The sequence below is a fragment of the Girardinichthys multiradiatus genome, chromosome 10 (assembly GCF_021462225.1).
Source record: "Girardinichthys multiradiatus isolate DD_20200921_A chromosome 10, DD_fGirMul_XY1, whole genome shotgun sequence".
In the NCBI taxonomy this organism is placed as follows: Eukaryota; Metazoa; Chordata; class Actinopteri; order Cyprinodontiformes; family Goodeidae; genus Girardinichthys; species Girardinichthys multiradiatus.
In genome coordinates this window covers 24,039,552-24,111,640 of record NC_061803.1, presented here as the reverse complement: position 1 = coordinate 24,111,640, position 72,089 = coordinate 24,039,552, and the positions used below count along the sequence as shown (strand labels likewise).

At 40.0% G+C, this 72,089-nt stretch overlaps 2 protein-coding genes across 2 annotated transcripts; both read left to right on the top strand.

Annotated features, from left to right (window-relative positions):
* The first annotated feature begins 57,133 nt into the window (after window positions 1–57,133).
* Window positions 57,134–64,306, top strand: gdf10b (growth differentiation factor 10b). The gene is made up of 3 exons (XM_047376355.1): window positions 57,134–57,606; window positions 61,457–62,364; window positions 62,664–64,306. The coding sequence occupies exons 1-3, from the start codon at window positions 57,348–57,350 to the stop codon at window positions 62,853–62,855; spliced, it is 1,359 nt and encodes a 452-aa protein (XP_047232311.1). The 5' UTR covers window positions 57,134–57,347; the 3' UTR covers window positions 62,856–64,306.
* Window positions 64,307–67,521: 3,215 nt separating this feature from the next.
* gdf2 (growth differentiation factor 2) lies at window positions 67,522–71,261 on the top strand. The gene is made up of 2 exons (XM_047377785.1): window positions 67,522–68,001; window positions 69,024–71,261. Exons 1-2 carry the CDS (start codon window positions 67,653–67,655, stop codon window positions 69,938–69,940), a joined length of 1,266 nt encoding a protein of 421 aa, XP_047233741.1. The 5' UTR covers window positions 67,522–67,652; the 3' UTR covers window positions 69,941–71,261.
* Window positions 71,262–72,089: the final 828 nt, after the last annotated feature.

Below are 72,089 nucleotides of genomic sequence, written 5' to 3'. Positions count from 1 at the left end.
CTGATTAGAAATTTGCATTAACAAGCACTTCGACAGGTGTACCTAATAAAGTGGCCGTTGAGTGTATGGATAGATAGATAGATAGATAGATAGATAGATAGATAGATAGATAGATAGATAGATAGATAGATAGATAGATAGATAGATAGATAGATAGATAGATAGATAGATAGATAGATAGATAGATAGATAGATAGATAGATAGATAGATAGATAGATAGATAGATAGATAGATAGATAGATAGATAGATAGATAGATAGATAGATAGATAGATAGATAGATAGATAGATAGATAGATAGATAGATAGATAGATAGATAGATAGATAGATAGATAGATAGATAGATAGATAGATAGATAGATAGATAGAAAATTATTGTCATTACCTAAATCACCACACTTTTGACTGTAATATATTTTTCTACTACAGGTGAGGGAACTTTTACTGTTAAAAACTTAATAGGTTATAATACACAGCTGACTGACAGCATGCAGAAATGGGTGGGGAGGGCGGAGCTTTACTCTACACTAAATATCGCCAGGACAATCCCTGCAATTTTGTGGCCATACTTTCAGGACTAGAACAGGAAATTGGCCCTTGCCTATCTGTGACATGACATAAACTTTAAAGGATTTTTTTTTTTTTCTGTTTCGCTTTGAAGTTACTCATATACAGTAGGTATAACAGAGCTCACATGTAGCAAGAAAGTTAACCAAACAAAAATGTTTTAGTGCCTTTTTAGCTGGGTTAATGTCTTCTGAAAAATACAGTACAGCACAACAATTACAATACAGGGCAACATAAACATGTAGTGTCAGCTTTGGTTGTTGTAAAATTGAAGACCTCAAACAGTGTTCCTCCTCTCCACCAGAAACCCAGTAATGATGAGGGGAGTAAAGTCTTTAAAAAGTTACAAGTGGAATCGTGTGGGTGGTACACGCTGCTGTTCTGAGTCCAGTCAAACAATGCTTATTCAGATCACGGTAGGGTTTCTCACAGAGTGCCTCTCAAAGCTCCATGTTCATGTATGATCACTTTTTCTTACATTCTGCAGAACCTGAGGCAGACATGTCTAAACAGTGAAGATGCATGAAGGCAGAGTAGGACAATGGCTTCTACTGTGTGCGTGTGTGTTTGTGTTTTCAAGAAAGGACCATTAACTAGTTACGTACAGGGAAACTCAGCAGGGCTCAAATATGTTTTGTCTTGCTGCTGATTCAAGCTGAGTGACTGAGGCTCCACAGTCTTCATGGGTGGCCCTTGGCACTGCACTTACACACACACACACACATGCACACATGCACATGTAAAAAAACAACTATTGATATAAATGTACTTTTTAATCTCCCTCCTGAAAGCACATTCTGCATGTGAAAATAAATGAATTTGTTCATAAATTACTGTAAATATTTGCTTAAATAACCATTGCTCACTCCTCAAACACAAGCTTCATGTATTTCTCACACACCCCTCAACTTGTCTGATTGAACACAAAGGTGAGACCATACAAACTAAGGGCTCAAAATCATGAGAAAATGTGCCTTATGCCTGTTTATATAACTGCTACATAATTTTATTCAAAAAAGACACACACTGGCTTATTTTTTAAATGTGAGCGAACAAAATAAGCCAGGGTTATTTTTTTTGCTCACATTTAAATTCCCACCCCCTGCCGGGTCCTAAAAAAACAAACTGCACAAAATATGGTGTTTGTCCTCTGATTAAACACCCCACATTCCAACCAATGGTGCTTGGCCAGCCCGGCAACAGCCATCATATTGACAGTCGGACGTGTAGTTCGTCTGCATGATTGCTCATGAAGGGAGGCTTTATGGCTTAGCCAGCTTCCTATAATCAGCTTTAAAAGGACCCAATGCATAGAAGGACAGCAACCTCCTTTCTTCTATCGTAGCCAGCTGGCCTGCGGGGGTCAGGAAAGACAGTGACAACAACTACAGCGGCCATGAGGGAACAAGGGGTTCGAATCACCCCTATTAAGAATTATATTTATGACCACGTAGATACAGTGAAAACTTTGTTAAAGTTTCCCATGTGTCCCCAAATGGTTATGTTGGGAAGCTGATGTTTCTATTCATAATAAAGTGCAACAGTACAAGAACAAAATGTTTAAGATATTTCCCTTTTTTAGAGAATATGTCTGTAGAACAGTCAAAAACAAACAAACTGAGCATTTGAACAGCCGAGCGTGCTGCTGAAAGTTGACGAAGAGTGACAAATTCCAGACAAAAATCGAATTTCAGATTGCAATTTGTCCCATTTGCATTTAAACTTGGGGAATAACCTGTTAAAAAATACAAACTCTGGCAGCATTCAGCTAGACACAACGCCTGCTCCAATTCTGCAGTTGAATAAAATATAGTGGTAGTGAGTGGAAGCAGCTAAAAGTCCCACATTTCTGCATATGATCAGTCCTTATTACTCGTGAGGATTTAATGGCGTTGCTGTAATGTTGCTGTCAAAATATTATTCTGAAGACACAATCTACCATTCTATCTATCCAAACTCTATAAGTCTGTTTATAGTTACTATTGTCACGATAAAATGTCCTGTCACAATAAAACTACCTTATATACAATCAAATTTTAGCTATAGTTACAGCATTCTAATTTAGTTTGCTCAGGCACAGAAAAAAAATTTAACGTTTGGAGAGACATTGGATGAATTGCATTTACAATACTGGTAAGAAGTAAAAACCCACTACAGACAACAGTGGTTGTTTTTAATGGTCTGGCTGCTGACTGCTCCATCTTTCTTTCGCACTGGAATAAACAGTTTTCTGTTTGTGTCCCTCAGCCTTCTCTTATTCCTCTTTTTAAAGCCATTATTCAGAATAAAACATTGTTCATAATTCTGTTATAAATAAAAACCACGGATCTTTACAGGTGAGGAGAATTTTAAATAATGGATAAATTAATCAAATGTGAAAAATGCATGATTGTTGGACTGGTTCAAATGAAACCTCCTTTTAGGCCACATCCAGCCAAGAATCATTTTGACCATTGCTGAGAAAGTAACCCTCAAAATTTGTTTTGGGTATAGAGAATAAGGTAAGCATCACATTACTTTCTAGACAAACTCTTTAGCAAAATGAATTTGAGCACAGAGTTTTCCAGAGTGTAGAACTCACCAACATGGAGCTGTATTTCATGTCTTTAATTGTGGACACTTATTAAACATGCTAAGCCACAAAAGGACACACGGGCTAGAGATACCAAGGCAGAGAACATCTAGTTCAAGTAAATCTTTAAAAGGTAAATACACACAGACAGTGCAACACCATAATAGCACCTATAGCAACATGAAGAAGATAGCTTTACAGGACAGCTGTAGAACATAAGAAAGCAGAAGGAAATGTTAAAGGATAATACTGGGGCTTGCTGTTTCATTATTCTTACGTTGGACCTACATTAGTTTGATTACATCAATAAAGTAAAAGTCAGTGTCAGATGTCAATAAATCTATACAGATGATTATTTTGCATTAAGATTCTTTCATTATCTTTGTCATCACTGTGAAAGTATAAATACCACAAATCAACAGGATGCCTGTCTGAAATTCTCGTCATCCTCAATAAGGGAAATTCACTGATCTGATAGGCACTGTAATGTTAAAGTTTGTTTTTTTATGTATTTCTTTTTTGTCACAGTGAATCACAGCGAGAACTATTATCCACACATTGAGAAAACGTGGATGAGTGGTGAACCTTCCCAGACGCCTACTGACCAAAAGAATGCAAAGGCCTGTATTTCATTTGCCAAAAAACATCTTAATGAGACTTTTGGGAAAGTATGCTATAGACTGATGAGGCTGATGGAACTTTTTGGTTGCATCTTGCATACAACCAACCCAGCATTTCTAAAAAAAAAAAAAAAAACATCATACCCACTGTTAAACATGTTGGTGGTAGTGTGATGATCTGGGCCAGAACCATGAATTCTGCTCTCTAGCAGAAAATGCTGAAGAATGACCAGATATAAGGTTTGTCCAGATGCATAACCAAAGTGCCCTTGAGTTATACATCAGGACAATGATCCAGAGCACACCAGCAATATTTGATTGGCTAAGTTAAAACAAATTCTGCAAAGAAAGGTGCACCAGAATTCTTCCACAGCGATTTAAAAGTCAGTTATTGCAAATGCTTGGTGGTCATTGTTGCCACCATGGGTGGTACTATCAGTTATTAGGTTTAGGGGGCAATTTTCCACATACAGCCTCATACTTATAGTCATTACATGTTGGACTTGTTAAACCTTTACCCTGGTTATGAAAACAAAACAAAAAAATGCAATTCTAAGGTTTCGCCCAAAATACTGCCCCACAAAAATCTTGTCTCGTCTCATTCTGATGAATCCAATATTGTGTATCGTCTCGTAAGCCACATTCATTATTACTCCTACAGACACACAGCTGCGCTTTTATGTTCTCTGTTCATCAGATTGACTTGGAAAACTTAGGTTGGCTTGGCTATTGTGCCTAAAGCTACACAACATAATATGCGAAGGCTTTATGACTGTATCTGGTGACATTTAGAAGCAGCCAGTAGTGCAATAGTGAGATTCTGGGTTAAATTTCTTTGTGTTTTTATGTTCCCTTTTGGTTGGTATTCTTCTGGAAACGTTTTCAGGTTTCAGCAGTTTTAGCTGTTGGTTATATTGATCCTGTTCCATATAACCAACAGCTAAAACTGCTGAAACCTCACAGGGAACACTACATTTAACTCACCTTTGCAAGTGCTTCTCAAACACAGCCCAGTCTAAGAGACAGTGCTCAAGTATTATCCCAGATGTATACATCAAGAGTTTGATTGGTGTCCAGAGTAGACTGTCCTTAAACGGCCAAAGATCCAATGGCTTTGCAGTGGCTTTATGACTTGAACTCTTAATAAAGTGTTTGAATGACTTTCCAGTGTTTTCAGTTACCTAATTCCCTTTAGTGGAGGACAGCAAGCTGCCTTTGAGTGCTATGAGGATCTGCCCTGAAGAGCTTTACAGGTTTTAACCATTGAAGAATCCTTACAGAAGGGACTTTCCCAGTGAAATGTATCCCTGTCTTTACTGTGTGTGTGTGTGAGAGAGAAAGTGAGTGCGTGGGTCTGTGACAGGATTTACAGCTATTAGTGGGAATTTTGCCTCGCTTTAAGCTTGTGATATGTGCCGTTTTAATAGGTGAGGACTCAGATCAGTCCTGGATCTCCTCCACAAGCTCTGTACATACCCTGAGGGTGCTGCACCTCATCATGCAGAGGACCACCACCACCATTGATGTGTGGTTGGTCTGTCTGACATGACATCACAGTGGAAGCATGGAAGGCAGGGCAGAGTCCAAAAAGTAACGCAATCTGTTATATAGTCAGGAGTTTAGGAGTTTGATAACAGACAAACATGAAGGAGAAAAGGAACTAATTTTCTTTGACTGATGATTATTTCTACAATTTCTTTAGTACAATTTCTTTAGTACATAGCACATACATTTATCATCCTCATCAATATCAAAATAGTGCTGTGGGTACTTTATGTAGTCTCCTCCAAAAGACAAAACATACAGTCTTGCTAAAGCATTTATGGCCTGGGATGGTGAATGCCATCACCCCATGCATGGAGGCTAATGGCCCTTGACATAGCTGTCCTGGGTTTGAATTCCGACCTCGAAACCTTTGCTGCATGTTTTTCCTGCTTCTTTTTTTGTCTGTTTCCAGTCTAATTACTGACAATAAAGTCCACTAGGACCAAAGAGAGTATTCATATCCCTTGAACCTTTTCACATTGTCACATTACAACCACAAACCTGAATGTTCTTTATATGCAGAGTAGCATGCATTAGTATTCAGACCTCGTGAGTCAACACTCTGTAGAACCATCTTTTGTGGCAATTACAGCTGCAAGTCTTTTGGGTGTGTCTCTAACAGCTTTACTCTATTAAATACAGATATTACTGTCCATTGCTTCATAGCTCAGACTTTGTCAGATGTTGGAATTATGAATCTGAGAATATTATTTAATATTAATATTTTAATATTTTATCAAATAATATTTTGGTCTGTTAAGGGTTGTCCTGTGAATACCAGCCCAGTAAGGCGATGGTATTAGGACAAAATAGAAAGGTGTGAGACGAGCTCTGACATTATTGAACAGCAAAACTCTGCACACACATGGAATGAATTCACACAATTTCTTAAAATACAAGAATTCATTAACAAAAATAAGTCAACTCAAAGTCAAACATATTTCAATCAACAAACTCATCACCATGCTAAAACAATCCAACTAACTACCAAGCAGAATTAAAGAATAGGGAAGACTAATGGGCTATGTACAATATAAACAAGTTGATTAAAGATGATTGAAAACCATGACCGAAAGAGTGATGCAACATTACCATGCAATGTTATTTATGTTTGAGAACCAAGGATTATCTTGAAGAATCTGGAAATGAAGTTAAGTTAGTCTTGGAACCAACTTAGGCAATAATCAGCATACCTTTAGACAACCATTCACAATGCCAGATCAGATAAAATATTTTAATAAAATAATGTTTTAAGAATTATCTGCTGAATAAAACCAACCTTCTGGATGACTAATTCTCAACGGGGTCTCATTAGCTGCCTTTATTTATTAAAATAATATTTAAATAAATATTATTAAGGGAATATTTTGGAATAGAGCCAAATCTTTCTGGAGAAATTGGGCTTAATGTTGTTTGCTTAGATATCAAATTTAGTAAAATGATGTTAGGGACACATTACTGGATTGAAAACTAAATCTTTATGGGTAAATATTATTTTGCAGCAAGCACATGTCCTTAGCTGTTAGCAGTTAAGCTAACAAAGGAGGCTGATAGCTTAGCACCAGATTCAAACAATTCAATTCAATTCAATTCAGTTTTATTTATATAGCGCCAATTCACAACACATGTTGTCTCAAGGCACTTCACAACAGCCAGGTATATACATTCCAATTAATCCTAACAATTGAACAGTGCAGTCGGAGTTAGCTTTTTATTCAAATTGGATAAAACGTTTTTCTATCTAAGGAAACCCAGCAGATTGCATCCAGTCAGTGACTTGCAGCATTCCCTCCTCCCGGATGAGCATGTAGAGATAGTGGACAGTCACTGGCGTTGACTTTGCAGCAATCCCTCATACTGAGCATGCATGTAGTGACAGTGGAGAGGAAAAACTCCCTTTTAACAGGAAGAAACCTCCAGCAGAACCAGGCTCAGTGTGAGCGGCCATCTGCCATGACCGACTGGGGGTTTGAGAGAACAGAGCAGAGACACAAAAATAACACAGAAGCACTGATCCAGAAGTCCTTTCTATGGGAAGGAAAAGTAAATGTTAATGGATGTAGCTCCTTTAGTCATTTCACCTAGGAAGAAAGAACAGATAAACTCTGAGCCAGTTTTCAAGGTAAGAGTCTGAAAGAGAGCACATAGAGTTAGTTACAGTTAAGCTCAGTCAATCGCCATGTCTAGGAGAGAGAAAGGGTTAAACACTAAAAGACAGGGCTATGTGGATCATCGGTAGAGGGAGAGCATTAAGTTGTTGCCAGCAGAAGCTCGGACGATTCCCCTCTCCAGAAAGGTGTCACAGGCAGATACAGAGCCAGGCCAGGTGTAGCTTCTAGGAAGAGAAAAGAGAGAACAAGGTTAAAAGCTGAAATAACAGCAAACAATGCAAAATTGGAGAGTAGTGTGAGAATGTAGCGAAGAGGGTGAAAGTGGTCATTATGTCCTCCAGCAGCCTAAGCCTATAGCAGCATAACTACACAGATAGTTTCAGTTCAGATTATTTAGTTAAATGGCACTTATTTACAACAATGTCGTCTCAAGGCACCTCACAAAGGGTCCCACTGATGGTCATTGTTATACTAAACACCACAAGGATTGGGATTCCTCTCTCTGTCAGACTGATTATAACCATTGGAAAAGAGAAGGGGTCATACAGGTGGCAGAAATGGAGGGTGTGTTTGCACCTCAACCATAACTGAGCCGGTTAAGGCTAAACCTGACTCCCCCTTACTCCATCCAACAGGGAGGGAGGAAGGCTCCCTCCCTGATAAATTAAGCCACTCTAACTATAAGATTTAGCAAAAAGGAAAGTTTTAAGCCTAGCCTTAAAAGTAGACAGGGTGTCTGCCTCACGGACTAAAGCTGGGAGCTGGTCCCACAGGAGAGGAGCCTGATAACTAAAGGATCTGCCTCCCATTCTACTTCTAGAGACTCTAGGAACCACCAGTAAACCTTCAGTCTGAGAACGAAGTGCTCTGTTAGGAACATATGGAACAATCAGATCTCTGATGTATGATGGAGCTAGATCATTAAGGGCTTTATATGTGAGGAGGAGAATTTTAAATTCTATTCTGGACTTAACAGGGAGCCAATGAAGGGAAGATAAAATAGGAGAAATATGATCTATCTTTTTAATTTTCATCAGAACTCTTGCTGCAGCATTTTGAATCAGCTGAAGGCTTTTAACTGCATTTTGTGGACATCCTGATAGTAACGAATTACAATAGTCCAGCCTTGAAGTAACAAATGCATGGACTAGTTTTTCAGCTTCACTCCTGGATAGGATATTTCTAATTTCTGCAATGTTCCGGAGATGAAAAAAGGAAATCCTAGAAACCTGTTTAATATGGGATTTAAATGACATGTCCTGGTCAAAAATAACACCAAGGTTTTTTACTTTATTATCAGAGGTCAATTTAATGCCATCCAGGTTAAGTGATTGACTGAGCAGTTTCTTTTTTAAAGACTGACTCCGGTCCAAAGACGACAACTTCTGTCTTGTCTGAATTTAGAAGCAAAAAGTTTAACGTCATCCAAGTTTTTATATCTTCAAAACATGCCTGTAGTCTATCTAACTGGTTGGGCTCATCAGGATTTATGGATAAGTAAAGCTGAGTATCATCAGCGTAACAGTGAAAATTTATCCCATGCTGCCTAATAATTTGACCTATTGGAAGCATATATATAGTAAAGAGAATTGGCCCAAGTACTGAGCCCTGTGGTACTCCACAATTAACCCTGGAGTTTAAAGATGATTTATCATTTACATGAACAAACTGGAATCTGTCAGACAGATAAGATTTAAACCAGCCTAGCGCTGTTCCCCTGATCCCTACAGCATATTCCAGCCTTTCTAAGAGAATTTTGTGATCGACTGTATCAAATGCAGCACTGAGATCTAACAGAACCAGAACAGACACAAGTCCATTATCTGAGGCCATAAGAATATCATTAGTGACTTTCAGCAGAGCTGTTTCAGTGCTATGATGAGCTCTGAAACCTGACTGAAACTCTTCAAACAGGTCATTGCTGTATAAATGCTCACACATTTGATTAGCAACAATTTTCTCAAGAATTTTAGATAAGAATGGAAGATTGGATATAGGTCTGTAATTTTTCAAGTCATCTCGATCAAGCGAAGGTTTCTTAAGTAAAGGTTTAATTACAGCTAACTTAAAAGCCTGTGGTACATATCCATTTACTAAAGATAGATTAATCATATCTAAAATGGGGCTGGTAATCAGAGGGAACACTTTCTTAAATAATTTGGTTGGGATTGGGTCTAACATACAAGTTGAAGGGTTAGATGAAGCTAATATTTCTGATAACTCAGGAAGCTTCACAGGATCAAAACAGTCCAAACACAAATCAGGTTCTGCAATTATTTCCAATGTTGTCTCACTTTCTGAGGATGAAGTAATCATCTTCGGGAGTATGTCAAAGATTTTCTTTTTAATAGAATCAATTTTATTTAAGAAGAATCCCATAAAGTCATGACTGCTAAGAGCACACACCTTTAAAAATACCGTCAATAAAAGGGTTAAAATGCATAAGCGCGGAGGGCGCGTTATGATCAATCTTCTGTTTAAAATCACCCTTCAAGTAAAGTTTATCTTAACTTTAAAAACATACAAACAAAGAACACAAAACCAAACTTCATAAAATGGAAAACGTTTAGATCATTTCAATCTAAATCACTTCTATGTTATTCTGCCCAAACACTTAACCTCATGAACTGTGGTGAGGAACGTTGTCCAAGGCGGCGAAGTTTGAAGAAACGTCCGCAGTCTTTAAACGGTTTGCTACAGCTAACCTCCTTAGCTGTGGGGAGTGGCGGCTGTTCTGTCGACCGGCTAAACTGCACGTTACTGTAACCACGGTGATGCGGCTCCTGTTGTCCTTCTCTCAGGCAGGGAAAACCGCTTCACTCGGCTTGTAGAGACAGCGTCTCTCTGGGACAGTTTGCTTCTGCAGGCCTCAGAGAGAAAGTAAGCAATGCTTATACCTTAATTTACCCCTTTATGAATGAATACTGGATTCTTTCAACAGTCATTCATCAGTACTTTACTTAGCGCATATGATCGATGATTGTATGACACTCTTGGATTGAGTTTGAAGAGTTTATGTCTGTTTGCCAGCAAAGAGACATTAGCGTGCTTGCCTCCTCCTATCCCGATGATCACTGGCATGGAAGAGAAAGACTTGTGGGGGAAGTGGGGCTTTTATGTGGACAGTGGCATCATGGGAAGTTCGCTGTTACCCCCAATTCCTAAGTTGTGCCAGAAGTAAGTTGATGCAATTTATTTTGAAAGTTCCTGAAAAGTCCATACCGCATTTCCTGTTGTAACTCATGGCTGTGGGTCCCAACACAGAATAGGCAGATGTGCATGAATGTGCATCTGTGCACATACATTTTCAAGTATTGCCTAAATTCTCAATTGGATTTAAGTCTGGACTTTACCGTGGTCATTCTAACACATGAATATGCTTTGATCTAAACCATCCTGTTGTAACTCCAGCAGCCTCTAACAGGTTTTTTTCCAGGATTACCCAGCATTTAGCTCCATCCATTTGTTTATTAACCTTGACTGGCTTCCCCATCTCCGCAGAAGAAAAGTATCAACACAGCATAATGTTGCAACCACATTAATTCATAATAGTGAATTGGTGTGCAGTGTTTCCTGCGTTTGTGCATGTAGATTATGGCCTTACAGCACCTTTCTCCACATGTTTGCTGTGTCTCTCTCATGACTTCTGCTAAACTGCAAAAAGGACTTCAAATGGCTTTCTTTTTGATACTAGAATTTGTGGTGTGCACAACTAATAGCAGTCAACACACATGAGCTGTGGATTTCTGCAGCTCCTCCAGGGTTACTATGAGCCTCTTGGCTGGTTGTCTTACTAATACTCTCCTTGCCCAGTCTTTTAATCTAGGTGCATAATCTTTCCAACCAGATGATGACTAAATAGGTGCTCAGTGAGATGTTTAAAGAATGGGATATTGTTTCATAACCACACCCTGCTGTAACCCTTTCCACACAAGGGGAAAGGGAAAGAGATAAATGAACAAGCACATCAAGCTTTGTCAGAAAGTTTTAAATGTGTATATTAAAAAAACAAAAGAAAAACAATAGATGCACACTGTGTCAGCTGGATGGTTTTCTTAATACTTCATTGATAAGTCATAGCCTCAGGACTTGCTTCATTTTCCATATTTCCCATTATGCAGGTACACATACAACATATGTGTGGGATATCACTTAGCATTTTTCCAGGGAAAACTCAAATGCTTTTATGTCTTTAAATCCCGTCGATCAAATTATTCCCCTAACTGGCAGGGCAGGCTCAAGAAACAACAAACACATCTGAGTGCTACAGAGACAGCTGAGGCCCGAGGGGAAAGCAGATTTTCATCAAGACCTGGTCAGAAGATGAAGGGAATGATGCTTCACAACAGATGAAGCTGATCTCAAGTCTGATACTTCGCAGGATTTCTGTTATGCATGCAGTTACAATGAGATAGTCTTAAGGTAAAAGTACGTCACTTACCAGCTGATGTTTACACTAGCTGCGTTACGCATTAGTGCCCTGAGACATGACACAACTTTTGACTTCAGCCATGGATAATTTATTGAGAATTGTTGACACTTCTGTATAGAACAGGGTCAAAAAGTATCGCTGGTTGCCTTTCTGCTTTAGTTTTCCTAACTTCAATTTATTTATTTTTGATCACTTTGTAGTTTTTGCAAGCCAATTAAATTTTATATTTAATTTGCCCTTTCCAGGTCCCCAGAACACATGTGGACCAGTTGTGCAAACTCCCATGAATCCCTCAAGCACCCTGTAGAGAATGCATGTATAAGTGACCATAAAATACAGTGGATTATCTGAATACAAATGTATTACATTTAAACAGACAATTTGCATCTTCCAAATTTGCAAGTGGAAAAAGGAAATATTTTTAGCATAATAGTACCATTAAACCTAACTATTAAACTGAAGCAGTGCAAGTATTGCATTTGTAGCGTATTATTTGCATATTAAAACATGTATGTTGTTATGTTTTCGTTAGTTATCACTTCAGGGCAGACATCACTGTTGCTCTCTGTCTAAAAACATTTTGAGCTAAGTCCAACTCCCAACACTATGGCCACACATTTTATGGCAGCTCTGGCAACCATAATGTACATAATGTCAGTACAGCTGCTGGCAGCACGTGCATCACTGTCTCTAGGCTTACAATTAAGAATCGGTGTGGGACACTTGCTTGTGTCTGGATTTAAAATTGTGCCAGAACATTATGGTACTGAGGTGAGCTGCATAAGCCCCTTTTCCACTGGTACCTATTCAGCGCGGTTTCGAACAGCTCTAATAGCTTTTAAGGCTTTACATTAGTAATTGTTATGTGGAACCGCTACTATTTTTAGTACCTGGTTGGATTCCATTGAAACCATGCTGAGTCGTGCTGAAAACGCGATATCAGAATTCCGTCGGTCACTGATTGGATAGAGGGAGGCATTAATAGTCACAGTATAATTTAATAAACTAATATCCTCAACCCCACCTCCGGGAGAGCTTTGACCAGATTCCGGGGGATGTTGGAGACATAGAGTCCAAGTGGACCATGTTCTCTGCATCTATTGTCGATGCTGCTGCCCGTAGCTGCGGCCATAAGGTCTGCGGTGCCTGTCGCGGCGGCAATCCCCGAACCCGGTGGTGGACACCGGCAGTAAGGGACGCTGTCAAGCTGAAGTAGAGTCCTATCGGCTGTGGTTGGCTTGTTGGACTCCTGAGGCGGCTGACAGGTACCATGAGGCCAAGTGTGCCGCGACCCGGGCTGTGGCAGAGGCAAAAACCCGGACCAGAAGCGATTCTGGCAAACCGTCCGGCGCCTCAGGAGGGGGAAGCAGTGCTTCGCCAACACTGTTTACAGTGGGGTTGGGGGGCTTCTGACCTTGACTGGGGACGTTATTGGGACATTATCTCGGGGTCTTGTTCACGAGTGAGGGAAGAATGGAGCAGGAGATCGACAAACGGATCGGTGCGGCTGCCGCAGTAATGGGGGCATTGTGCCAGTCCATTGTGGTGAAGAGAGAGCTGAGCCAAAAAAGCGAAGCTCTCGATTTACCAGTCGGTCTACGTTCCTACCCTCAACTATGGCCATGAACTTTGGGTCATGACCACAAGAACAAGATCCCAGATACAAGCGGCTGAAATGAGCTTCCTCCGTAGGGTGGCCGGGCACTCCCTTAGAGATAGGGTGAGGAGCTCGGCCATCCGGGAGGGGCTCGGAGTAGAGCCGCTGCTCCTCCCCCCGGAGCCCAAGGCGTGATACTCCACTATCACAAGTGGAGTATCACGGCCAATGCTATAATGGTCCACTTGATATAGTATATAAATAAAACTTTAAACTGCTTTGGGATTATTTCAATTGCAGTGGACATGGAGATGGAAACAAAAAAGGAAAAATAAAGAAAGCAAGACAGAGAGAGGTGTGGCAAAATGAAAAAGCAAGAGGAGAAACGAATAAAGCAGAGAAAGAAGGATGAAGAGAATACACCCTAAAACACCCTAAAAGACTGCTTCTACACCTGCAGAAACACATAGATAGCAATATCAATGTTACCGAAAGGTGCACAGTACTAATGAATGCAAGCTGTATATTGTGGCAACTGCAGCTCAGTATAGAACATCTGTGTATCTGTTAACACCTTAATCCGAACACCTGTGGGTGTATGTGCGAGCACGCTTGTGTAAATAAGTTTTCTCCATAAAAACATGCAATAGCAGACGTGAGGAGCCACAGACCTGCCCCATAGGACTCATGACAGACACGGAGATCTGAGCCTAAGACATCCAAAGGCTCCCCAGAGGATGTTAACCCCAAGAGGACCACTGCCGGGACTACTACTGGGTATAGGGTTAACCATAACCTTTGCCATGAATCCCCTACCCACAGGGTCACACTTCCACAGGAGAGCTCCACCCCCGAAAAGCCGACGAGAACACAATATAGACACAGCACATGCTCCACACACAGCCATGCTCCAAGCACCCCCACCGCATCCCCCCCTCCAGAGGTGACGTTCATTAAAAAGACCCTCCTCTGGATGACATTGATCCTTCCCACCCAATAACTCACCCCCACCCCAAGGCCCTACATGAGTGGTAGTGTGATGGAGCAGGTGGAGGGAGGTATCCGGGGATGGGGAGGGAAGGACTGGGAGGCAAAATGCTCTCCTAGGGAGTCAGCTTCCCCTGCTTCAGGAGGACAATTTCAACCCTTTTCTTCACTCTGCTACTTCCTCCTACTACTCACCAGTTAATTATCATTGGCAGTTATCACTGCCATTAGCCTGTATTCTAAATGTGTTTCTGTGTATAGCTATGTCAGCTTCTTGGAGGGGGCAATCAGCTGAGCTAATGCTGCCAATACCTTCATGTTCTTGTCACCACAGATGATACACTTGACACTGACTTTCTTTGTTTAACCTTGTCTCTTCCCTGGACAAAGCCATTAAAGGAGCTACTTAGGGTACAAGACCCAACCGACTCAGCACTTGACTTTCATTTGCCTCTCAAACACTTAAGGGTTGAGCGAGAGAGTCTGGATCTTGCCCGACATGTAGGAGAGAGGGGAAAATATCTAGGAAGTTTTGTGTGTGCTCAATGCAAAATACATCACAATGCCCAAATGTGTAATGTAGAATGAAAAATCAGTGTTACTCAAAAATCTACAAGTACACATAGATTCACTCCAAAATTAGTTTTACTTTGGCACACAAAACAAAACATAGAAAAGTAAGTCAGTTATTATATTGTAAACATATTGAAGATATCTAAAAATGTATGTTGGATCTACTGTGTACAGAAATATGCCAGTATAAATCTTTGGAAAAGCATGAATGGAGGAGATTAAGTAAGAGTTTTGGTGCTTAGTTCACACCCTCCACTGCACTTACCACACAACGTTGACACATACACACACAAACAGTGCTTCTGGCATCAGACACAGCACTGCATGTAAGACACTGCTCATTAAGCTTGCATGTAAATTTTGACCGCCATCCCCCACCACCCCTTCTTCCCTATTAAACATACATAAGACGGTGTGTGTGTGCGTGCGTACGTGTGTGCGCGCGCGCGTGTGTGTGTGTGTGTGTGTGTGTGCTTGTGTTTTATATGTGCACATCCTTCTGTGAAACACAGGGAGCATGTCTCTGTCTGATCACAACGAACATCTGTTGGGACCCAAACAAAATATGTAGAAAAGCAGTTTTCTGTGTGTAGTGCTGCAAAACATGCATTTTATTGTTCATTTACACTCTAATTACTTGCACTGCATTCTTTCCAGGATGTTAAGTAAACTGGCATCTCTACTGTAAAAGTTACTGTGCAATAAGATACAATAGCAAAGCGCCAGAGGGATACTGAATGTGTCACTTCCTCATTGATTATTTCCATTGCTTTGTAGAAATTCAGTAGGTCAACCTTTGAGTCACCTTATAACAAAACATAACACTGACAATGATCTGGTGACATAAAGCTGTATTAACTTATACTGTGTTGTGCCCCCTTACAGATTTTTTCAGTTTTTTTTGTTGTCACAAATAAATGTTTTAGCTCATCATACAAATGTTAATATCTGACAAAGATAACCTGAGTAAATACAAGAAGCAGTTTCAGAATTATGATTTCTTGTTAAAAGGGAAAAATGTATTCAAATCAACCTGGCTCTATGTGAAAAATAAATTGCTCCCAAAAATAAATAACTGGTTCTTCTACCCTTGGCAGCAACAGGTTCTGAGTGATTGATCTTAATGAATGTACTTTTTCTGGTCCTGATTTCCTGCAGATTGAGGCATAATATGTTGCAATTTTAAATATTTTATCTTACTTCTTGCTGTCAGAAAGGTTCTATTTAAGGGAATTCCTGGATTCATCAGGTCAAGCAGTTATCATATTTTTGGTATTCAAATGAAACCAAAAATGTAGCTAATCACAGTTATTTCAAGGGGGGTAAATTTTTCCATTCGACCAGGTTGGTTTAGTTAGCTTTTTTCTGCAGCCGCACATTTGTTTCCTCTGCAGTGTACCTTAAATTGATATAGTAGGAGTCAAATTTACAGCCTATATCTGGTCTGTGGCTGAGGGATGAAGTTTATTGTCTGGGATATGACAGTAAATGCTTCCCCTTCCTTGCTTGGGGATTGCATTTTTCAGGTCATACTTGGCATTTGTCTTCCTCCCAACACACTGGATTGAACTAATGTGAAAGATTTTTGACTTTGGTCATGTCCAACCACAACCCTTTCTCCTCAGTCTTCTCTGAATCACTTCAATATTCACTGCCAAAGTCAAGATGGGTGAGTACGTATACTTTCCATATAAGACTGCAAGATTTCAATCTTCAGGGTGAGTACGGAGGTGAGGTGATAGCTTCAGGCGAACAGTGGAAGGACTGATGACAGATTTAATTGGGAATGGTCCAAGGTATCTGGGTTAAAGCTTTTTACAAGACTTCAGAGCAATGTCTTTAGATGAGAGCTATACCTTTTGTCCAGGTGAGTATACAGGAGCTGTACTAAAAACTGTGTTGTCCTTATTATTTAAGTTAAGTTAATCAGATGTTCAGCAGTGCTGTCACTAGATATTCCCTGCTTCTTTTGGACTATTTGCGTATTTTATCAGAGATTTCCCTGGGTTTCAAAGATATTAGCAGGTCATGTCAGTTTTAAGCAAAATTTGTCATAAAAAACTACTGTGTAAAATCAACTAAATCTGCAAAACATTATTGTATTGTCTTAGATAACTAAAATACAGCAGAAATCATGTGTCCATTATGATGCATTCAGTAATCAGATGCTTTAATCAAAGACTAAAAACTGAAGTAAAACAAAAACTCATCCACTGAGCGTAGGCACAGCAACATGTCGAGCAATGTGAATTTTGTAAATTTGGTGACCATTCATCACATACATAGACTGCGTTGAAAATAATTTGACCACTACAGGTCCTTCACAAAATATTAGCATATTGTGATAAAGTTCATTATTTGCCATAATGTCATGATGAAAATTTAACATTCATATATTTTAGATTCATTGCACACTAACTGAAATATTTCAGGTCTTTTATTGTCTTAATACAGATGATTTTGGCATACAGCTCATGAAAACCCAAAATTCCTATCTCACAAAATTAGCATATCATTAAAAGGGTCTCTAAACGAGCTATGAACCTAATCATCTGAATCAACGAGTTAACTCTAAACACCTGCAAAAGATTCATGAGGCCTTTAAAACTCCCAGCCTGGTTCATCACTCAAAACCCGAAACATGGGTAAGACTGCCGACCTGACTGCTGTCCAGAAGGCCACTATTGACACCCTCAAGCAAGAGGGTAAGACACAGAAAAAAATTTCTGAACGAACAGGCTGTTCCCAGAGTGCTGTATCAAGGCACCTCAGTGGGAAGTCTGTGGGAAGGAAAAAGTGTGGCAGAAAACGCTGCACAACGAGAAGAGGTGACCGGACCCTGAGGAAGATTGTGGAGAAGGGCCGATTCCAGACCTTGGGGGACCTGCGGAAGCAGTGGACTGAGTCTGGAGTAGAAACATCCAGAGCCACCGTGCACAGGCGTGTGCAGGAAATGGGCTACAGGTGCCGCATTCCCCAGGTCAAGCCACTTTTGAACCAGAAACAGCGGCAGAAGCGCCTGTCCTGGGCTACAGAGAAGCAGCACTGGACTGTTGCTCAGTGGTCCAAAGTATTGTTTTCGGATGAAAGCAAATTCTGCATGTCATTCGGAAATCAAGGTGCCAGAGTCTGGAGGAAGACTGGGGAGAAGGAAATGCCAAAATGCCAGAAGTCCAGTGTCAAGTACCCACAGTCAGTGATGGTCTGGGGTGCCGTGTCAGCTGCTGGTGTTGGTCCACTGTGTTTTATCAAGGGCAGGGTCAATGCAGCTAGCTATCAGGAGATTTTGGAGCACTTCATGCTTCCATCTGCTGAAAAGCTTTATGGAGATGAAGATTTCATTTTTCACCACGACCTGGCACCTGCTCACAGTGCCAAAACCACTGGTAAATGGTTTACTGACCATGGTATCACAGTGCTCAATTGGCCTGCACACTTTCCTGACCTGAACCCCATAGAGAATCTGTGGGATATTGTGAAGAGAACGTTGAGAGACTCAAGACCCAACACTCTGGATGAGCTAAAGGCCGCTATCGAAGCATCCTGGGCCTCCATAAGACCTCAGCAGTGCCACAGGCTGATTGCCTCCATGCCACGCCGCATTGAAGCAGTCATTTCTGCAAAAGGATTCCCGACCAAGTATTGAGTGCATAACTGTACATGATTATTTGAAGGTTGACGTTTTTTGTATTAAAAACATTTTTCTTTTATTGGTCGGATGAAATATGCTAATTTTGTGAGATAGGAATTTTGGGTTTTCATGAGCTGTATGCCAAAATCATCCGTATTAAGACAATAAAAGACCTGAAATATTTCAGTTAGTGTGCAATGAATCTAAAATATATGAATGTTAAATTTTCATCATGACATTATGGAAAATAATGAACTTTATCACAATATGCTAATATTTTGAGAAGGACCTGCATTTCACGTGTTCTCAAGTCACAACTAGAAACTTCAATTTATTTTTGCAGATGATGGAATGAACAGAGCTCTGTGAGATGTTTAGAGCTTGCAATATTGGTTGGAACACAGCCCTGCTTTAAACGTCTCTTGAGCTCCATAGTCCTGTTATTTTCTAATGTTCTCTAACAAACCTCTGAGGCCTTCACACCTGCTGTTTTACTGAGATAAAATAAGGCACAGGTGGGCTCCATGAAATTTAAATGAGGGTTTCAGAGTAAAGAGTGCTGAATACAATTGCACACCACACTTTAATTATTTATTTTTTTAATTTGTAAGATTTTGATAACCATGTATCAATTTCCCCCCACCTCTCAGTCATTATATGAATCCTATAGATCGAAAACATAAAATCCAATTATAAAGTTTGTAGCTGCAACTTGAAAAAAATTTGAATATGGTGTATGAATTTTACAAGGCACTGAATGACTGTTCTTGTATATATCTGCTAGAGTTCTGAAAAAGTCAGTCAGTCTGTCATTTTTTACCGCTTCTTTGATAGTGGGTCGCGGGGAAGCTGGTGCCTGTCTCCAGCAGTCGGAAGACAGGGTACACCCTGGACAGGTCGCCAATCCATCGCAGGGCAACACAGACACACAGGACAAACACACTCATTCATACCTGAGAGCAATTTAGTGAAACCAATTAACCTAACAGTCATGTTTTTTTGGGCTGTGGGAGGAAGCCGGAGTACCTGGAGAGAACCCATGCATGCACGGCAAGAACATGAAAACTCCAGAAAGCTGGGAGTCAAACCCAGGACCTTCTTGTTGCAAAGCAACAGTGCTACCAACTCTGCCATTGTGCAGCCCAGTACTTTGTTATGCAAAGCCTTATTAGCAATTATAAATGTATCTAATTCTGCTATCTATAGAAAAGGCTTCCAAAATTTAAACTTATAAATCCCGGACAGAAAAACTGTGATATAACGATGTCTCTTTGTAACAAACCTTTTCCCCAAAATAAAAATGGATACCCATTTTGAAAATGTGCATCTATATATCTTTTATTTCCTATAGTCACAACTATTCAAACCTGACCCTTTCCTCCTTTTTCTATTGCTTTTTCTTCCCGGTCTGCACCAACACCAAGACGTGAGAAGCGATGCCACTCTCTTGATGCTTGTTTACATTTTCTGTTTATTTCTCCATTTAAAGGGACTAAGGGTTTGAAATCCAAAGAAAGAATCTTTTCTTACATTGTGTTTGCCTCAGCAGTTGTTCTAAAGCCAGAACTGTAAGAGAGGCTGGATCTTGTAAGCCATCTCTCTGGAGGCTAATCTTCCATTCCGTGCTTTAAGCCAAAACCATTCCAGGACATGGAATTTTTCAGTGCTGACAATGCGTGCCTCCCAGCCAGCCTGTGTACCTGGCTGGCTCCCCAAACAGCTGCCAATGGCTTGTAAAATAAAAAAACAAAAACCTGAAGAGCTCGTTATGTCTCATAATCAAGTTCAGATTTGTTTTCTCCATCAGCTCAAGTTTTTCTCCACAATATGAGCAGCAGGGTTCAGTTTCTTCTGATTTGATGCTGATGGTGCAGAAATATTACAACGTGAGTAATAGTGTGAGGCCTCATTATGGTGTTTATTTAACCGCTGACAATAAAAAATAGCTGTAGACATTAATTCAAAAAAATAATAACACAATGTTACAAACTCATAGTAATTGGGCAAAAATTCCATAAACTAAATTATAAACTGCAACCGTCTTTATATATAAAGAATCATCAGTAGAGCAAGCACAGACCCAAAAGTCTTGTCCAGCAGGATCCCTGTGTTACATGTCATTTATGTCAGCTAATTGTCTCCTTACCATGTTCTAAATTTGTTGAAACTGAGTGTATATAAAAATATTAAACAGATCCAAGTGATTAACCACTTTGATAACATGCCATGACTGTACTTCTTTCTGTAATAAAGTTGGTAAAAAAAAAATAGTGAAGAAGGAAAGGATGAATGCCTACTTACTCATGGCCCCATAAGTCACCCATTGCCTCTCCAAACTTCTCCAGCGCCTGAGTTTGTGCTTCTGCCAACACACAAGCTGCTGTTTTTCTGACCACTTTGTTGCCTGTCAGGATCACTTTTGTCCAACATACCCTGTAGCACTGAGTTCCCAGACTTGCAAATTTCTGATGGAAGAAAAGGTACACCAGCCAGGCAAACATTTTACTTGGGGACATTAAATATCGTTACATCATCCATTTTTGATTCTGTAAAATTGGACTGCTATAAAATGAAATGTAATAGATGTATCTGTATATCAGATGTTCACAAGTAAATTTTACAAGTCCAAGATGTCCTGTGTTTGAATGGTAGTGTCATCGTTTTTGGGGCCGACTTGACCCACATGCAGAAAACACTCAGAGAACTGTGGACGGTTTAGGTTGTTTATTTAACTAGGCGAAACAACAACTGACAAGATGAACCCTCTGACGGGAACCGGAGGACTGCAGGGGAAGGAAACAGGTCAGGTAAGTTACCAGGCATTCGACAGCTAACAAAATCACTCTGCTGAACGCTTACTGTCTGCGGGGAAGCTAGGCCAGGGAGATGGCCGATGAGTCTGGAGACCATGGGAGGCTAGTCAGGGGACCGCCTGGAGCTTCCGTGGTATGGATGAAGAGGAACCGTTGGAGGGTGAACAGGATGCGCATAAGTGGCACAGGAGCACCGAGTGAGGCGGACCGCCAGCTGGGACTTGAATCGGAGTCTCTTAAGGTTCGAAAGTGATCTTTCACCAACCAGGACCGTGGCTTGGTCTGAGTCCTAGGAGGAGTGAGACAAGGAGGTAGGTCAGTTTCTTTCTTTCAAAAGTACCGCTGTAGGGCAAAACACTCAGGCAAAGAAGTGCTGGCGATCCGTCCTCTTATACTCCTCCAGATGATCACCAGAACAAGACACACCTGTCGCACCCTCGAGTCACAGACCCCGGCAGCACCTGGTGGTAGAAGACGTTTAGCAGTAGTCAGCCCACACTCCAGACTCTGACAGATACGTCCGAGTCAACTATCAAGTCTTTTGCCCCAATTCAGAGTCAATTCTCTAATTAAATCATGTGCCAGCCTGCTTCAAGTCCTCCACCATCATCCCTGTTCCCAAGAAGCCAAGGACCACAGGGCTTAATGACTTCAGACCCGTCTCCCTGACCTCTGTGGTGATGAAGTCCTTTGAGCGCCTTGTGCTCTCACACCTAAAAGACATCACCGACCCCCTCCTGGACCCCCTGCAGTTTGCCTACAGAGCCAACAGTCTGTAGATGATGCAGTCAACCTAGCCCTTCACTTCCTCCTCCGGCACCTGGACTCCACAGGAACCTATGCCAGGATCCTGTTTGTGGATTTCAGCTCTGCCTTCAACACCATCGTCCCAGTTCTGCTACAGGAGAAGATCTCCCAGCTGAGTGTGCCCGACTCCACCTGCAGGTGGATCACTGACTTCCTGTCTGACAGGAAGCAGCGTGTAAGGCTGGGGAAGCACGTCTCTGACTCCCTGACCATCAGCACCGGTTCCCCCCAAGGCTGTGTTCTCTCTCCTCTGCTCTTCTCCCTGTACACCAACAGCTGCACCTCCAGTCACCAGTCTGTCAAGCTTCTGAAGTTTGCGGACGACACCACCCTGATCGGACTCATCTCTGATGGTGACGAGTCTGCGTACAGATGGGAGGTGGACCATCTGTTGGACTGGTGCAGCCAGAACAACCTTGAGCTCAACGCTCTAAAGACAGTAGAAATGGTTGTGGACTTCAGGCAGAACCCAGCCCCACCTGCCCCCATCACCCTCTGTGACTCCACAATTGACACTGTGGAATCTTTCCGCTTCCTGGGAACCATCATCTCCCAGGATCTCAAGTGGGAGCCAAACATCAGCTCCCTCATCAAGAAAGCCCAGCAGAGGATGTTCTTCCTGCGGCAGCTGAAGAAATTCAACCTGCCAAAGACTATGATGGTGCACTTCTACACAGCCATCATTGACTCCATCCTCACCTCCTCCATCACCATCTGGTACGCCGCTGCTACAGCCAAGGATAAGGGCAGGCTGCAGCGTGTCATTCGGTCTGCTGAGAAGGTGATTGGCTGCAGTCTACTGTCGCTCCAGGAATTGTACACCTCCAGGACCCTGAAGCGGGCAGGGAAGATTCTGGCTGATCCCTCCCACCCCGGTCACAGACTCTTTGAGACTCTCCCCTCTGGCAGGAGGCTGCGGTCCATCCAGACCAAAACCTCACGCCACAAGAACAGTTTTTTCCCATCTGCCACCAGCCTGGTTAACAAAGCCCGGAAACCACCCTGACACTCTCCCTTTCCCCCACACCCCCCCTTTTTTGCTGACAGGACACCTGTAACCTGTAACTCTATGCATTACATTAACGCTCAGCATGGACTCCTGCTTTACTTGCACTGCCATACTTGCACAATGATCACCTGCACTGTTGTATTGCTCTTGCATCTTATACTGCTCTACTTTTACTCTCACTCACTTAAAACTGTGCACATATATTTATATTATAATGTAGATATGTTTATACTGTTTAATTTGTACTGTATTGCACCGACTACGCCAAAACAAATTCCTTGTATGTCCAAAAAACGTACTTGGCAATAAAGCTTTTCTGATTCTGATTTTAATTAAATTTTCTCATCAAATTCACATCTTCTAGGTCACCTCCAACCTTGCATCCCTGGAGGTTAGGATTCCAAACCTGTAATGTTTGTCCTTTGGCCTAAATTACGACATGAACATTTCATAATTATCTGTCAATCTTTTAAAATTCATGTACAGTTAAGAAAAATAAGGGAAAGAGACTTTAAAACCCTTTATTGTCCAATTTGTAAATGAATTAAAGTGCTTTTTGTCTTTGTAATGTTTAAGCTATTACCTACTTATACCTGTTAACATATTGTAAACAAACTGTTTACATCATTGTGGTCTGCATGCTAGACAATCTGCAAGGGTACCTGACCACCAGGTACAGGCATCCTTGTCTTGCTTGGGCCAGGGAGCATATACGCTAAACGAGGGACCAGTGGGCCTCAGGGCTGTTTTAATGCAGGTTCAAAACCACCATCTTGGCTTGTGCGTGGATCAAATTTACCCACTATGTCATAAATTGACCAACATTTACCCAGTGGCTGTGGCCAATTACCACCTCTGTTCTTGATTTTGTTACTGTTTTCTCAACTGTTTTTACACTGAGGCTGTCAAAACACTTCATCACCAATGTGTCTACCTAATTTGCGTAACACAATTATGTTCTGTAAATTGAAGAGTGGGTTATGTTTGCTTTTATAATGACTTGATTTCCCTGTCCGCAGCATCCTAAGTGTGCACAACTACACACCACCACAGTGACATAGCTTCGCTGATTCATCTAATCTAAAAGGAGAAAATCAGGAAAATCTCATAAAAATAAACACAACTTAGACTAAAAAGAAAAATAAAATAATTAAATGTGGCTTACTGAACATGCGATCTCTCTCTTCAAAGACTTTGCTAGTTACTGACCTGATTTGTGACAATCAGATTGATTTATTTTGCCTCACAGAAACCTGGTTGCAGCAAGAGGTTTATGTTACTATAAATGAGTCAACTCCTACTAATTATTTAAATTTTCACATTCCTCGAAATACTGGGCGAGGAGGAGTAGCAACCATCTTTCAGTCCGATTTATTGATTAGTCCCAGACCAATCAATAGCTACAACTCTTTTGAATATTTAATCCTTAGTTTTCCTCATTCAAATTGCAAAGCACTAAAACCACTTCTGTTTGTTGTTTTGTAACATCCACCAGGCCCTTACTCTCAATTTTTAGATCAGTTTTTAGACCTTTTATCGGATTTAGTGTTAAATACAGATAAGGTTATTATAGTGGGGGATTTTAACATTCATGTTGACACTGAAAGTGATAGCTTAAATATAGCCTTTAATGCTATATTAGACTCAATTGGCTTTGCTGAAAACATTAACAAACCTACCCATCTTTGTCTTCATTCTCTGGACCTTGTGCTGACATTTGGCATTGAGTGTAAAGACATAACTGTTATGATTTGGGTTTGTTTGGTTTTTTGGTTTTGGGTTTTTTCTTTATGTTTTTCACAGTTAATGCTTTGAATCGTTGTTCTGTTTATTATTATTATTATTATTCTTGTTAGATTTTTGAATCATGTTTCTGTTTGTTTTTCTGGTCATGCTTTAGTTTTGTCGTCTTGTTCATGTTTTGTCAAGTTTGGTTTTCGGATCTGGTTATGCTTTTGTTTCATGTTTTTCTAGTTTCTGTTAGTTTGTGTTCAAGAGTCTCTGTTTTGCTCCAGCCACTTTTTGTTCTTGTGTCAATTAAGTTTATCCGGATCACCTGCACCTATTAATCTGTCTTCTTGTTTCACCTGGTCACGCTCCATAAATGCACACCTGTTCAGTTATTCATTGCGGAATCATTTTCAAATCATGCTCATGTCTTGTTTTTCGGGTCATGCCATGTCTGTCTTGCCAGCCCATTTATTGTTTTGTTGCCTCTTCTGAGAGTGAGTTTTAGTTTTTTATTAAATCGTTTTTCACCTACTGTCATGCTGCCCGCTAGTCTGCATTCTGGGTTCATCCGTTGTTCAAGTTTTAACAATAACAATATTTTCTCATAACCCTGTCCTGTCTGAACATTTTTTCATAACGTTTGAGTTTAATTTAACCGAGTACTCCACACCTGAAAGAAAATTTCATTATAGTAGTGTTATGATTCTGGCACGTCTGCTCTACCCTGTCTCCCTGGCTGCTGTCAGCTTCTGAGTTTGGATTGGACCAAAGTGCAGACAAGAGCTTGGCAGCCGCATAATTAAAGGAATCTCCATCTTTAATTAGCAATCTCGAGGAAGTAGCAAAACACATAGAACTGATCAGGGAACTGAAACATGGCAGAACAGTGAGTAAATAAACAGAGGAACCAGCAGGGAACAAAGAACACAGACCAACTAATATACAGGGAGAAAACAAAGGCAAGTAATCACAGGAACTAAGAACAGGTGTGACAAGCTGGCAGGGAGGCAGAGGGGACAGGTGGAACTAATTAACAACACAGGGAAACAGAACTAAACAAAAGTTAACACAAAACACAAACCAAGTCCAAGGATGTCATATCATGACAGCTGCAATCAGCAGATTAGATGCACCTGGTGGCTGCTGCAGTGTAGTGCAATCTGTGGCATGCCAAGCACCTGTGTCTTCCCTGATATATACTGACTCTGACAAGCAGACGGTGCCAGATTTTTGAAAGCCATTGTGTGAGTAGATATCCAGCGTTCCTTCCTGTCTGATCATTGCTCTTGACCTTGCCTTGCCTTTTGGATTTATGCCTCTGCCTGCTCCCTGTCGGACTATTTGGATTTTGGTTGTCGACCTTGTTTCCTGTATCTGGTTTATGCCTCTGCCTGCCCCTTGCCTGACACCTCTTGTTCCGATCGTTGGCCCTGTTTCTGTCCTTGGATTATTGAGCCAGTCTAGCCCTCGGATTATTCACCCTGGAGTCACTTCTTACCTGTGCTGTGGAGATCACCGCCTGCCGCCCACTGAGGTCTCCCCTCTGGGTTTCAAGTTCCACTCAAGACAAAAGCAGGTTAGTGACTTTTCTGATCCCTGCAAAATCTGGAGAGACTACAAGTCACTAATCCCTCTTTCTGCCTCAGTGATTCCTGGAAGCTGTGAGAAGTGTTACCTGTGTGACGTTTTCCTGTGACTGAATAAACCTTTTAAACTTTCAGTACTGTGTCTGGCTGAATCTTGGGTCCGCCTTTCTCTGATTCATAGCAAGTAGATCATTATCAGACAATGCTGTGACAACCTTTATCTGTTCCACTTTTGATTTCCTCATTATCACAGAAAAACACAGTGGAGGCCAATAATTTTGTTTCTTCCCCTTCACAAATCGATTCTCTTGTTCATAGTATTACTTCATCATTGCGTGGTGCATTAGACAATGCAGCCCCCTTGAAAAAGAAGGTAATTATTCATAGGAGGCTGGCTCCCTGGTTTAATTCAGAGCTGCATACTTTAAAGCACAATGTTAGAAAATTGGAGAGAAAATGGCGCTCTACACACCTAGAGAATTCCTACTTAGTCTGGAAAATAGCCTACTGTTGTGTAAAAAGCCAAGCCAGAACAGCTTATTTCTCATCATTCAAATTGGATAAAATGTTTTTCTGTCTAAGGAAACCCCGCGGATTGCATCCAGTCAGTGACTTGCAGCATTCACTCCTCCTGGATGAACATGTAGAGACAGTGGACAGTTCCTGCCGTTGACTTTGCAGCAATCCCTCATACTGAGCATGAATGTAGCGACAGTGGAGAGGAAAAACTCCCTTTTAACAGGAAGAAACCTCCAGCAGAACCAGGTTCAGTGTGAGCGGCCATCTGCCACGACCGACTGGGGGTTTGAGAGAACAGAGCAGAGACATAAAGAGAACAAAGAAGCACTGGTCCAGGAGTACTTTCTATGGGAAGGAAAAGTAAATGTTAGTGGATGTAGCTCCTTTAGTCGTTTCACCTAGAAAGAAAGAACAGAAACTCTGAGCCAGTTTTCAAGGTAAGAGTCTGAAAGAGAGCACATACAGTTAGTTACAGTTAAGCTCAGTCAATCACCATGTCTAGGAGAGAGAAAGGGTTAAACACTAAAAGACAGGGCCATGTGGATCATCGATAGAGGGTGAGCATTAAGTTGTTGCCAGCAGAAGCTCGGACGATTCCCCTCTCCAGAAAGGTGTCACAGGTAGACACAGATCCAGGCCAGGTGTAGCTTCTAGGAAGAGAAAAGAGAGAACAAAGTTAAAAGCTGAAATAACAACAAATATTTGCAAAATTGGAGAGTAGTGTGAGAATGTAGCGAAGAGGGTGAAAGTGGTCATTATGTCCTCCAGCAGCCTAAGCCTATAGCAGCATAACTACACAGATAGTTTCAGTTCAGATTATTTGGTTAAGCGGCGCTTATTTACAACAATGTCATCTCAAGGCACCCCACAAAGGGTCCCACTGATGGTCATTGTTATACTAAAAACCACAATGATTGGGATACCTCTCTCTGTCAGACTGATTATAACCATTGGAAAAGAGAAGGGGTCATACAGGTAGCAGAAATGGAGGGTGTGTTTGCACCTCAACCATAACTGAGCCGGTTTAGGCTAAACCTGACTCCCCCTTACTCCAACCAACTAAACTAAGCCACTCTAACTATAAGCTTTATCAAAAAGGAAAGTTTTAAGCCTAGCCTTAAAAGTAGACAGGGTGTCTGCCTCACGGACCAAAACCGGGAGCTGGTTCCACAGGAGAGGACCCTGATAACTAAAGGATCTGCCTCCCGTTCTACTTCTAGAGACTCTAGGAACCACCAGTAAACCTGCAGTCTGAGAACGAAGTGCTCTGTTAGAAACATATGGAACAATCCATTCTGCCTTCTAAATGTTATTTTTATTTCAGGTTGAGTCAACCAAATATTTCAGCCTGTAAAGTACAAGAGCTGAAAACTTTGCAAAAGTACTCAAACAGTGTTTAGCTGAAGGATCCAGAGTAAATTTGGTTTTGACCAGCTCACATTTGACCAGCTCACATTTGTATCTTTTTCTGTCAAAAGTAACCACAACCTCTGTGATAAAGTAGGGCTGTGACATGGCAATCAACCCAGATCCTTAGAGGTATCAAAGTTCTAAGAAGAATTTATGACGTGTAGGTTTGGAAAAGCTTGGAACTGTATCAATGACCCAGAGCCCCCTGCTTTTCTCTTTAACGTCTCCTGTTCCCTGCTGGTTGTCATTTTTGTTAACACCCCCAACAACCCCCATACCCCCCACCACCCTACACCACCACCACCAACATCCAGTACGATCATCAGCTCAAAGCACAAAGAGAGGTCATTGCAGCAGTGTGTCAGTCACACAAGTTGTCACCCAAATGATGACAAATTGGCTGCCTCGTCCTCACACTCCAATCAAGTCCAGACCTGGCTTTCATGTACGCACAGGTTCTGCAGATGGAGATCAATGGCTCTCAGGTGAAACTTTCAGCCTCTTAGCAGAGTTACATGAAGTCAGTGCTCTGTCATTGTCATTCAGAGTTAAAGTTGGATTTATCTTAATGTTCTGACAGTATAAAGAAGAATGATGAAAACAGATCCCCTCACCTGGTTCTGATCTGGACTCTGACCTTTTGAGCCTGCCACTTCTCTAATAGGCTAAATACAACCAAGACAAACACAAAGCCACCACACCAACTGCTCCCAGTCTTCGAATAATATTGGTCTTTAACCTCTGCAGGGTATGAAATCATTCACTTTTGTACCTGAGCAAATAATCAGAAAAGTGTCCTCAGCTGGTTATTCTTGCGAAGAACATAGTCTTTCTTTTAAGCTATTTACAATGCCTTGTAAAAGTATTAACACAACTTGGTATTTTACATGTTTTGTTGCCTAACAGCCTAAAATTAATTGTTTGAGAATTTGCACCATTTCATTAATTTCATTTACAGAACATGCCTACAGCTTTGAAGATGTATTGTATTTTATTATGAAGCGAACAAGATATAGGAAAAATAAAATAGGACCAGTTTCCCAGACCCTGCTGCTGAAACACATCCCTACGGCATGATGCTGCCACCACGTTTCACTGTGGGCATGGTGTTCTTAGGGTGATGCGATGCGGTGGGTTTGCACCAGACAGCGTTTTCTTTGGTGGCTGAAAACTTAAAACTTGGTTTCATCTGACCAGAGCACCTTCCTCCATACATTTGCGGACTCGCCCACATGCCCTTTGGCAAACTCAAACGTGCCTTCTTATTTTTACCACTAAGTAATAGCTTTTTTTCTGGCCACTCTTCCATAAAGCCCAGCTCTATGGAGTGTACAGGTTATTGGGGTCCTAAGGACAGATCCTCCAGTCTCTGCCGTGGAACTCTGCAACACTCTCCGTGTTACCTTTGGTCTCTATGCTGCCTCTGTGATTAAAGCCCGCCTTACCTGGTCTGTGAGTTTTGGTTGGTGGCCCTCTCTTGGCAGGTTTGTTGTGCTACAATACGCTTTCCATTTGAGGATGATGGATTTTATGGCGCTCTGAAGGAACAATAAAGATTTGGATATTTTTAACAACCCCACCATAACTTGAACTTCTCAACAACTTTGTCCCTGACTTGTTTTGAAAGCTCCTCAGTGTTCATGGTGTGATACCTCTTGCTTAGTGATATTGCAGTCTCTGGAAAAAAGGAGTGTTAATACTGACAGATCATATGAAATTGCTCACAGTTGTACGTCATTTTACTCTTTTAATGACTTTTTAAGGTAATTAGTTGCACCAGAATTTTTTAGGGGCTTCATAGCAAATGAGGTGGATAGATGTGCCAATTTGAATTTTTTTCATTTTTACATTTTTTTAATATATATTTTTTTCATTACACTTCGCTAGCTTAGACAATTTTGTGCACATTTATCACGTAAAATTAGATTAAAAAACATTTAAAGGGGACATATTATCTTGGGGGAGACCTCAACATTGGTTTAAATAAAGTAATAGACAGGCGGAGTACAACAGGGACTCAGTGCAGCTGGCATTCAATATATATAGTTAAACGGTACATGGGTTTTATGGACTTTGCGATGCATGGCCATCTCTTCACCCTAACTGTAGAGAATATACTTTTTTCTCACATGTCCATCACTCCTACTCTTGCCAAGAACACATGCCCAACACCCATACACCAGCCGGAAGCAGCGCCGGGAAAAAACCCACACGGAAGCCCACAGAGTCAAAACCAAAAGTCATTGTACTAAGAATTTTGTTTATCTGTCAATAATTTTACTTAATTCTAGTTTTGCTTTACGTATTTTTCCCCAGCATTTCCTCTTCCTGGGAAACATCAAACAATTTAATGGTTTCTTCTACTTCCTGAATACGATTGTTTTCTTTTTTTCTTCTTATCTGATGAGAATAAGATTATGTTGCCTCTCATCTCTGCTTTCCCTGCCTCCCAGAGAACAGATGTTGATGTCGCAGGTCATTATACTCCAAATATGAACCCCAATCTTTTTTTTAAATATTACATAAAATCTTCATCCTTAAGCAATGATGTATTAAATATTCAGCATTTACTTTGCTTGTTTTCTTTCTTATTTACTAGAGTTCAAGAGACCGGAGCGGGATCATTGACAGCTATCGGGTGTATCTCAGCGTCTGAAATGTCAGTCAACAACAAACTGCTGACTAAATGAGAGAAGAAAATGAGAAGAAAGTATATTCCCTACGGTTAGGGTGAAGAGATGGCCATGCATCGCAAAGTCCGTAATAATGACTCATGTACTGTTTAACTATATTTATTAATTGCCAGCTGCACTGAGTCCCTGTTTGGGCGTGGTTGCCCTTCTGGGGTATCAGTACCTGGACCTAGGAATACAGAGTGTGTATGGGGAGTACAAGTCAGTGTATGGCGTCCATTCTTGTGTGCCTTTCTATTGGGTGTGGGTGTTTGTATGTGTACACATGAGGGTGGGAACATGATTGTGACAGTGTGTCCCTGAATTTAGTCTCACCAAGTGCTGTGTAGATATCTTTATATTCTGTTTGGGCTGCCACTGTGCAGCGCCCAGGAAACCCACACAATTTGTTACACTGTCCCCCAGTAGCAAAGCATGAGTGCTTCAGCAACAGTATTAAGAAGGATTTGCTGACAGACTTCCTCTGATTAAGGGGTCAGTTCTTCTGTCCATGGAAATAACAGACACAGCAAAGCAGTAAGCTGCAAATAATGCTAAAATGATACATTTTATTTTAGACATGAATATATTGTGTGTTGATATGACGTGCAAGCCATTGTTTTGATAGCAGTAGCATCATGCCTTCTGTTTATGTTAGTGCTTTGTGCTCGCTTTTAGTTCCTTGAGGACAACCGTACTACGTTTTTTTGAATAGTATTGTATTATATAACATAAACAGTTTTCCATTGTGTTTGCCGTTTTGTTTCTGCGGAACTAGATAATTGTATCTCCACTATCAAACTACAAAAATGGCCGAACGGGGTGGAGTGGAACGCTCAATGACCTGGAGGGGGGCGGGGTGTGAAGTGCCTTAATAGCATTTAAAGAGGCTGCACCAAAACGAGTTGCTCTCAGACGCACATCAGAAAAGGGGTGAAAGAGGTGTCTGTGGAGCTACATTAACCAGGAAATCAGCCCAAAGCATTGCAGTTCCACTTTATACAGACCACAACTGAATGATTTAAATGTGAAAAGGAAGGATTTAAAAGCATGATATGTCCACTTTCAATTACAAATTGTAATGTAATAAAATAGATAAAAAGCCAAGGGGTTGAATACTTTTGCAAGGCACTGTATGTTCTCTTCCTTTTTAATGGAATTTAATGCTATGATTATGCGCAAGCTGCAAATAATTTATTTAAGCTGGCAGTGATATAAGAAAGGCCTGTCATCAGAAAACAAAAAGATCAGCTTGAATCTATTCTACCTTTCATCGCTCAGGCTGAAACAAATTTCCCCTAACCCTTGGATTTTGAGGGTTGGAATTTCATTGAAGTTATGAGTGAGGAAGGGGGTCAAATATTCCCCCAAGAAATATGACACACCTTTAAGAAGCTGAACCTCATCAGTTGCTGATTCCTGTTTTTGAGTATCAACATTTCATGTTAGTAGGTCTCTAAGCCCTTTTAGATGCCACTTCCATCATCAACCCACAAACGCAGCTCACTGTTTATCCCTCTCTTGCTTGTTTACAACCCATCTATCAAATTGTTGTTCCCGAATCATGGCTAAAAAATTTTTTGTTACTGTATTGCCATTTATTTCACAGTATATAGACAGGAAATGGGCTAAGAGGGAAGGGGGAAAGACATGCAGCAAAGGTCCCTGGGTCGGAAATCGAACCTTAGACGGCTGGATACTCACAGCCTCTGTATATGGTGTGTACACTCTACCTTTACACCAAACACCATGCAAATCCTGGCTTAACTGCAACTATGATAACAATGATAACCACTTCCTCTGTGTGACTACAGGTCCTTCTCAAAATATTAGCATATTGTGATGAAGTTCATTATTTTCCATAATGTCATGATGAAAATTTAACATTCATATATTTTAGATTCATTGCACACTAACTGAAATATTTCAGGTCTTTTATTGTCTTAATACGGATGATTTTGGCATACAGCTCATGAAAACCCAAAATTCCTATCTCACAAAATTAGCATATCATTAAAAGGGTCTCTAAACGAGCTATGAACCTAATCATCTGAATCAACGAGTTTACTCTAAACACCTGCAAAAGATTCCTGAGGCCTTTAAAACTCCCAGCCTGGTTCATCACTCAAAACCCCAATCATGGGTAAGACTGCCGACCTGACTGCTGTCCAGAAGGCCACTATTGACACCCTCAAGCAAGAGGGTAAGACACAGAAAGAAATTTCTAAACGAATAGGCTGTTCCCAGAGTGCTGTATCAAGGCACCTCAGTGGGAAGTCTGTGGGAAGGAAAAAGTGTGGCAGAAAACGCTGCACAACGAGAAGAGGTGACCGGACCCTGAGGAAGATTGTGGAGAAGGGCCGATTCCAGACCTTGGGGGACCTGCGGAAGCAGTGGACTGAGTCTGGAGTAGATACATCCAGAGCCACCGTGCACAGGCGTGTGCAGGAAATGGGCTACAGGTGCCACATTCCCCAGGTCAAGCCACTTTTGAACCAGAAACAGCAGCAGAAGCGCCTGACCTGGGCTACAGAGAAGCAGCACTGGACTGTTGTTCAGTGGTCCAAAGTACTTTTTTCGGATGAAAACAAATTCTGCATGTCATTCGGAAATCAAGGTGCCAGAGTCTGGGGGAAGACTGGGGAGAAGGAAATGCCAAAATGCCAGAAGTCCAGTGTCAAGTACCCACAGTCAGTGATGGTCTGGGGTGTCGTGTCAGCTGCTGGTGTTGGTCCACTGTGTTTTATCAAGGGCAGGGTCAATGCAGCTAGCTATCAGGAGATTTTGGAGCAGTTCATGCTTCCATCTGCTGAAAAGCTTTATGGAGATGAAGATTTCATTTTTCAGCACGACCTGGCACCTGCTCACAGTGCCAAAACCACTGGTAAATGGTTTACTGACCATGGTATCACTGTGCTCAATTGGCCTGCCAACTCTCCTGACCTGAACCCCATAGACAATCTGTGGGATATTGTGAAGAGAACGTTGAGAGACTCAAGACCCAACACTCTGGATGAGCTAAAGGCCGCTATCGAAGCATCCTGGGCCTCCATAAGACCTCAGCAGTGCCACAGGCTGATTGCCTCCATGCCACGCCGCATTGAAGCAGTCATTTCTGCAAAAGGATTCCCGACCAAGTATTGAGTGCATAACTGTACATGATTATTTAAAGGTTGATGTTTTTTGTATTAAAAACACTTTTCTTTTATTGGTCAGATGAAATATGCTAATTTTGTGAGATAGGAATTTTGGGTTTTCATGAGCTGTATGCCAAAATCATCCGTATTAAGACAATAAAAGACCTGAAATATTTCAGTTAGTGTGCAATGAATCTAAAATATATGAATGTTAAATTTTCATCACGACATTATGGAAAATAATGAACTTTATCACAATATGCTAATATTTTGAGAAGGACCTGTATTTCCCTTTAGTGGATCATTGGCAGGATCAAAGTGATGCTCAAATCCCTTCAACATGTTTAGGTGGAAGTTCTACCACATCTGATGACATGAAAACCTAACATAAAAAAACACAAAAGGACAAAACTAGTTTTACACACTGTATATTGTTCATTTCATAATTTCCTGTCGTTGCTTGAGCTTTCTTCAGCCTAAACATGTCTGTTTCCTGTTTTATGTTCTGTCTCTGAACAAATCCTATGTTTTACTGTTCATTTGCATTTGTGAGATTCACTGATTTTGTCACTTTTTATGGCTCAGAGAGACCAGTTATCTACAGGACAATGCAGGACAAAGGGGACTGAAAAGGATCAAATCTCTAGTTGTAGCTTTCGCCCTGATTTATTGCCATTACTACGTTCATTTCCCATGGGCCAAAAAGTCCTTAGTGTTGGGAGGGGTGTGTTAAAGGGTTGAGGTGAAATCCAAAACTTTACCACAAGGTTAGCATAAAAAACAACCTCAAACCTCAGATGGGGATTGTTAAAAAAATGCCTGAGTAATTTTCGTTTCTACACCACAAGCTTCTTCAAGGCAGCCAAGTTAAAAATTAACATTGATTTAGAAACAACAGAAGCCTTTTGTTTCACAAAGCTCAGATTTTTTTTCTTGCTTTACTTTTAACCATGGAGCTGCTTGGCTTTGTGCCTTGTTATTTTTCCATGCAAAAAACTTCATGGTGAAATAAAGCAGAGGGCGGGCAGCAGCAGCAGCAATGGCCCAATCCTTTGTCTGTGGCTGCTATCACTCACGATCTCCTCACGGACAAGCTGAGGTAGAGCCAGGCGTCTGCCATTTCCTATCTGTGCCCCCATCTGTCTTCTTTGCTGCCTTTCTCTCTGATTTTTTTTTCTAATTCTGGATTACTTAGTCTTTCTCTGCTGTATTTTTTCCCCTTTCCCTTCATTAAAATTCTGTAACCAAAACTTTTTATTGGCATCCAGTCCTGAAATCAATCTTGCTGGCAAATCGCAATCAGTCCTGTTATCTGTACCTGTGGGTTTTTCACATATGATGAAGGGTTATGCCTCGGTCATTTGGCATTGTCCGCCAGTGTTCGTTCTGTGCAGATATCATACTGAATATCCATTGTGTGGTTTCTTATGTTTTTCTCATCTTCCTCTACCTGCTCTTGTAAAAAACAACAGCAGATGAAGATGGTTACTAGTGGGCCTCATGCCACAGATAAGAATTAATTTTAATTTCAACCGCACCAGTGCAAAACCTTAACCCTAAGTGGTGGTAGTTTGCAAATTTACATCGTCCTGCTGCAAACCCAAATATACTTCAGACTGATGTCACAAACTGATTACATTCTCCTTCCCAAGTTTTGGGAATTTTGAAAATGTTTTTTGATGAATGTCTTGGGTTTTACCAGTGGTGGCCAGCCCATAGGGGGCGCTGGGGCACCGCCCTCCCTGATAAAAGGGGGATGTGTAAAATATATTTTTACAAATCCTGTTATATATATCAGTCTTACTTACTAAAGTGTGCCTCTATGTAATATGAAATATAAACTACGTTTCCCACCTATTTATATTCATTCACCAGTGAATTCCCACAGACAGACTTGTATGTTTCTATCATGGGGCACTGTTCAGAGTGCCTCATGGGTGCAGCTGAATAGCCACTTGTGTACAGTAGCTAGGGCAAATGGATAAATATATATGGCCAATCAGTGTCGCAGTATTTCATGGCTTCGGGGGCACAGAAAACATGGCCCATCGCAGGTAAAATCAAACACTTGTGAGTCGCAAACAAAGGGATGATGGTGAACATAACGAGTGAGGTGCAGCTTCCACTGAATTCGGTAAGATCCTTATTTATCTACCCGTTCACAAGAAGGACAGTAGAGGAGAAAACCTAGGTTACGGAACAGTATGGCTGTTCAATTGCATTATTCTCACTGTTCATTCTATTTCATATATTGGAGCAGGTAGAGAAATATATTGTTACATCAGCCCCATCAAGAATATTTTTCACCAGCCGCCACTGGGTTTTACCTTTGTCTTCTTTTAGAGGTCTTTGGCCTTGGAACTCTCCAATGGATGTAATTTTTCATACAGATGCTTTCTTATTGTTGAATCATGGACACTTAGGTTCCCCATTATTCCATTTATTCTCCATTTGCAGATAATGGCTCTTTCTGCAGTTCGCCGGTATCTCAAAGCTGTAAAAATTGCTTTAACTCTTTTCAGACTAATAGATCTCACTGACCTTGCTTCCCCTTTGTTCTTGAATGTGTTCAATAGGTGCATGATGTTTTGCTTTTTGTGCTCTTTTAGCCTACTTCCTCTTGCCAGACAGGTTCAATTTCAGTAAATTCTTGATTTTACAGGTCTGAAAATACTAGGATAATTACTTTCATAAAGAAACTGTTCATATGATGTTCTTTCAGAATACTTCATTTTCAATGTTGTTTTCCTGGGGATTCATATTTATTTCAACCTGGACAGACTCACAAAGAGAAGACAGGGATGCAATTAGAAATGTTTATTAGTGAATGTTTATTTCTTTGGCGCTCAGACCCCAGTGGAAGACATGAATGCGGAGAATGACATGCGTTTGAATGAACATCTTAAGGTTAGATTTAGAGATGTCTTCCCCCTGGGATCCGATCCTGGTGGTGGAGTGGAGGCATGAGGAGATTTGGAAAGAGTTTGGAATCCAAATGGTGGGGATAGGGTGGAGGAGGGTCAAAGTTTAACTGCAGAACGGAGCGTTCCGTGGATGAAGAACTTTTAAAGCGGAGCTTTGAAGGATGATTGGCCGGTGGAGAAATGCAGACTTGAAGCTGATTGATGGAGCAGAGCCGCATGGAGGAGTAATTAGACGAAGCTGAGGGTGATGGTGAGTCTTCCATGTTGAATTTTCGCTTAAACTCCATTTTAAAGAAAACTGAGATCAGCTTACAAAGTATTAGTTGTTTTTCGATATACATTCTTTCACTGGACATTTTTTTAAGCAGGATTAGTTACCCACATGAGGGGAAAGTTGGCATCTAGTGATAGAGGTAAAAGCATTCAGCCTTGAGCTATACCATGCAATGGCTCTCACAAAATCAAAACCTAAACTCTTCTGAAAAAGATTATAACAGCCATCGGTGATAGTTTCTTGTCACATCACAGCATTGAGGGTTTGTTATATACATCACGTGTAAAATTTAATATAATTTACAAGGCTCCACAGAAGAATGGGATTTTAGCAGTATTTTAGAGTAAACTAAAACTTAAATTAATCCAACAGTCAGAGTAAGCTTTGAAGTAGTTGCCAACTTTAGCATTGTTAGTTAACTCTTAACCATTTGCTGTACTGTCATTTGTATCCTTTCTGTTGCTATGACAACGCTTCCTTTTTCTACTGAGTACCTAAACTGCTACCAAATAAAACATCTAAAATTGATGGAGACCTCTTCAATACTTGTTGAACAGAGCTGAAAACTACAACCTTTATGAGGGCAATATTGAGCTGATTTACACATTATCTTTTCAAAGGAGAATAAAAGGAAGAAAATAATTGACACTTTAGCAATATTTTAGAGAAAACTAAAGAACCTTCCTCTCAGGAATCTGCTGCTCTTAATACAGCCTCATGGAGAGTGCTACTGAGTTGATTTATACATTGTCTATTCAGAAACAGAACAGAAAAGATAAAATGACCTCTCAAAGAGCATATCAATGAAATGTTGTTCCTAAAAGGTAAAATATCCCAGTTAGGAAAACAGCAAATCACTCCTCTATGTATTTTTTTAAAACACGCTTGGTGGTTGTTCTTCTGCTCATGAACGGACATGTCGTTTTCATTAGCTGCTTATATGTGAGAATATTATTGGCCCATGTTGGCGCACACAGCCAATGCGGTCATAAAGTCTGGGATGCAAGAGGACATTTGCAGAGATCTTTGGCAGACAGGAACGAGTATAAATGACAAAATTTACCAGAAACCATCGTTCCAGTTTTGCAGACAGGTAGGGTAGACTGAAAGGCATGAATTAGGCCTTCCTCAGCTCTGTTTACACACAATGACAACAACTCAATAACTATTCCTTTTGTTACTTCAAAATAAGAGTTTTAAACATGGATACAGACTGTCAAACTTAAATTCCTCTTATTTAAATAAAGGGCTTAGAATTGTTGTGCCAGACAAAGTTCCCTGTTAATAGTACTTTCAGTAGACAGACTTTATATTAACGAGAGATATCTTCCCATTTTTACGTCAAGATAGAGATCTAGTTACACCCTTATTAAAAACTATAATTTATTTAAGCTCGCAGCCTGTGTCAGGATGTATGGTGACTATCATAAAATTATATAATAAACCAAGTATCTTGTGCTGCTCTACAGTAATTTGAGATAGCAATATCATAATTAGAAGTGCTTGGTTGAAAGCAACAGACTGACCCTAAACACACCTGACACACAGACGAACAGACCAAGAGTAAAGACATTTAAAGACAATTAAGGGGAGATGGAGAGAGAGAAAACAGACAGATGAGGAGTTCACCGGGATTTGATAAACGCAGCTCATGTTTTACAGTCCCGTCACACTGCATTTGGAGGAAAGGAAGTCAGCAGGTTCAGGACTGGGTCATGTGATCGCAAACAAAAACCTGATAGAGAGTGTAACAACAGCATGTGGTGGAAGATTGTGATTACAGAAACAGTTGAGTCGGAACCAGAAATTAGCTTAACTCAAGTCAGAGCTGGCTCAGTGACAAGGCTGTGTATGTGTGTTCATGCTGGTTCAGTTACCATTCAGTGAGAAGCAAAGTTCTAAGTTAATTAGAATCAGCAAATGAGGAAAACATTTGACTTTCTAAATAAAGACAAAAAATCAACTAAGTCAGCTTTCTGTAACTAACGCAAAGAACATAAATATCTGAATCAGATTAAAGTCTGTAGACAGCACTGCTTTATAACTAGCTAGATGATATTCCAAAAACAAGATTTCTCAGCAGGTTTTGCTGTCTGGACTTTTTAGGCATCTGTCTGAAAAAAGAAGGAACTCATTTAGGCTGATGGATAAATACAGAGGTTGGACAATGAAACTGAAACATCTGGTTTTAGACCACAATAATTTATTAGTATGGTGTAGGGCCTCCTTTTGCGGCCAATACAGCATCAATTCGTCTTGGGAATGACATATACAAGTCCTGCACAGTGGTCAGAGGGATTTTAAGCCATTCTTCTTGCAGGATAATGGCCAGGTCACTACGTGATACTGGTGGAGGAAAACGTTTCCTGACTCGCTCCTCCAAAACACCCCAAAGTGGCTCAATAATATTTAGATCTGGTGCAGGCCATGGGAGATGTTCAACTTCACTTTAATGTTCATCAAACCAATCTTTCACCAGTCTTGCTGTGTGTATTGGTGCATTGTCATCCTGATACACGGCACCGCCTTCAGGATACAGTGTTTGAACCATTGGATGCACATGGTCCTCAAGAATGGTTCGGTAGTCCTTGGCAGTGACATGCCCATCTAGCACAAGTATTGGGCCAAGGGAATGCTATGATATGGCAGCCCAAACCATCACTGATCCACCCCCATGCTTCACTCTGGGCATGCAACAGTCTGGGTGGTACGCTTCTTTGGGGCTTCTCCACACTGTAACTCTCCCAGATGTGGGGAAAACAGTAAAGGTGGACTCATCAGAGAACAATACATGTTTCACATTGTCCACAGCCCAATTTAGCCATGAAACCTCCCACACTAAAATATTAGGTGTTTCAGTTTCATTGTCCAACCCTTGTATATACACTTAGCTTTAAATGATACAGCTATTATAATACAGCCATATATGTGTTTGCTCTTTAAGCATGATATGTAATGTAATGTTTAAACAAGGAACAGAGATGGAGACCTAAGGTCTTATGCAGTTGTTCCCAAAGATTGGGTTGGAAGCTCACTTTAGGTCATGAATCAGCATATGTGCAGTCTTGAATTTCTTTTTAGAAATCAAACTAAATAAAAATAACGATAAAAGCATATTGATGCTATAGGTGTCACAGCAGGTAAAAAATTTACTTGCAAATTGGCTGATGCTGTTGTTTGCGTTGCCATTATACCCATGTTACATAGGCGTGCTCGTAATGCTTGTACTCTCTTCGGACAGTCAAAGTTACCTGCCTCTTAGGCTGTTGTCGTGTAGGTTAGAAGCAAAGTTTTGAAACCACCGATTCTTCTGGGAGTGTTTGCAAATAACTATAAGACCTGGAAAAGCATGCGAAAAACAGTTCCCTCTTGGTTGACAGCCTGAACCACTATAACCTTTAGTTAGTTACACAGGTATTGTTCGTCGAGGATAAGTGTAGTGTATTAATATTCACTGATGAAGTGTTGTATACTAAACATAGTATCAGTGTTTTCAGTGTTGTGTACCAATAATTGGATTTACCTATCGATAAAGTGCCATGGGCAATATTTTATAAAGTTAGTGATTTTTAATCAGAAATAGCAAGTCAGGGTGACACTAGATTATCAGGACTTAATAGCCAAAACACTCAGAGTTGCTCATCGACTTTATCAGTCGTCATTCGTCATTTGTCATTTGTTGAGATGTGGTATTATACAACATTAGATGAAGGAGTGCATTTGTGCACTGGTGTTTTCAAACAGCAAGCCCTGCACATAAATAGAAAATAAACAAAAACAACTTCTCTGTAAAACACACCAGAATGTATTAACAAAATACTTAATCTTACTGTTGAAAAACCTCATGCATTAAACTCTTTAAGTAGGCTTGTAACATTAAACTAAACTACAAAGTAAAACCAAAACTGATAAATTCATAAAACTATAGACCAATAATAGTGAAGAAGTAAAAAAAAGGGCAGAAAAGAATAAAACTAACTGTGGGTTAGGTGGCTCTGACTTTGTGGTCTACAAAGTGCTAAAACATATTTGCCACTGTTACTACCCTGGAGTGTCGGCCAGAACACTGCTTTAGAGCCAGGATTTATATTCAGGTTCAATTCAGTCAGACCTGGGACTGACTAATCTCACTTAGGAGTAAATAAGGAGACAAAGCGGCCTGTGGGCTCGTTGCTGTGCAGTATTCCTGGCGGTGGTCCTCCTGGTGTTCCTGTGCTTCTGGGGGCCTTTGGATGTCTGTGGTCAGGTCAATGGCTCCTCACACATATGCATATTTTTATGGAGAAACATTATATACACAAGCAGGCTCACACTTACACCCACATGTGTTTGGATTCAGGTGTTAATGTAGCTGGAACGGTCTGCAGTCCCAGCCACACTGCGTTGTGTTCAGGTGCACGACACTCTAAGGAGGATACTGACGACCGGCTCTTCTGGACACTTTATTGCAATCTTCACAAAAATAATAAAGAGCACAAATGGAGAGTCAATCCTCACCGTTGGAACAAGCCTCTCCCAGCCACGTACAATGCAGACTGGCCTGTATCCAACCATTTCAAATTTCAACAGTAATAAAACAAAATACAATAAAACTGCTAAATAGATTGCTACATTTGAACATAAATCTGCACTAAAGAAAAATGCATGAACTAAAATACATGAGCATTTCCCCGGAAGAAAGACATAAAAAACTTATAAATATTTAAACAGTTTCCTGAGCATGGTATTGAGAGTACATACCTTCACAAAAATAATAAAGAGCACAAATGGAGAGTCAATCCTCACCGTTGGAACAAGCCTAACATGAAAAAGATATAAATTAAAATACAAAATCTACTCCATGTGAGGATGAAAAGGAGAGCGCTAAACATGCACATGTAAAACAATGTGACTAGCTTGTTAGCTATCTTGTGCTCTTAAAATTCACCCAAGAAACCTAACAAATCTCCCGAAACAACTATTTTTACAACCATTTACAATACTGTTCATGTAGGAATCACTGTACGCAACATAAATGACATTACAGCACTAAGATTTCTCTTTTAAAACCGAGCTGCGTCGGAAACCTACCTCTCCCAGCCACGTACAGGTCCTTCTCAAAATATTAGCATATTGTGATATAGTTCATTATTTTCCATAATGTCATGATGAAAATGTAACATTCATATATTTTAGATTCATTGCACACTAACTGAAATATTTCAGGTCTTTTATTGTCTTAATACGGATGATTTTGGCATACAGCTCATAAAAACCCAAAATTCCTATCTCACAAAATTAGCATATCATTAAAAGGGTCTCTAAACGAGCTATGAACCTAATCATCTGAATCAACGAGTTAACTCTAAACACCTGCAAAAGATTCCTGAGGCCTTTAAAACTCCCAGCCTAGTTCATCACTCAAAACCCCAATCATGGGTAAGACTGCCGACCTGACTGCTGTCCAGAAGGCCACTATTGACACCCTCAAGCAAGAGGGTAAGACACAGAAAGACATTTCTGAACGAATAGGCTGTTCCCAGAGTGCTGTATCAAGGCACCTCAGTGGGAAGTCTGTGGGAAGGAAAAAGTGTGTCAGAAAACGCTGCACAACGAGAAGAGGTGACCGGACCCTGAGGAAGATTGTGGAGAAGGGCCGATTCCAGACCTTGGGGGACCTGCGGAAGCAGTGGACTGAGTCTGGAGTAGAAACATCCAGAGCCACCGTGCACAGGCGTGTGCAGGAAATGGACTACAGGTGCCACATTCCCCAGGTCAAGCCACTTTTGAACCAGAAACAGTGGCAGAAGCGCCTGACCTGGGCTACAGAGAAGCAGCACTGGACTGTTGCCCAGTGGTCCAAAGTACTTTTTTCGGATGAAAGCAAATTCTGCATGTCATTCAGAAATCAAGGTGCCAGAGTCTGGAGGAAGACTGGGGAGAAGGAAATGCCAAAATGCCAGAAGTCCAGTGTCAAGTACCCACAGTCAGTGATGGTCTGGGGTGCCATGTCAGCTGCTGGTGTTGGTCCACTGTGTTTTATCAAGGGCAGGGTCAATGCAGCTAGATATCAGGAGATTTTGGAGCACTTCATGCTTCCATCTGCTGAAAACCTTTATGGAGATGAAGATTTCATTTTTCAGCACGACCTGGCACCTGCTCACAGTGCCAAAACCACTGGTAAATGGTTTACTGACCATGGTATCACTGTGCTTAATTGGCCTGCCAACTCTCCTGACCTGAACCCCATAGAGAATCTGTGGGATATTGTGAAGAGAACGTTGAGAGACTCAAGACCCAACACTCTGGATGAGCTAAAGGCCGCTATCGAAGCATCCTGGGTCTCCATAAGACCTCAGCAGTGCCACAGGCTGATTGCCTCCATGCCACGCCGCATTGAAGCAGTAATTTCTGCCAAAGGATTCCCGACCAAGTATTGAGTGCATAACTGTACATGATTATTTGAAGGTTGACGTTTTTTGTATTAAAAACATTTTTCTTTTATTGGTCTGATGAAATATGCTAATTTTGTGAGATAGGAGTTTTGGGTTTTCATGAGCTGTATGCCAAAATCATCCGTATTAAGACAATAAAAGACCTGAAATATTTCAGTTAGTGTGCAATGAATCTAAAATATACGAATGTTAAATTTTCATCATGACATTATGGAAAATAATGAACTTTATCACAATATGCTAATATTTTGAGAAGGACCTGTATATGAAGATAAATTATATAGAAAATAAATAAAGAAAAAATATATAAATAAAATGTCTGTCTTTGTTCTTTCCCTGCTACATTAACAGATACACAGATTTCTGTATTCCCTCTGCAGTTGCCACTAAATGCTTCTTGTATTAATTAGTCCCGTGCACTTTTTGGTAACATTGCTGTTGTTACATGCATTTCTGCAGGTGTAAAGGCGGTCTTATGTGGTGTTATCTTGTATTCTCTTCGTCCTTCTTTCTCTCCTCTATTCTTTTCTCCTACTCTCCCATTTTTTTGCCCCACCTCTCTCTCTTTCTAGCTTCTTTTTTTTCCTTTTCCTTTTCATTTCCATCTCCGTGTTCAATGCAATTGAAATAACCCCAAAGTAGGTTCTGATAGCGTTAGCTGTAATGCTCCACGTGTGAAAGTAAATCTGTTGGGCTTCTTCTTAGTACTCAGACAATAATACTAATGCTACTCTGGACAGGACACGTAACAAAAAAGTACATTCTAAAATACTCATACCTAATTAACAGGCTGTACATGTCTCTATTATGCTTATTTAACCAGTAAAGGCACTTAACACATGCAAAATAAGCATACACAATGTTTAAACAAACATATGTCTGCACAACCACATGCCACAGAGCATTAGCCTAGCTTAGATGTATGGCTAACCCTAACCCTAAGTGACAGAACTTACTTCAGTCATGAACGCATAGCACTCTGAACATAACCACAGTCAGTCAGCAGGTTATAGTTTTAGGAACCATCAGCTGTTTTATCACCATGTTTCTTTGCTCTGTCTGATCTGCCTGCTGTAAATGATTGAATGAAACGCCCTCTGCAGAGTATGTGGCAACGATTACTAACTGAACCAAAACACTATGTTTAAACGAACATCAGCAAAAACACAGCCTTTCATACAAACTGAAACATAACTAATACCTAATAAAATAACAATGCCGTAATATCACAGTTTAGTGTGGATATGTATGTGTGAGAACCAAGGTGTGTAATGAGGAATTGGTAATGAGGCCAATTAAATCTAAAGCTAACAAGGAACAACAGTTGCTATATGTTCAAACAAGCAGTTCACAATGCAAAGCAGAAGGAAAAGATAAAACATTAACAGAAAATTGACTCTTCACTTTGTGCTGGACTACTATGATGGCAGCGAAAAACGTGTATGGATTCAATGGAAGGTAATGGTGTCAAATCTGGATGTAATGGCTCAGTTAACACAGCAGAGCCAATGTTGGCTAATGCTAGTGACAATTTAATCATCAAAACACAATGAAATAAACAATATGTAAATTGATTAATCCTAAACAAATTATGTTTGCCCAGACACAACCTATTATTTGTACTGTTCAGCACACAGAGCTGATGCTGTCTTCTTTGAGGCAGTGGGGGGAAACTGCTCCGTAAGCATAATCAGAGACACTCGTCTCTTTTTGTAAAGTCTATGCTCAGAATCTCTTGCTGCAGAAGCTCAGAGAGTTAGGTTCAGGCAGCTAGTCTTTCCCAGCCATAATGACTGCTGGGTACACAATCAGCAACCAAACCTGGGATCCAAGGTTCTTTAGCGAACACACTGTCTTGTCGGCCAGCGAGATCAACATGTTCACGCTTGGAGCTCTCTGCTATCCACCTTGTAATAGCTATGGAAGTGGAGGAGGGCTGTTCCATGCAGGGTTTTGCATCTATGACATTAGCTGTTTTATACAAAAAATAAAAAAGGTTTTCAATAAAAAGAACATCAATAATAAAGGATGGGGAAGGGATACAGAGCTGCTGCTTCTATCAAAATTAAATGAGGGGATCTGGTGGCAAAGTTAAATTTTTCCCGTTAAGGTAAGACTACTTACAAATTAGCTTGCATGATTGTCAGAGATATATTTTTGCCTTAATTTAGGTATAAGTAAGACACTTATGTCAAAACATGTCGGGTAAGTTCTTTGAATAAATAGTGATTGGCAAATATTTGCTATTTTACATGGACAATGGATGATGGAACATAAACTGTATAGTAAATATAAGTAATATATACAGCCTATGTGTTGAAGCAGTTTATTATGAACCAATTTGATGCAAACTATTTTTAAGCACAGTAAGAACACTGCATCTGGGTGACCCTTACCTATCAATCCTGGCATCTGCTTCATATCAGCATTAAACTAAAGTTTTACTTCATCGTTTATAATGAGACTACACTGCATTTCATCATCTTTTCTTCAAAATCTAAAACACTCGGACTGATCAAACCTGAACTCGATTATTCTACAGAGATTTTTCAACCAGTTTGACCCTTATTCTGAAAAAAACAAAAGATGGAGACTTCTCGATGTTTTTGGCATTAGGAATACCCTAGAATTAGAAAAGCATTAATATTGCAATATATGAACTAATCAAACCTAGACTTGAATATTCTGAGCCCACGACATTTTTTTAAACAGTTTGTGATTTGTAAAACCTTTATTCTATTGTGAAAACCAAAAGAATTGGGGATCACGTCTTGTCTCATTAGCTTGATGTTTCGTTACAATCCTTGTTGTTAACTATAAATTTGGTAATGCTAAAGCTGAAACCAGAAAGGGAATCCAGTTGCCTTCAATGAAAGGCCCTTTATTTCTGACTGGTATTGCTAAAGCAGCAGAGTTGACATGTTTTCTTGACTATAACAGATAGTATTGCCTTGTGTTTTCTTCCATCACTCTTCTAGTTTCTGAAATGTTCAAGTTATCTGTGTTCTGGGTGCCTGCTGCTGCCTTCTTGATGTCGCTCATTAGCTTTTGGAGACAAGAACCAATTCACTAACCCCTCTAATCACCACTCCAGTTGTTTGCCAGGCCATTTTTGCAATGACCATGATAATTCATATATGGTGAGGCCGCCATAACATATTAGCACAAATGTGATGGAGTGTGTGACTATGGACCACAAATCTTAGCCCTCTGACTATGTAGGGTGAAGGATCTTCTTAAACCCTTTCAAAAGAGCAAGTTTCCCCTCATGGATTTATGAAAGAAGTCCATTTATAGGCATGAGAAAAAGGCTTGTTTCAACAGACTTTAAGTGCAGCAGCCAAGGAAAACAATGTGCCTGGCCAGAAAAACTGCAGTCAGTAATGCGGCGACTTAATTCCTTTCTCTCGCATGAAAAGAGAATAAAAAGTTCTAAGCCCCCCGCATAACTCTCTGTGTCCAAATTCTGCGCAACTGTCATAGGCTCTGACATACAAAGTATCACTCTGCACGAAAATCAGCTTGAGGATAAATCACACCACAGGTGGCCCCAGCAGGGCCAGAGTGCGTTGCAGTGGTATGACAAGTGACTTAAGAACAACAGAGCTAAAATGCCAAACACAAAAGTGAAAGTGTGAGAGGGACAGAGAGAATACAGAGAGAGAGTACAAAGGGGAAAAAAGAAAGTATACAAAGAAAGATTAATAAAGCAAGAGAGTTGTAGGGATGACGGGGTGGCTGGTGCCAGTCGTCCGTCCATTTGGTCCATTAATGTGGAAAGTAACGGCCTCACTGACAGAGCTGATGGGGAAATGGCCTCTTCCTGTAGGTTAGTTCTTGAAGTGATGTATGACGGTGAGGGGGGAGCACAGCACACCATTTTCCCAAACTCATCACAGTAATAAACAACAGGGGGGCTTTCTACTTGAGAGGGAACTTGTACGATACAAAGTCTAGCCCAACAAATCTGTGAGAAGTGTATACATTTTCTTTGAAACATCAACATTTGCTGTACCTATTCAGAGAAGATCACAGCACTAATGTAGGTGCTTTTATGTGCATAAAACTAATGCATTAATACACTTTAAATTCACATAATCATTTCCTGAGAATGTTTAAATGTTCTTTGGCTACTTAAAGAGTCCAAAAACATGCATAAAGGTACATCCAAAAAAATTATAATATTGCATAAAAGTGCAATATTTTTTGCCTGTCATTTCAGAAAGTGAAAGTAATTTTATAAAGATTCATTCCACATAGACTAAAATATTTCAAGCTTTTATTTATTGTAATTTTGATAATTATAGCCTACAGGGAAAGAAACCCCAAAATTCAGTGTCTCAGTAAATTAAAATATCACATTAGACCAATCAAAAAGGTATGATTTAAGCACAAATGTCAGACTTCTGAAAGGTACGCCCATTTTTATGCACACGGTACTTGGTTGGGCCTCCTCTTGCATGAATTACTGCATCAATGCACTGTGTCATAGAGGCATTGCGCAGGTGTAATGGAAGCCCAGATTGTTTTGATAGCTGCCTTCAGGTCATCTGCCTTGTCAGGTCTGGTGTCTCTCATCTTCCTCTTGACAACAGCCCACAGATTTTCTATGGGGTTCAGGTCAGGAAAGTTTGCTGGTCAATCAAGAACAGGAACACCATGGTCATCGAACCAACTTATGCTACCTTTGGCAATGTGGGCAGATGCTAAGTCATGATGGAAAATAAAATCAGCAACTCCATAAAGCTTGTCAGCAGAGGGAAGCATGAAGTGCTCTAAAATGTTCTGGTAGATGGCTGCATTGACTGTGGACTTCAGAAAACACAGTGGACCAACACCAGAAGATGACATGGCACCCCAAACCAACACTGACTGTGGAAACTTCACACAGGACTTCAAGCAAAATGGATTCTGTGCCTTTCCACTCTTCCTCCAGACTCTGGACCTTGATTTCCAACTGAGATGCAGAATTTACTTTCATCTGAAAACATTGAACCACTGAGGAACAGTCCAGTTCTGATGTTGTCTCTGGTTCAGGAATGGCTTGTGTGGGAATGTGGCCATTTGTTTTGCATGATTTTTTAATTGTTGTGTATTCAGTTAGATTTTTCTGAGTAACTGTGATGCATGTTGATTCAGTTTGTGTGATTTTTCTTTCGTGCATGTTATTTTGTTTTTAGCCCAGGCCACTACACACACCAAGCGGGAGGCGCCACTCGCCAATTACCCAGGTGTTTCCTACTGATGCCACTGGGAGTGAAAGGGAAAATAAGAGGAGAAGGACAATGGACAAACAGCAGAGAGAAGGGATACACCGGTAGAATGACGGCCGGGGACAAGTTGGAACTGGAGAGATGCTTTTTTTGTTGTTTTTTTGCACAAGCTCTTTGTTTGGAATCTTTGAAGATCAGGCCCCATGTGTAAAAAAGTCCATCTTCTTTACCCTCAGTATCAGACTCTACAAGAACTTAGCTTTGTTAAAGAAAAGAAACTAAACTTTCTAAAAGGTTTTTCTAGTTGGCTCATTTGAGGAAGGCGTGTCACAACTGAAATTCATCAAGCTGATTGCTGGCCTTGTCTGCTTTCAGCTACATGGGGTGGTGCTATATGAGGTTTGATGGGACTCTTGCGGTTTTTACTCCTCACATCTTAGTTGTATCTCAAGAGAGCAGACACTGCATAGGAGAGAACAACTCATTGCCTTGGTTAGTCATCATCCTCATTGTATTCAGTAGGATGATAAATGGGCAGATCGTCATGCGTGGCTCTAACGGTTCTTTGGCATAGGGTAAAGCTGTCCAATTCAGTATACCACCAAGATGTGGAACAAAGTAACCACATGTCCAAGAATTTGTGAGGGCTTTTAGAGAAATACGTCCTAATCGAGGACTTCTCCATCAGCTAGTTTTGTTAAAAATGCGTTAGAAAACAAATAAAATTCTAAAGATGTGCACTTTAATAATATCTGTTGATGATTTTTATTACAGCCGCTCAATATAACAATGCTGGATTATACCACGTTATTCATCCATCAATTAAAAACACTAACAATTTTGCACATTTGACAGTCTGGGGGTCCAACTTATTGTACCGAAACAGTTCTGTTCAGTCTGCAGGGATGGATATGTATAGATATGTTTGTGTCTTATGGAAATAGAAACATTTTGTTGCATTCTATGACTGCTCTGTCGGGCAAGGCAGATTATTTTTCTTAGAAAACCACACCATGCTGAGAACTATTTATCAGACTTAAAGAGCAAAAAGGTGGAATATTAGATTCTGCTGAACCTTGAACCTTTGTCTCAGTGAACAGAAAAGACTTGTTTAAAAAAAACTGACACATAAATAAAAACAATTGAAAACATTTTAAAAAATAAATGTCTCTTTGTTAAAACAAAATACATCTGTGGCTCTGCGATGGACTGGCGACATGTCCAGGGTGTACCCCGCCTCCTGCCCATAGACTGCTGGAGATAGGCACCAGCTTTCCTGCGACCCACAATGAAAGAAGCAGTAGAAAATGACTGACTGACATTTGTGGCTAAAACAATCAGAGGGTTCTCTGTAAGCTATCTAACAATGTGTTATATAGCTTATCCCTTTTCTGAAATTGGCTACTGCAAGACATTATTTTCTCCTCAAGTAGCTGCATGGATTCTACTCATGAGTAATGGTTCAATTTCATGTTTGTTTTTTTTTTGCCACAAATGATCCAAAAGGCAGTTTGCAAGATTCTAAAAATATTCTACAAAACATTGATTGTGTCTTTCCTAATAGGGATAAACAAACAAATATGCTTTTGAAAAGTATTAAAATAAAAATTTTAAAGCATCTAAATTGTTGTTTGCTTCACAATATTGTCAGCTCTTACAGTCCAGGCTGTTCATCTAACAGTAGGAGTCTAACATTGCACCAAGTTGACGAAATAAAAGACATGATGGTAGGCTCACGAGAATGAACCAAGATACGATTTTAACAATATTTTGGGAACTTTCATTACTGTCACAAATAGTAAAGCTTTCCCAAATCACAAACTGACCAAATCTATAATTACTGTAGAATAATTCAGTCCCAGTTTAACACAATATATGAATTGCTTTACCTCTTGTTTCAATCTCCAGTGGTTAAAAAAGCTTTGTTTGTGTTTTAAAATAAAGAAAGGTTGCATAAATCTATGTTTGACCAGTCACAGTATTTTAAATTTTAAGCCAGAGGTAAAATTTTGTCCAAATCTTTTAAAAATACTTTGAAAATAGATATTTAATTCCGCACAGATAGGAGGCTAAGATTACTATGTTGACTTTAGCATCTTTAGCCAGCCGAAGTGTATGGGAATATTTTCTTATGGCAGTTACAATTCGTTCACATCTTTTCTGTCACTATCACATTTTGATTTTTTTTTTCTACCGAGTACCTAAAATGCTGCAACATAAATGGTTTAATAGTGATGGGAGCCTCTGCAGTTCTAATGTAGCCAAGTGCTGTCAGCCAGAATCATTTAAATACCACTTTTCAAAGTGTGGACATATAAAAAACTTCTGTTTTTGGTGTATCTATGTCGATTTTGCAAATGGAGTATCTAAATAGCAAAACGTACCCATTTTTCAAAACGTCCAGAATAAAACTTAATAATGGACAGAAAACTGTAAATGGTTCCCAAGATAAAAAGAGCTATTTTTGTTTTGGGAGAATATTTAGTCCAGTCCTGCTTTAGCCATGTTCTGGATGTTCTTCTAGGAATTTTGATGCGTCATGCGACTAGGTTAGTTTATGATATAATTACCTTCTGTAAAAATGCCGTAATTTAATTGCATCATATTACAAACAAAACCTGAAATCAAAAATGTATAACATGATATAATTGCTTTTACTAGATGATGGCTGTATAGATTGTATTATTGATAATGGACATAGTTATATCCAGTGGACAATTGTTGCTGCCATAAAAACATTTCTTCAAACTATCAATAAATGTCAATCAAAAATCTAACAGGTTTATACATTGTGTTTTATGTCTGTTTTCTCAGTTTTTATTTTGTTGTTTTTTTTTTACATTAAGCATAGCTCTTGTTGGCTTTATTCATGACGCATGTCTACTATTCCATTGCTACTAGCATGAATGTGGTGTCATATATCTCAGCAGTCACGTTTTTCACCAAAAAGGTTCTGAGATCCATTAGAAATTTGTCATGCATAAGTTTGCCTCTCAGACTCCAGCTGACATTCCTGTTTTGGCTGACACTACTTGGAACACTAAAACACGGGACAATCTCCCGGAGAGAGTTACAAGGATGTGTTTGCATAAGTGTGTGTATTTGGGTAGACCTCTCTCTTTTAAATGATCCTTTAAGCTAGGCTGGAGCAGGTATACAATTTAGAATTTCGACTGGATTTCACATTATATTTGTTTTTAGCGTGTGCGTCTGAGACCTTGGCAGACCTAAAATGAGAAGATGCCTTAGGGACTTGCGCAATCGAATACACACATCCACATCCAGCATCAATGAGCATGAATGAACATTCAGCTGCAGCCAGAAGTATGAAAACAAGTCAAAAGAGAGAAAACAGGGGGAATGTGGTGGTGGTTCGGGGGTGGTAAAGAATGGGGTCTGATGCCAAAAAAAACACGGTGGGCTCTTCTCTCCTTCTCCCCTGTCCTGATGAGGACCCCAGGCAAATATTCTATGAATGAGAACATTTTGGTGAGCTACACTTTAATTTATCCTTGCAACAGAGGAGGAGAATGAGGAGTTGGTCGCAGAGAGGTGATTCATCTATGATGTCATTCAAGCGTGAAATGTTCAATTAGGTTTGATGTGTTAGAGGACACGGGTTTAGCATGCTTCTTGTTCTGGTGCTTCCATTACTTGTTAGTGGGTGATAAATAAAAACCAAACAGTTAATGTGACTATTTCAGAAATGTCCAGAAATAACATTATACTACATTCATTTTTTTAGTACACTTAATATAGAAAAGATTTGCAAGACTTGCTTAACCAAGCAACAAGCAGCACATTATTATTTCTAGCTTTGCACATACTAAATGGATGTTCAGAGGACCTGCTTTAATTTATTCCAAAAAAACGTTTTGATGTTGATTAAAGAAAATTTATTAGAACACTCAGGAACAGTCTAGGAACCACTGAGGCTTGAGGCTCTCATGAACAGGAAACTGCTGAAACACCAGCACCACTGTCCATAGTGGCCATGGACTAAGAGCTTGCTGATTTTATGGTCAGATGAGACAAAGATTGAGCTGTTTGACTTCAGTGATTTGAAGAATATTTGAATAAATCACGGTGAGGCTGTCATACCCAATAACACTGTTCCTCTCAAGTGTGATGGTGGTAGAATCATCTTGAGGGTCTGTTTTGTCTACAGTGGAATTGGTGCTTGTACAAAGTGGATAAATTTGTCCACTTTGTACAAAGTGCCCATGCCCTAGTCTCCATTCTTGTGCAGGCTCTAAGAGGCTTTCTCCCAGGATTGTCACAGTGGGCAGAATATTTTTAGGGTCTTACTTTGTCGTGACTACACATAGCTTATTAGATATATACCATGAAGTTCAATTTTGCCCCATCTGACTTGAAAAACCGTTTCCAAGTGTTGCATGTTTTGTGGCAAACTGCAAAGGGAATTCTTTTGGCTTTCTTTCAATAATTAATCAATGTTGTCACTCTGGAGAGTGACAGATTCTCCACCTAAACTGCACATCTCTGCAACTCCTCCAGAATTACCATGGCCTTTTTGGCTTCTCTGATTAACGCTCTCTGTGCTCACCCTACCAGTGCAGGTGGACTGCTTTTGGCGGGTTTGTTGTTCTGCCATACTCTCTCGATTTTTGGATGATGGATTCAACAGCATCTTTAAAGCTTGGTATACTGTTTTATAACCTAACCCTGGTTTAAACTCCTCCAAAACTTTCTCCCTGACCAATCTGCTGTGTTCCTTGGTCTTTGTGACACTGTTTGCTAAGTGATGTTCCCTAACAATTTTCTGAGACCTTCACTGAGCAACTGGATTTACACTCTAGCTCTGTTTATTAACTAACTGTCTTCTGAAGGTGGTTGGTTGCACTGGTTTTTACTTAGGGGTATCAGAGTAGAAGAGGGCGTGTATACAAATGCAGGTCACAGTTTTCATATATTTAATTAAAATAAAGAAAATCATGCATCATTTTTCTTTCTCTTTAAAATCATGAATAACTTTGTCTTGGTTTATAATATAATATCCCAATAAAATATATAGAAATTTGAAAAAGTTCATCAAGTATGAATTGTTTTGCTCTTTAAGTCTTCCAGTATACATGGGTATTCTATTGGTTTTGGTATTAAAACATTAAGATGCTCTGCAGCAACATTAATAATGTCTGTGTATAAAAAAACATTATGGAATGGTAATTTTGAGGCCATTGATAATAATACATATAAACACAGCGGTTCAGCTTCACAGATAAGTGAGTTGATGAGAAAAGGTGTGGGACAGACACTGTCTTTTGATCTCTGGAAGTAAATCCATAGTAATGAGGTGGTTTTATGATAATCGAGAATTTATGCTCATTGGATGTGGCAGTCCTCATTCCAAGAAATTTTCAGCTGTCCTTCTAAATTCCTTTTTAAATCCTTTCTAAATAGCGGTTGTTTACTTTGTATACACTATGCCAGGCAAAACCTTAAGGGGTCGTCAAAAATACTCATGAGGGTTGAAATTACCCTTGATGTTTTGCTAGCGTAGTCTGAATGTAGAAAATGTCAAAACATTAACGACAAATATGACAAAAACATGAGCAGAGTTTTTACTAAAGTTACACAATTTCTTTAGTGTAAGAAATTATCCATCATGACCTCAAAGGTAATACATAAAAAACAGGTTAAATTGTGATAGCATTACTGCAGATTTGACTCATTGTACCAGAACTGAACTGAAGGGTAGTTTTTGTCCATTTGGGCTACTTTAGTTTAAGCAAAACTGCCAGGTTAAGATCAAGGCATGATTAAAGAAACCACAGACTGGATGTGACCCATGGTCTCCAATATCAGAGCCATGCACTTTGTCCCTGCATTCATCTTTGTTGACCTCTTCTGTCAGAAATTTCTTGGCACCTTAATAACATCAAGCAATGTTCAAAGCACCAAATCCTGGGGAGCTGATTGGTAATCCAGTATCAGCTACTTTCAGATTAGCTTCCAAAAGGAAGTACTCTTTACTCTCATGACCACAGGACTTTGGTTGTGAAAAGTGGTTGATCTAATGATTAATGCCTTTGTTTTTTTTTTGTTTTTTTTGGGGGGGGGGGTTTGCTAAGGGAAAAAATAGATTGATAGTTATTTTGGTATAACAAAGCCTCCCCGACATCTCGTCAATGTTCTTTAAGACCGCAAACAAAAAAACACAAAGGCATCAAAAGGAAACTCACAAGAACGTTGGTTTTTCCTATCCCATTAAAATCAATTAGACAACCCCATGCTGAGTGATAACAGCTTCTGATTACTCCTTGGGAGGAGACTGATGCTATCGCACTCTTTTTGCTGAAACAGCATGACCTCCTAACAAGTCGCTCTTTTACCAAGGGGGGATCCCAGTCTCAGCGGAGTCCTTTATCTCTGATGTGGAACATAGTGGTGTCAAAGAGCACCTTGTGATCTCCCGTTGTAGCAATAGGAGGTATTTTAATGGCTGTCTGACCTCCAGTGGCAGTAATGTGCTTACGTCTGTCACAGGGAAACTGTTGTGCTGCATCAAAAACCACAGGTCACCCTGGTTCTTTTTTGCCTTCAAACTTTCAAAAAGTTACAAACTTTAGGTTTACCCTGTCTAATAAAGAATATTTCACATTTATTGCCACCCCTGGAAAAGCTGCATAAAAAGCCTTTAAATAAATTGCTCCTTTTTAGCAGTAGTATAATCTCACACAGCAAAAATTTGCTGCAGTTTTCAAAAAGTTTGCATAATCGTTAGAGCTTAGTGTGAACAGTTCTAAGTGAGAGCAATGCAATGTCTTCTTGTAAGGATAAACAAATCCTGCTCCTAGAGTGAAAAATGTACATTCTTGATATCTGACAAAGTTAAAGTTCTGTACAAGATCCATGGTTTAAACAACAGTGGAAGAACATTTCTGTGAGAAACGTTAAATCTGACAGCAAAAACAAAGAGTGTTTCGAGAAGCATAATGTTTTTAAATAGCAAGCAGAGTTTTGAGTGAGAGTAGTACAGTGTCTTATTGTAAAAATAAGGAGTTTTTTAGAACAAAAAAATGACACATATTTGACAAGATCATTCTTCTATACGAGAAGCATGGTTTAAATATTTGTGAAGATACATTTAATGTGAAAGCAGAAACAGTTTTCTGGGGACGCAGAGCATTGTTTTCTAGGAAAAACAATTTTCAAGAAGAGGGCACAGGTTTGAGTGAGAGCAGTATAATGTCTTATTGTATTTATAAGGAATCTTGATCTTAGAGTAAAAACTGTGTTCAAGATACATATTTTAAAATGATATAGCTAAACAAGTTTCTTCCTAAGCTTACATTGGTTTTCTATTGTTAAAATACATATTTGGATGCTCCACAGTATGCTGCATGCAAGCCAAGAACCAATACATCTTCACTTTGCTTCCAGCTTATTTTCTCTTCTAGCTTAGGTTTTTCTCATGCAACGGACTGATTCTTAAGCCTGGAACCAGAAATGAAATTACATGCAAAGCTCTCACATTTTTACTACTCTTTGTAGCTACATAAACTGCAGCAAGCTGGTGGAAAGTGTAAAATTACACGAAGTCAACAATGTCATGTTGAAATTCAGTACCCAGTTGTAAACTGTTGGATACATTAATATTGATGGAGTGTAAAATAACTGCCTAACCCTGACAGAAAAAAGACAGTTAAGTTATTTATGGAGCTTCTTTGCAAATGTTTTTTCTTTTTAAGAAAAATTTCCAATTTATACTAATTTACCAGTTACTTCGTGTTTCCCCTTAAAGTTATGAAAACATTTTGGCTTCTATGGATGTTGTAGAGCTACATGTGATTCTCTTATATTAAACTTTAGTGATAGAGCTAAATGATGCAACATGCATTCACCATTAAGGATGGTATTGTCCTAAGGAGCTCCAAACTTTGCATCCAGCCGACATGAGCAGCAGTTCACCTACTGAGCTGCATGGCTCTTGATGGCTGTGTGCTCAGAAGGCGTCACCATCTGTCATCCAGCAGCATCGCTTCATGCATGCGCCTGGGCCGGACCGTGGCACCTCTCAGCCAGGCTCTCCTCCCATAGTTGAGACAGCTGTAGACCGCTAGCCGTGGAGGACTTAATTATTTGGAGGTCTGGCTAAAAACAAGCAGCTCTGTGTTTCACTCTTCCACTTTAATTGCAACCATCCTTCAGATCATCACATATGGCGACTTGGCTTTTTCACATCTTGAGTTTTTTGATCCTCGAGTCCGGCGGGGCTCACTTCGCGTCGAAAGGTTACGATGGAGTCGCGCGTCAGGTTCCCGGCGCGCCACCGGCCGTGGATCAGCGCGTGTTTGCGCAGGAGAGCCCGAACCGGGACATGGTCTCCGTGAACATGCTCAATGTGTACGAGAGGTACAGCAAGGAGCCGCGGAGCCGCAGGGAGGGAAACACCGTGAGGAGTTTCAAAGCTGTCCCGAGTGAGTAACTGAGCACACGCATTCATATCTGTAGGTAAACTTTGAAGGGTGATTATATTTGTTTCAACGTATCTCTGATTCTGATCAGCTTGTTGATAAAAAAATTTTTATTTGAATTGGTGGAACAACATGTACGCGTTTTTGAAGCATTGCACAACTCAATAGCCTTTCTCTACAGTACCTTGCAAAACCATTATTCCTTCAACTCTTTATATTTTTCACGCTACAGCCACAAACTCTAATGCATTTTATTGGGGTTTTATGTGATTGAACAAGACAAAGTAACATATCATTATGAAGTGATTGGAAAATAATTAATGGTACAAATTTGATTTACAAATAAAACTCTGAAATGATACCCCTAAATAAATTCCTTTAAAAGTCACTTAATTAGTAAATATAGTCCATGTTTGTGTATTTTAATCTCAGTGTCAATCCAGCTGTTCTGTGAAGGCTTCATAAGTTTGATAGAGAACATTTGAGAACAAACAGCATCATGTAAACAAACAAAGCAGACAGGTCAGGAAGAAAGTTGTGGAGAAATCTAAAGCAGAGTTATGCTGAGTTATTCCAAGTTTTGAACATCTCACAGAGCACTGTCCAATTCATCATTTAAAAAATGCAAAGAGTATGGTATACCCACTGCAAATGTACAAAGACATGGTCATCCACCTAAACTGACAGGCCAGGCAAGAAGAGCATGAATCAAAAAAACAGATGAGAGGTTTATGGCAATTTTGGAGGAGCTGCAGAGATCCAAGATTCAGGTGGGAGAATCTGTCAACAGGACAACAGTGGTGCACCAAACAAATCTGATCTCTACACATGAATGGCAAAAAGAAAACATTTGCTGTAACAAAGTCAATAGAAGTCCCATTTACAGGTTGTCACCAGCCTTATCTAAAACACAGTAAAACGTTTTGGCCTGCATGTAAATTTTCCCCACCAGCATGTCTCTGTAAGACATGCTGGTGGGGACATGGATACAGGGCACCTCTGCATTAAAATTTAGTGGAGGCTGCAAAACACTTGAGACTGTGGTGGATGTCCACCTTTCAGCAGGGCAACAACCCTAAAGATACAATCAAAGCTACAATGGAATGGTTAAAATCAAAATATATTCGAGTGTTAGAATACCCTAGTCAAACTCCAGAAATACATCCATGTAAGAATATGTGGCGGGACTTTAATAATGATGTTCACATACACTCTCTTTTCAATCTGACTTAATTTCAGCCTCTAGATGTTTAAAGCAGGTTTAGGCATAGCCCCAAAAGACTTGCAGCTGTATTTGGTTCTACAAATACAGTGGTGCTTCGACAAAGTATTGATTAAGAGGGAAATGAATATACACTGCGAGTCAAAGGGTTTTGACACACTTTGTCATTTAATGGTTTTCTTTATGTTTATGACTATTTACATTGTACGTTAATTCTCACTGAAGGCATCAAAACCGTCAATGAACACATATGGAATTATGTAACAAACAAAAATTTCTAAAAGAGCTTCTAATATGTTTTATATTTTATATTAAAGTAGCCGGCCTTTGCTGTGATGACTGAAATTTGAAACGTTTGGCCGTCTCTCAATTAACCTCTTGGAGGTTCTTTCAAGATTCCTTGGAAACCATTTCAGGTGACCACCTCATGGAGCTCAGGGAGAGAATGCCAAGAGAGCAAAGCAGTCATCAAAGCAAAGGGTGGCTATTTTTAAGAATCTAAAATATAAAGTTGTTTAGAGTTATTTCATACTTTTTGTTTACTATATAATTCCATGTGTGTTCATTCATAGTTTTTTTTTTTTTTTTTGCTTTTGGTGAGTCTATGATGCAAATAGTCATGAAAATAAAGAGACCCATTAAGTGAGGAAGTATATCTAAAACTTTTGACCGGTAATGTAAATATAAGTCACACTTTTCAGTTGATTATTATTTGTTATTATTTAAAATAATTTGAACACCACATATTTCTTTCCTTCCACTTCACAACTCTGCACTACTTTGTGTTTGACTATCACATAATATTCTATTGAAGTCCATTGAAGTTTGTAGTTGTACCCTGACTGAATGGGAAAAAGTTCAAAGGGTACAAATACAGTGGTTGCTTAAGTCTTTGTTACTGAATGCTCTCTGACCAATGATTATGCCGAGCCAAAAATAGCCACAAATCATTTATATATGCCAAATGGTCTGGGAAATAAGTTATATATATTTTCAAGTGACTATAATTAACTATGTTTTAAATGTTATACGTTTTAACTTAAACTTCAACTGTACTTTGTAATTTAAAAGCTTTATGCATTATCAAGTGCCATCCCAAGTAAATGTTGCATTGTTACTTCTAATTTCAGTCACCCAGCACACTTTTATAGGATAAAAGTACTAACCCAAACGGTCAAATTAGACTTTAATGGTGCAATCAAAATGCCTTGTGAAATCCAGTGTATCGTCAATCTCGCAGCAGAAGCCAGCTTCCCTTTGGGCTAAATGTCTTCACCTCAGTGCCCCTAGCAGTGTCTCGCTTTACTGAAAAAAGCAACTTAAAGAGTCAAATGCTGTTACCTCCTCAGTAGATGTAGAAGCCTAGGTGTTAGACAAGCACATATTATCACAGCCAGACACCGGCTGCACACAAAAAAAGCCTCAGGAGCAACTTTTTCTCCAATAAGCACTTCCATATGTCTGTGAGAGACCTACTGGACCGGTCCAATGTTTGTCTTTCAGGCTGTGGTGGAAGTGAAGGAACGAGGCTGAACTTCAAGAGTATAGCTATCAGTGATGAGGTTTTGGTCATGCATAAGGCAAGCACTTCACCAGTTAGCGATTAATGTTTTCCATGCTGCTTTGCTCAGATGTGTTGAGAAACATGTTGCGGTTAATATTTTTTCTGGTTGCTGTTTTTCATTTACCTTAAACCTGAGAGAAGAAGTGACAAAAGACAAGGTAAAAGTAGATAACAGGTTCCAGGAATCTCTCATTTTAGGTTTCCCATCTGTTTAGCAAAATATCTGTTAAACGTGAAATCAGATTGTTTCAAATTAAAAAGCACCAGCAAAAAAAAACATCAGTTGTCATGTGGCATGGGTCAGTATGAGATTCTTACTATGTGATACCTGTTTAGGAAAAAAAAGGCAATTACACAGTATTAAGGTATTTACACAAAAATGTAAAAACTAAAAATTGATTAAATCACCTAATAGCTTTTATTAAAACAGAAAAGTAGGACTGTGGCGCGTATGGGTAGAGTGTTTGCACCATATACAGAGGCTATGAGACGCAGCCATCCAGGTTTTGATTTCCGCCCCTGGGACCTTGCATGTCATCCCCCCTTCTCTCTCTCTCCCCATTTCCTGTCTGTGTACTGTGAAATAAAGGCAACTAGTGCCATAAAATTAAAAAAATCTGCGTAAATAATTTAAGTAATTGTAACCTTAATAAGAAGCCTGGATAATGCCCCTTTAGTTTCTGCACCATGCCTGTCCATGTTTATTGGGGATGGAAATTTTTCCAAAACGCCTAATATGTCCTTCTTGAAGTAAGGGAAAGTGTAAAAGCCTTTTTGGCCAGCTGGATGGCAGTGCTAAGCAGCAAATGGGAGAATGGCAGCGCTTCATGAATCTGTCCCTTGCTCTTACTCTAACTCGATTCAGCTGTCAGTCTGGCACTTTCTCTGACAGCTCATTAAAAGGTATTTAAACCACATGAATAGTATGATCAAAAAAATTTGCGGTTTTGGAAGCATTGCTTTTTAAAATTTGATATAGGTAATCGGCCCATGCCTAGCTGTCACGAGTTTTAAGCTGATGAGCTATTTCTTGCCACCCTTCTAATTTGCCTTTTCATTACTTTCAGGAGTTTTGCACGGCAAAGAGCTGTTCCAGTTTAACTTGTCCTCAATTCAAAACTCAGAGATCATCCTTTCTGCCTCTTTTCACTTCCATAACAAGCGCCCCCGCCACCACCAGAGACCGTGGCGCTTCCAAAAGCCTCTCCACCAATCCATTGGACTCCAGCATTCCCATCTGCCCTCCTCGCAATTTCTCTTCTATGGATCCTCCTCAAATTCTCCTTTTGCAACACTTCTTGGAAACGTAAGTTTTGTATCTCTCAAGAAAGGCTCTTGGCAAACAAGAGATGTGACCACAGTGGTGAAACAGGCCAGGGATGTCGATGAGCTTGTGATCACTGTGGAGGTTGATGTGGGGTTTGAGGCAGCAAGGATGCAACAGAGAGGTGCTTTCAGCCATGAGCATCTTTCTCTGGCCAACCTGCCCTACATCTTGGTATATGCTGACGATCAAGCTATAGATCAGCCAAACAGCGTCGCCTTGTCACTTCAGAGGTACGGGCCTTTTCCTGTTGGGCAGGACGCATCCACCTCCACTTCAGCTTCAAGGATCCGGAGAGAGCTACATCTCCAGATTCAAACCAATGACATCCCGGAGGTTCATTTCAGCACCTTGAAAAACCATGAATTGTGGCAGAACACATATTTCCCGGCTAAAGCTAAACCTGCAGTCAAAACTGGGAGAAAGCATGGTCAGATGAGCAGCGAGGGCATGAGCAAGCCCCAGGTTCTAAACTTTGATGAGAGGACAATGAAAAAGGCGAGAAGGAGACAGTGGAGCGAACCCAAGGTTTGCACCAGACGTTACCTCAGGGTGGACTTCGCTGACATTGGCTGGAGCGAGTGGGTGGTGGCGCCAAAGTCTTTTGATGCCTATTACTGTGCCGGGACATGTGGATTTCCCATACCTAAAGTAAGTCACGGGAAGTTTAAATTAAGGTCTCTCTAGAGGGATGTTCTTTTTCCAATGATCTGTTGGGTGGTCGGGTGGGGATGTTCATATCAGAGTTAAAAACGTATATTTAAGCATGTACTGGGACTTGAGAACTTTTTGCAATGTCAATTTTGACTTAGAGTTGATTTGTTACTGAACTGAGGAAGAAGGTAGGACCTTGACTTGCCCTTGGGCAAAATAAAATATTTTAGATGCTTATTTCTGTGTTGTTCAGTTGCAGTACTAATTGTTTGTCTTTTTACACTTGATTTCTTTAGTTGGCACATCCCTCTAATCATGCCACCATCCAAAGTATAGTCCGAGCTGTAGGAATCATCCCTGGAGTCCCTGAACCATGTTGCGTTCCAGACCAGATGAGTCCCCTTAGTGTCCTCTTCCTGGACCCTGACAAAAACATGGTACTCAAGGTCTACCCTGGAATGTCTGTGGATACCTGTGGCTGTCGATAGGACCATCCAAGCCTCCGAGAAGTGTGATGAATGAAAAGACGGTGTGAAAGACTATACTGTATGGGCACATGGCGTAGCAGTGAAGCGTGCGGCTCATATACGGAGGCTTCAGTCCTTGACACAGCTGTACCTGGTTTGAGTCCCTACCACAGAGACCAGTGCTGCATGTCTTCCCCCTCCCTTCACCCCCTTCATGTCTGCCTTCTTTTAAATAACAAAAAAATAAAGGCCAAGAGTAAAGAAAAAAAAAAAAGAAAGAAAGACTATACTGTAGACACTGAACGTGCAGGAAACCACGTCAGAGGTAAGAACTGCAAGAAATGTCAGGAATGGCATGATATGTTAAAGACAACTGAGAAAAGGCTTTTTTATCACAATTGGACTTGTTTGTTATGATCCTGACTGAGTGTTGCCTTAAAGTATGCTGCTTATAAAACTAATGTTTAGTACTTATTCTTTTTCATTTACTTCCTTAAATCATTGAGAGAAAAACGGAGGAGGTTCCCTTAAAGAAACATGTACAAATCTTTGTTGTTAACTACCCAAATGTCAATGGGTTTAGGCTTCTTTTTTTTTTTTTTTTTTTTTGTATTTCTGAAGTGATTCTGTTTTAGCTCAAATGTCTGCCTGGATTCAAGTGGACCTGGTTTTGCAGGGTCACCTTAGACTCTTCAGGAACAACCCTGTGCAGGAAACCAAGTTAACCATTTGTGTTCAGTTGTTGACAAGCTGCATTTCAGCAGCTTCCTCTCTTGGCTTTCATCTTTCATTTTAGGAACTCACGTTTTGGCGGGATGACAAACTGCAACCTTACTGAGAATATAAGAAACAGAGGCTGCAGAATGCTCAATTTGTTTTCATGTCAGTACTGTGGCGTGGTGTGGTGGGGTGGGGTGAGGTGAGGTGAGGTGCAGACCACACGTTTTATCATGAATGATGCATCGTAATCTCCTTAAAATCAGTTCCATTACAATTGTTTCTATGTTTTGCATTTAAAGAATGTACTTGGTCTTCCTTTGAAAATTTGAGCATATCAAAGTCTGCATAGATCAGTCTGCTACATCAAAGGGAAAAAGCAGTGTGATGCTGCCATCTACTGTGCCTTCTGTGAAAGTTGATGAAATGTGAAATGAAACACTTTCTTAGTGTGGCTGTTTAGGATTTCCTTACACATGTAGCCCATAAACAGACTTGTACAGTTAGTGATTTGTAAAATAACAACAATGGATTTAAACAGTATGTAAAAAGGTAAATGTATGTATTCATATGTACGCGCTTATAAAGTGGAATTAAATGGTATTACAATAGAAAATGCTTTAACATAATTGCATGGTACAGTTATGGATGAAAAAGGATATACAGTCGATGGTAAATATTAACTTTATATAAAATTGGTAACTGTAAAGCTATTACTTCTAAAAACGATTTTAAAATACATTCTTATAAATTAAGTGAGAATTGTCATTTTGTTTTTTTTAACAAATATGTTCAAAACTAAAGTGTGAATCTAAAAGAAAGTATGCACTTTATTTGCTCATTTTTTATTTATTTATTTATTTTTTGTTATTTACATATTAAGTTTGAACTGCTAAGGCTTTTAAAAAAACGATAAACCCAAATTACACAAATTCTCAACTTGAAAGCGACAGAGAAAGAATGCATGAAGCTCCAGTCACATTGCTTTCTGTCTTTATATGCTGGCGGACTGAAAAAAACATGTTATGTGGGTCTTCATCCCCAATCCCAATGAAGTTTGGATGTTGTGTAAAACGTAAATAAAAACAGAATACAATGATTTGCAAATCCTGTTCAACTTAGATGCAATTGGATTCACTACAAAGACAAGATATTGAATGTTGAAACTGATAAAATGTATTGTTTTTTTGCAATTTTGAATGTGATGCTTGCAATACATACCAAAAAAGCTGGGAGAGGGTCGACAAAAGATTGGGAAAGTTGACTAATGCTCAAAAAACACCTGTTTGGAACGTTCCACAGGTTAATTGGAAACAGGAAGTACAATTTAAAACAACACCAGCTTCTCTAGGACCAAACTCATTTGAGATGGAGTGACTCGTATTGGAAAAATGTGCAGTGGTCTGACAAGTCCACATTTCAAATTGTTTTTGGAAATCACGGACGTTGTGTCCTCCGGGCCAAGAAGGAAAAGGACTTTCCAGAATGTTATCAGCAAAGTGTGAAGGCCAGCATCTGTGATGGTATGGGGGTGTGTTAGTGCCCATGGCATGGGTTACTTGCGCATCTGTGAAGGCACCATTAATGCTGAAAGGTACAGTACATTCGGGTTTTGCAGCAACATATGCTGCCATCCAAGCAACAACTTTTTCAGAGATGTACCTGTTTATTTCAGCAAAACAATGCCATGCTACATTCTGCATATGTTACAACAGCGTAGCTTCATAGAAAAAGAGTGTGGGTGCTAGACCGACCCGCCTCCAGTCCAGACCTGTCTCCCTGAATGTGTGTGGCGTATTATAAAGCGCGAAATACGGCATAGTTTTGAGCAGCTTAAGTGTACATCAAGCAACAATGGGAAAGAATTCCATCCACAAAGCTTCAACAATTAGTGCCTCCCAAATGCTTATTGAGTGTTGTTAAAAGGAAGGTGATGTAACACAGTGGTAAACATGCCCCTGTCCCAGCTTTTTTGGAACGTGTTGTAAGCATCAAATTCAAAATAAGTGAATATTAGCAAAACAAATTACGTTTATCAGTTAAAACTCTCCTATATGAAAACAATTTCCCTCCTTTTAAGTGTACTGTACGTAACTATTGCGTATCAATATTTATCAGTAAATTATATAGATAAATACTCAGAAAAGTGTTTAATCTTTATTTTAATTTGCTACTTTCAGAGAATTTTATATTACACACTGTTTTCACAGATTTTGAATCTCTTTTTGGGCCACTTTATTTTATTACCAAAATAACTCTAAGCAACCTCTTTTTTTGGTAATTGTAAAAAAATGGTAACATATTCAAATCTATTAACTTTGAGCAGTTAATTGGAAAATTTATGGGAATCTGTTTCGGATGCCTCCTGGACGCCTCCCCCGGAACGTGTTCCAAGCATGTCCTACTGGGAGGAGGCCCAGGGGACGGCCCAGGACACGCTGGAGGGACTATGTCTCTTGTCTGGCCTGGAAACACATCGGGCGACCCCCAAAGGAGCTGGAGAAGGTGTTTGGGGAGAGGGAAGTCTGGGCGTCTCTGCTTAGACTGCTGACCCCCCCGACCCAGTCCTGGATAAGCGGACGACGACGAGTTGGATGACAACTGTGAGCACCTTCCTTGTCTGCTGAAAGAAAGCATCAGCACAGCACAATGCACTCACCATCATGTTTTATCAGGGATATAGTGTTTTCAAACATAGACAGTGTTTTGAATGTGAGTTAAACAGATCGGTTGTGGTCTCATATGACCAGGGCCCCTTTCTCAACATTTGCTTTGTCCCCTACACGGCTGGTGACTTTTGTTTGTGGCAAACAGCTGTCCTGTTGAAAGCTGATGTGCTCCCATTCTGAATAGTGCTTGTGTATTGGGATCAAAGGTACGCAATTGAGTGGTCTGTCGCATTATTACTTTTACCAAGACAAACCAATCTTACTTTATTTTTATTATTTAGCAAAAAAATTGTTCAGCCTGTTCACATATCACTCAACAATACAGTGAATTACATTACTCATGCTCCTGGAAGTGTTTCACATTTTCTCATGTTACGCGACACTGCAGCTCTTTTGAGTTATCATGATTGTCTTGGCTTCTTCTCTGATTACCGCTCTGAGGTTAGATGGGTGACCACATTTTTATAGGTTTTTAGCTGTGGCATACCTTTTGTCTTATCAGATGATAAAACGAACAGAGTTCTATCAAAAGTTCAAAGCTTTAGATATTGTTTTATAACCTAACTCAGTAGTCTTACCAAGAGTCTCTTGGTAGGTTTTCTGATCAATGCCCTCCTTACCCAGTTACCATGTAATTTTAGCTGGAAAGCCACGTGTTGGTTAGTTGGTTTGCAGTTCTGCCATACTCTGGACATTTTCAGATATTGGATTTAGCTCTGCTCTGTGAGGCTTGGCATAGTGGTTAATAACCTAACCCTGCTTTAAATTTCTCAACAACCTTCTCCCTGACCCGACTCTGTGTTCCTTGGTCTTCATGATGATGTAATTTCACTAATGTTCTCTAACAAACCCATGAGGCCATCAGAGAACAGCTGAAATTAAATCACACACAGGTGGACTTTTTACTAAATAGGTGACTTTTGAAGACAATCGGTTTAGATATATCAGAGTAAAGGAGGGTGAAAACAAAAGCATGACACACAGGTTGTCGTTGCAAAAAAGATTAAACCCATACATTTGCAAGGCGCTGCATTTCTCCAGCTGTTTCCTAATGACTGATATGGATATGAGGCAGCAGATTTCCCCTGAAGCTGGGAAAAAGCATTTTGTGAAAATGTCTGCTTGTCAAAAATTTCACATTTGCCAGTGCTTCCCTCATTATCACTGTTGAGTGTTTACATTGTCTTCATTAGCGGACAGCCTTCCGATGATAACAAAGCTTTAAAAAGGCATCAATGACAGTGATAAGCAGGTCAAGTGATTTTTTTTTGTTGACACAAGTCCCTCTGTTTATTCTTGGAGCATGGGAGCGGATAACAGGACTGTGATTCTTGCACCAAGGATCGCCATTTTCTAACTTTGCAATCGTAAAGTCTCATTTGAGAAGCTAAAGTTGTTGTCTGCTAAGTGGTTCACAAACTTTTTTATCAAAATGAAGATATCCAGGACCTTCCTGCTCCAGATGTGTGTGATTCTGGTGGTTTCTATTGCCTCCTGCACCTGTAAGCCTCTCAGTAACAACATCCAAAGCGAAGAGCTGGAGAAATTCTACTTGCAGTTGTCAGAGGATCTGTTAGAGGAAGAAAACACAGAGCCTCAAATGGAAGATTTCTTGCCAAACATGAAGGAAGGCTTTCTGAGACAACTTAACCTTTCAGATGTTCCACAGGAGGATCGCAAAATCTCGCCCCCTCAGTTCATGTTGGAGCTGTACAACAAGTATGCCTCGAATAGGTCGGCAGTCCCACAGTTTGATGTCATACGAAGCTTCACTGTCCAAGGTACTTAAACAAGGCAAATAACGATACACTATGTGTCTCTGATGCAAACCAGATTACAAAGATGCAAATGTGATTGTCACTTAGACACCTTTCATGGTAGTTTTTCTCTCGTGAACACTGATAGAATGCAGTTGTGAGACTATTTTAACTCTGACAAATCATTGACATGGAAGGAGTTTATTAAATTAATACATGTAATTTCCAAATACAGCCACCTCCCGATAAGGTTTGAAAAGGATAATTTACAGTAATTGTGGGAGTGGTTGAATTGTGGTCTTTTTTTTATTTTAAAATGTCCTTATCTTAAAAACTCAAGAACTGGATCAAAACCCAATCCCAAATAATATAAGGTTCGATAGACAAGTCCTTAAGATTGCTACTAAAAATAAGAAAGAAAATAAGCGATTAAGGAAGCTACAAAGATTATAAAATAATTAGTTATTAAATATTTAATGATTTAATAACCTGTTTTTGTTACAAATTAATAATATTTCTGGATTTTTGTATTTCATATTTTTTATGATTGGTTATTTGGAAACAAAATAAATAAAAGTTTATTGCGGTTTTTCATACATGGTAAATAATAAATATTTACCTGTGTTAATATAATTGTATATTTTTATATGCAAGCAAAGTAAAAAAAAGGAAACCAATCTCTTTATCTTTATTTATTGAATAAACGCTGAAATTACACCTACGTATTTATTTATGTGTTTGTTTATTTTCATGTTTTATTTACAAAAAATAAATTTTCCATATTGTCTCGTTTGTTAATTTATAAGAAAGTTATTTAGAAATCAGGCAAATAAATTTGAATTTAAAAAGCATCAATGTATTTATTTCTTTTAATTTTTTTATTTTAGAAAATCAAAATATCTAAATAAACATTTATTAATGTGTTTATTGAATGGTATACTTTAATACAAAATATATAAATATATTATTATTTATTTATGTTATTTGGTGATGTGTTTTTATATGGACAAAATAAATAATTCATCTGTTTTTTATATCCTCAACAGATGTCAGTCTGAACATGACAAATGGCCCAAAGTCAAGGTGCAGGCTGCTGTTCAATATTAGTGTCCCCAACCATGAAAAGATTATCACTGCTGAACTACAGCTCCTCTTCTTTCCAGATGCCAGGTCAAATGTCACATCACAGAGTTTCAAAGCCACTGTCAAAGTCTATGAAGCTGATGGCAACAATTTTGCATCATCTACACACCTGCTGTATGGCGAAGAGGTGGTGGCCTCACAGAGCACACGGGCAAAGTTTGAAGTGACAAGAGCAATTCAAAGCTGGATTAAGTCAGGCCAAGGGCCAACTGCTTTTGATGTAGTGGTGGATAGGAAGGACTGTGGCGCCTCTGACAGTACAAAGGGAAAGGGCTGTTTGAATATGAGTATGTCTGTCGGAGATAATGCTGCAGCTGCTTTAATAATCTTCTCAGATGACTTTAATAGCAGAAGGAGGGAGACAAAGAAGGAGCTTAAAGAGATGATCCTTCATGAGGAAGAAATCTTCCTTCTCACCGGGGCTGACTGGAACAGAGGGAATCAAGTTCCAAGTGAGGTTCCCCATTTTCAGCGCCCACGTAGAACAAAAAGAAAGGCCGACAGGGAATACTGCCACCGAACCTCGCTTAAAGTCAACTTTAAAGACATCGGCTGGGACAGCTGGATTGTGGCGCCTCCAGAGTATGATGCCTTTGAGTGCCGAGGAATGTGTTTCTACCCGCTGACAGATGAGTTGACCCCATCAAAGCACGCTCTCATCCAGACGCTGGTGAATCTCAGAGACCCCAAAAAGGCCAACATGGCTTGCTGTGTCCCAATAAAATTGGACCCTATAACAGTCATGTATCAGGAGAATGGGCGCATCACTATCAGATACCTTTATGAGGAGATGAAGGTGGCAGAGTGTGGTTGCAGGTAGTCAGAAAGAGTCAGGCTATAGCAGCTAGAAGGTGAATTAAAGCACAGCTTATGCCAGAAAGGACAATGGTTTAAGATGTCTGTTTTATTCTATTAATTTGAGATTAAGATGTATTTACCACTGCTATTCAAACACAAGCAGAAAACATACCATATCTAGTTTGCCCAAACATTCAAGAATCCCTTTCTCCTTCACATTATAACAAATATCTTCAATACTCATTTAATTAAGGGCTTGCACATTCAGTGATGGAAGATTTTTTTTACCAGTACCATATTTTTGAATTCAAATAAAAGGATTTTTTATAAATTTTTGTAGCGCTTGAAATAATGACACAATGCACAGGAAACCAAAGAACACATGCACTTTTTACAGTGCAAATTTCTTTCTTGTAAAGCATGTATAACATTGTTGGCTTTGGGTCCATTTGGTTCTCAGCTTTAGGGTAAATAAAACAATGGGTATATAAAGTTTAAACATAATGTAGACAATGACACTCATGACTTTACATGAGTTTTTCTCGTGGCATTTTAAGCTGCTTATAGTTATGGACTTTGACTAGGTCACTACAAGTGCCCTTTATTCAGCTTCACCCATCTTTTAATCAATCAATGCATAGCATTTTGCAGAGAGGCCAGGAAATTCAGGTTGGTATCCTCTGATCAGAGCAGCTTCTTCTATATGTTTGCTGTGTCCCCTACATGGATTTTGGCAAACTTAAAACGTGAGCTATAATGGCTTTCTTTTACAATAGTTTTCATTTTGTCACTCTTCCAAAAAGGCCAGATTTGTGGAGTGCACAACTATTCCCCCACCTGTGCTGTGGATCTCTGCAGCTCCTTCGGAGATACCATGGGTATCATGGCTGTATTTCTGATTAATACTTCCTTTGCCTGGGTCATCTGTTTAGGTAGACCAATCTTTCTTAGTATGTTTGCAGTGGTGCTTAACTCTTTCTGGTATCGAATGGTAGATTGAACAGTGTTCACAGTGTTCACACTTAAGGATATTGTTGTAAAACCCAACCGTACTCTAAACTTCACATCTTTCTCGATGATGTGTCTGCTGTGTTCCTTGGTCTTCATGCTGTTTGTTCACAAATATCCTCCAACAAACCTCTGAGGCCTTTAAAACAGCTGAATTATACTAAGATTAAATTACACACAGGTGTAACTCTAGTTACTTAATAGGTGACTTCTGAAGGCAATTGGGTGTAAGGGGTGTCAAAGTACAGAGGGCTATATATATATACAGGGGTTGGACAATGAAACAAACACCTGATTTTAGACCACAATAATTTATTAGTATGGTGTAGGGCCTCCTTTTGCGGCCAATACAGCGTCAATTCGTCTTGGGAATGACATATACAAGTCCTGCACAGTGGTCAGAGGGATTCTAAGCCATTCTTCTTGCAGGATAGTGGCCAGGTCACTGCGTGAAACTGGTGGAGGAAAATGTTTCCTGACTCGCTCCTCCAAAACACCCCAAAGTGGCTCAATAATATTTAGATCTGGTGACTGTGCAGGCCATGGGAGATGTTCAACTTCACTTTCATGTTCATCAAACCAATCTTTCACCAGTCTTGCTGTGTGTATTGGTGCATTGTCATCCTGATACACGGCACCGCCTTCAGGATACAATGTTTGAACCATTGGATGCACATGGTCCTCAAGAATGGTTCGGTAGTCCTTGGCAGTGACGCGCCCATCTAGCACAAGTATTGGGCCAAGGGAATGCTATGATATGGCAGCCCAAACCATCACTGATCCACCCCCATGCTTCACTCTGGGCATGCAACAGTCTGGGTGGTACGCTTCTTTGGGGCTTCTCCACACCGTAACTCTCCCGGATGTGGGGAAAACAGTAAAGGTGGACTCATCAGAGAACAATACATGTTTCACATTGTCCACAGTCCAATTTAGCCATGAAACCTCCCACACTAAAATGACAGGTGTTTCAGTTTCATTGTCCAACCCTTGTGTATATCCTTTTGGTAGAGCAAAACTGCCCTGGCACATGTAGGCAACCATCTGCACTATATGGTATGCCTAAAACACTGTGAGAAGGCACTTTGAAAAAAAAAAAAAAAAGGAATGGTGTGAGAAAACATTAAATTTGGTTTTAACCTTGACGACGGTAGCCGGCCCAC

Excerpts from the sequence above, each read along its gene's own strand:
- gdf10b (XM_047376355.1), top strand. The coding sequence starts at position 57,348 with ATGGCGACTTGGCTTTTTCACATCTTGAGTTTTTTGATCCTCGAGTCC. Across the intron at positions 57,607-61,456 it reads GAGTTTCAAAGCTGTCCCGA|GAGTTTTGCACGGCAAAGAG; the intron begins GTGAGTAACTGA and ends CATTACTTTCAG. Across the intron at positions 62,365-62,663 it reads GTGGATTTCCCATACCTAAA|TTGGCACATCCCTCTAATCA; the intron begins GTAAGTCACGGG and ends TGATTTCTTTAG.
- gdf2 (XM_047377785.1), top strand. The coding sequence starts at position 67,653 with ATGAAGATATCCAGGACCTTCCTGCTCCAGATGTGTGTGATTCTGGTG. Across the intron at positions 68,002-69,023 it reads ACGAAGCTTCACTGTCCAAG|ATGTCAGTCTGAACATGACA; the intron begins GTACTTAAACAA and ends TATCCTCAACAG.